The sequence below is a fragment of the Coregonus clupeaformis genome, chromosome 1 (genome assembly GCF_020615455.1).
Source record: "Coregonus clupeaformis isolate EN_2021a chromosome 1, ASM2061545v1, whole genome shotgun sequence".
Lineage (NCBI taxonomy): Eukaryota > Metazoa > Chordata > Actinopteri > Salmoniformes > Salmonidae > Coregonus > Coregonus clupeaformis.
Genome location: NC_059192.1, coordinates 51,488,372 through 51,559,216, shown reverse-complemented (window position 1 = coordinate 51,559,216; position 70,845 = coordinate 51,488,372). Strand labels below are relative to the sequence as shown.

Here is a 70,845-nt window from a genome sequence, read left to right as displayed (position 1 = left end):
CTAGCTGTGGTCCATTGTCGCCAACAAGTTGGAGTGGCGATCTGAACCGACTAAACAATTCCACAATCTTCTCGATGGTCTTCTCTGCAGTAGTAGACCTTATGATGGCAACCTCTGGCCGCTTGCTATGAGCATCCACGACCACGAGAAACATTCTGTCTTTGATTGAACCTGCGAAGTTGACGTGTATGCGTTGCCACGCCTCCTCCGACCAATCCCACGGATGAAGAGGTGTAGGTTAAGGTCCGTTGCGAACCTTCTGATATGAGGAATATGTTTTCGCTTTCTCCTAAGTGCTTCCATCCAATCCAGGCCACCAGAAGTAGCTTCATGTGATTTCATTCATGCAAACCATTCCACAATGTTCTGAGTGTAGCTGTTGCAACACTGCTCAGCTAGAATATAATGTTCTGAGAACCATATGTTTCTTAGAGCTTGGTGAGAGCGTGGTTTTCCTATGGTTATGTTGCATACAACCTTCCCACAACTTTCTGGGAATGGTGCAGGATAATTTCTTGGCTTTGGAACATTCTCAGCACATTTAAGGAACTTGACAAAAACATTATTTTCTTGGTATTTCATTACTTTAACAGAACGTTTTCTAAAAGTTCAAACATGGTTACATTTAATTTCAATTTTGGTAATGTTCTAGGAACGTTCTCAGACTGGTTTGACATTGGGAATGTTCTCAAATAGTTCAGAGAACATTACGAAACAACGTTCTTCTGTGGGAATTTCAGTACTTCAGTATAACGTTTCCTACAGGTTTCCTCATGGCTCTATTTCAAGTCATGTTCTCAAATTGTTCCGAGAATGTTAAGAAAACTTTCCATAAAAAACACAAGAAAACTTTAGTAACATTCAGAGAACATTCCGTTCTCAGCATCAAAAAAACTCTCTCTATCCTCTATCTTGTTAAGTGTGTTCAGGTGTGTGTGGCGCGTCCACTAATTGGCCACACCTGATCTTAATGAGTGCTTGTTTCCTTTGAAATGGGGTCTGTTTGAATAGACTAACGTGAACAGTTTTGTATGCATAAAAAATCATGGCATGCCAGTTCCATCCAAGTGGTGCAGTGGACTAATTCCATGGAAAGAAAACAGAAGATTATAGGTTTGAATCTCCCTGATGCCGTGTAACAATAAAAAATAAATGAGTTTCCACGATTAATGGTTAAGGAAAATAATTTCCATGTGTCCTATCTGTGCTTAGAGTTCCAAAAAGTTAACCCAAAATAAGCTAGTGGTGTATTAAAAGTCTTATTGAAACATTCAGTGACATTTTTAAAGAAATTATTAAAAAACCTCAAAATAACCTATAATTTCCGTTCTCAGAGCGTTAATAAAGCCTCCATGGAAAACTTTCAAGGAACCAGAGTATAACATTCTCAGAACCTCCCTGCAACCTTAAAATAAATGTTTCCAGAACAGGCTAAATGTTCACTTCTGTTCTCAGAACGTTTAAAAAACGTTCAGTTTTACCAGTCAGGAAATGTATGGCTTCCTTCCCAGAACCAATGGGAAACCAAAAATGTACATTCCCACAACATCCAAGGAACCAAATGTGCTAGCTGGGTGGTTTCCTCAGTGAAGACAGAATGATAGCTCTCCTTCCCCACAGCAGACAACTGGACTGTACTGACAGTTCAGTTCTCCTGGAAAGGTAAGGTTTCAGTTTCGGAGCATCTCCTTTGACTTTGCCTTTGATGATAATGTCCATCACTTTAGATAACACAGGTCATTTCTCCACACTGGTGCGTTTTCCACTTGTCTGAAGTAGATCAACTTGGCGTGACTCTGGTTAAACCACAGTTAGTGGTAACCTGGAAAGTCCATCTGCGTTGCAGTTCAGACTTGCAGTACTTGATGTTGTAGGTGTGTGCTGACAACAACAAAGCCCACCTTTGCATTCTGCTTGCAGAAAGTGACTGAATTCCAGTATGCGGACCAAAGATGCTCGTCAGCGGGACTAGCATCACAAGCTAGTTGAATGGGCAATGACGGGTCGAAGTACATCAGTGGCTCAAATTTCAGGACCGTTTCCTTGGTTTTCATGAATGTGTCCTTGCATTGTTCTGTCCATTTCCATGTTTTGTCCTGACAAAGAAACTGATGCAGCGGTTTCAGCTTCGTTGCTAAGCTCGGAATAAAGCGTCCATTCAGTAACCCCAGGAAAGAACGCAGTTGGCTGATGCTCTGAGGAGCTGGGGCGTCCAAGATAGCCTTGACCTTGGATTGAGCCTTGTGAAGGCCCGTAGCATCGATGACGTGACCAAGGTATTCAACCGATGATTGTAAGAATGCACATTTATCCTTACGAACTCGCAGTCCGTAATCCTTTAATCTCTGTAAGGACGCATCCAAGTTCTGGAGATGGTCCTCTTCGTCCTGTCCAGTAATGAGGATGTCATCCAAGTAGCATTGTACTCCTGGCAATCCACTCAAGATCTGGAACATCGCCCTCTGGAACAGCGCTGGCACACTTGTGAATCCAAACGGTAGTCGACAGTACCTGAAGAGACCCTTTTGTGTCCTTTGACTTTTCATCCACATGCATCTGCAAGCTGGCTTGGCAGAGGTCGATTTTGCTTAACTTTTGATCGCCAGCTAAACCCTCAAAAAGGTTGTCGATGTGTGGTATACTGCTCAGCGGACCACACAGGGTTAACTGTGACTTTAAAGTCTCCGCATATCCTGATTCCACCATCCTTCTTAAGGACTGGTATGATGGGTGTTGCCCATTCACTCACGCTGACAGTAATTAGTTTTTTACTAAAGCGTCCAAGTCAGCCTCGACTTTTGGTCTGAAAGCATAAGGTACGGGCTGTGCTTTCAGAAACTTTTGTTTGCTGTCTGGCTTAATGCTAAGCTTCACTTTAATGTCTTTAATGATACCCAGCTCTCCATTAAATACTTATCCATGTTTATTTCAGATGGCGGGTAGGCCTGTGTTTCCATGTGTCATTGTAGTCACTGATGGCTAGTCCAGTGTGATTTTTCTCCAACCACAAATGTTCCAGTAGTGATGGATAGTCTCCTTTCACAACGTAGAGGGCAGCTTTTCAGTTTGTCCTCATTAATGTCATTTGCAAGAACAAAATATTAAAACTGTTCTGTATATGCGCTCCACTGTTCCATACTTTCATTAAACGGTCCAATATTTCCAACAATTCCAGCCATTTTTTGTTTCTCAATAGGATTCTGATTATCACTCTATTCCACGTTGGTTCACCGTAATTTCATTGAAATTATGTGAAAACAACATTGATTCAACCAGTGTGTGGCCAATGGGTCACTTCAATATTGTCCTTAACCACGGCAATATTTTCCTCAGTCACATGATCTTCACTCACTGACATTTAATCCTCAAGTTCATTCATTTAGCAGTTTTTAATTTAATTAGTTGAATAAATGTCCTTTCCTTCACTCACTGTATATTTCTCCCTTTTTAATCACGATGTTTTCCCGCTTCGACGTCCATCTCGAATCCTTTTCTGCCATACATGACGATGCAAACACTCTCTCTTAGATAGTTCGACTCTGCATTTGCCTCTGCTAGTAATACACTGTGCTAACATTAACTTAGACTGTACCACAGAAAATAACATTTTTAAACTTGCAAAAACTTCTTCCGGACAGAATAGTTCCTGTAGGTTCAGACTTACTCGTCGCCAGTGGCGGCTCCTGAAAAAATTCTCAGGGGGGGCAATTTTTCTGATGATTTAGGTGACCTACACACATTTTAAAAAAGATATGTCCAGCAACAACATGAAGACAGGGGCAGCATATAAGTCAATACCAGAAGTATTTATTGACTGATCTCAAAAGTGTTGGCTTACCAGGGTTGGTGGAGCCCTCAGTTTCATCTTTGCCTCGCAAAGCTAACTCAAACACTCCGCAAAACTTCACACACTGGATTAGCCGGCTGAGGATGTGGCGGTTCTTGCTAATGTCGTAGTAAATATATTTGTTATAGTGAATATGGAATATGATATGTTGAGTAAAATGTTGTGCTAAGATCTATTTAGGTCAGGAGCTGGTTATAAGTTCTGTTCCTATCCAATAACAATGGACAAAAGGGTCCTATCTTGTCAGCCTTGTCAGCAGGTGGCCAAGGACAACACCCACGCCATAGGCCTCTCAGTTCTTCCAACTCACGAGTTCTTGCTCTGAGGACACACACACACACACACACAAACACACACACACACACATCATCACTGTTAAACACACACACACACACACACACACACACACACACACACACACACACACACACACTCATCACTGTTAAACACACACACACACACACACACAAAAAATCCCTCTCTTAGGCTGAACATTTGAAGACAGAGAACCCGACTCAGAGCCAATGCAACAGTGACAGTAGCCTGGAGGGGACCTCGCCCAACTCATCAGGACCAATCAGAAGATCAGAACTACTAGATTCAACCTACTTCATTTATTGCATAAAATGTCTGCACACAATGTTTCGGGGCTCTCTTCAGATAATAATAATAATAATAATAATATGCCATTTAGCAGACGCTTTTATCCAAAGCAACTTACAGTCATGCGTGCATACATTTTTGTGTATGGGTGGTCCCGGGGATCGAACCCACTACCTTGGCGTTACAAGCGCCGTGCTCTACCAGCTGAGCTACAGAAAGTGGATACTCATGGATGCGCATCGCAATTGTAAAATGTCAACACAATTGGAGACACCACGTCATTTTTGGAGACATGTTATTGACAGTAAACTATTGTAGATGCGACTGCTAACTAAATAAAACATTTTAGCTGGCTAGCTAATCATCTTAGCTAAATGTGGGGCAAACAATTCAGTTATTTACCATTAATTTGAGGGATTGGGGTGAAAGAAATCGAGTTACATAGTGATACTTTACGATATACTGTATTGACAATATCGCAATATTTTAGCGCTAGTTGGCTGTACCTGCACCAAAACACCATTATTGTTCCTTCATAGCTTGTTCTCAATCTTTTCACATTGGGAGCCAATTTGTTTTCAGCACTTTTATTTCCATGACTGATCAAAACTCGTTCTCATGGCTTTCTGATCCCTCTGCAACAGACATATGGTGCGCAATAAAATCACAGTATCGAATCGCAATACGTATAGAATCATGAGACTCGCAATGCATATATCTTATCGTGAGGTTCCTGGCAATTCCCAGCCCAAGTTCATTTGCCACAACAAATCTCTTCGCTAGCAAACGCGATGTCTTCTCCAAAACGGCAATGTGTCTCCAGCAATGTTTACTTTTTTGACGTTCTATGGCATCTCCACTTTCCAAGCATATATGACCACATGTAATATTTTGGTAAGTGATGCAAATAGTGAACTATGTAGGGCCAGGATGTAAAATATATGTAGCTGCAGCAATTTCTCTTATCTGATATGGTAAGTAATGGGGCTTAATGTATAGCTCCCTAAGAGTTTGACGAACGGGTCCGTGCACGCGATTCCAGATATCTTTACCTCTGAATAAACTGCCTTTATTATACCATATCCACCCTGTCCAAAGTCTCTACTTGGTCTCAGTTCTCCAGTAAACTTGTGATTATCAACACTAACCTCATCGTTGTGGCGGCGGACAGCTAGCCTGTATCCCTCATCCAGTTGAGTGGCAATGTTTTTTTTTCGTTCGTACCAATTTTTGGAAAATCCTCGGGTGTAGGACTTTCCGCCTTTAGTAGAAACCTGTTGAATTATTAAATTTGGTCTGGGAGGTCCTAATTGTTTCGTTGCCAATTTATCTTCATTTGTTCGCAGACAAAAAGGAACTTCTTTCAAAGACACAATCCGCTCTTTTCTTAGTTACGTTCATGGTTACGTTACGTATGACGAAAGCGCGTAAGTGCAAGCCCTCAGACACCCATAGAGATTGTATTGAAAGCTCTGAAATTTGAAAAAAATAGATTTTACATGGGAGTCTATGACAGACTTCTGGGCGATTTTCAACCTGACTGAAATCGCCCCAAAAGGGGGGGGAGCCATTTGAAGCACGACTTTAGCCTGATTGGACATTACAACACTGATAACTACTGTTGCCGTGATATAATTGATTAGAAAAAAAATCCCTTCCTTTTCCCGTTTGGCAGTGCGTCGCCCATATCGCCCTATTGAACACACCGCCCCTGCTCGTCGCCAATCTTTTGTTATGTTTTGTGGGTTTCATAACCACGTCTTTATAAAGATTCAATGATGAGACGGGAGACAGGAATTAGTTCAACCATGTATCTAGAACATGATCATCTACCAACATCCAACTCCCATGATGCCCTGCGGGATAACCCCAATACACCATATCTCCTCCCCACCTACTTAAATTGTCCCCATTATGAACAACAATTATGTACAACCTTACAAGTCTAAGCGTCTTGGTGCCCGCCTATTTCTCGTAGGGTAACGGCGGTCAACCTGCCTCTCAACAACAATGTCTCTAGACTGTGGCGTTGACTCCGGTGTAGGCATGTGAATAGCCTACGTCACAGTCTCATCATACACTTGTGTGGGTGCGGCTGAGTCGGTGTCCTGAGAAGGTGACTGTGAGCCCCTAGGTGAAAACTACTGGGTCATAAAGTGCAGGTCTGCAGATGAATCTGTCCCCAAGGGGAAAACAGCTTGACTGAATATAGAAAATGTAAAATGAAACTTGACCCAGGAGAATGACTTATTGTGACGGATAATGATGTCAGAGATTCAAGGCACAGATCAAAATCAAATCAAATCACATTTTATTTGCCACATGCGCCGAATACAACAGGTGTAGACATTACAGTGAAATGCTTACTTACAAGCCCTTAACCAACAATAAAAAGTGTTAAGTAAAAAAAAATTAAAGCAAATAACTAAAGAGCAGCAGTAAAATAAAATAACAGTAGGGAGGCTATATACAGGGGGGTACCGGTGCAGAGTCAATGTGCGGGGGCACCGGCTAGTCGAGGTAATTGAGGTAATATGTACATGTGGGTAGAGTTAAAGTGACTATGCATAAATAATAGACAGAGTAGCAGCAGCGTAAAAGAGGGGGGTGGGGGTGGGGGGGGCAGTGCAAATAGTCTGGGTAGCAATGATTAGCTGTTCAGGAGTCTTATGGCTTAGGGGTAGAAGCTGTTGAGAAGCCTTTTGGACCTAGACTTGGCACTCCGGTACCGCTTGCCGTGCGGTAGCAGAGAGAACAGTCTATGACTAGGGTGGCTGGAGTCTTTGACAATTTTGAGGGCCTTCCTCTGACACCGCCTGGTATAGAGGTCCTGGATGGCAGGAAGCTTGGCCACAGTGATGTACTGGGCCGTACGCACTACCCTCTGTAGTGCCTTGCGGTCGGAGGCCGAGCAGTTGCCATACCAGGCGGTGATGCAACCAGTCAGGATGCTCTCGATGGTGCAGCTGTAGAACTTTTTGAGGATCTGAGGACCCATGCCAAATCTTTTCAGTCTCCTGAGGGGGAATAGGCTTTGTCCTGCCCTCTTCACGACTGTCTTGGTGTGTTTGGACCATAATAGTTTGTTTGTGATGTGGACACTAAGGAACTTGAAGCTCTCAACCTGTTCCACTACAACCCCATCGATGAGAATGGGAGTGTGCTCAGTCCTCTTTTTTTTCCTGTAGTCCACAATCATCTTGTTTCTCTTGATCACGTTGAGGGAGAGGTTGTTATCCTGGCACCACACGGCCAGGTCTCGGACCTCCTCTCTATAGGCTGTCTCATCGTTGTCAGTGATCAGGCCTACCACTGTTGTGTCGTCAGCAAAACGTAATGATGGTGTTGGAGTTGTGCCTGGCCATGCAGTCATGGGTGAACAGGGAGTACAGGAGGGTACTGAGCACGCACCCCTGAGGGGCCCCCGTGTTGAGGATCAGCGTGGCAGATGTGTTGTTACCTACCCTTACCACCTGGGGGAGGCCCGTCAGGAAGTCCAGGATCAAGTTGCAGAGGGAGGTGTTTAGTCCCAGGATCCTTAGCTTAGTGATGAGCTTTGAGGACACTATGGAGTTGAACGCTGAGCTGTAGTCAATGAACAGCATTCTCACGTAGGTGTTCCTCTTGTCCAGGTGGGAAAGGGCAGTGTGGAGTGCAATACAGATTGCATTATCTGTGGATCTGTTGGGGCGGTATATAATTGGAGTGGGTCTAGGGTTTATGGGATAATGGTGTTGATGGGAGCCATGACCAGCCTTTCAAAGCACTTCATGGCTATAGATGTTGATGGTATGATGTGGTGTACTCCTCAATGCTATCTGAAGAATCCCAGAACATATTCCAGTCTGTGCTAGCAAAACAGTCCTGTAGCTTAGCATCTGCATCATCTGACCACTTTTATTATTAACTGAGTCACTGGTGCTTCCTATGTGATGGGGCTAGTATCACACTAGTAGTTTTCTCTTTCCAAGAGAAAAGGTTTAGCCTACAGTTGATACTTGAATGGTGCTATAAAGTTTATAGTCTTACTATGTCAACTGCCCAGTAGTTTTTCAAACCATAGATGTTTTACTGCCACCGCACCACCTATGTGTTTGCTTCAGCCCAATGGAACTCTGAGGAGATGGTGTATCTTTATCTATGACGGTCTTTGTTGGGAAGGAGGCATACTCAAACACAGCATTGACAGGATATCAATGCCTGCTCCAATGTTTGTTTATACACTGCCATCCCAGCTATCACATTTGGTTCCTTGGAAGTTGTGGGAACGTATGTTTTTGGTTTCACATTGGTTGTTCGAACGAAGCCGTACGTTTCCTGACTAGTAAAACTGAACGTTTTTGAAACATTCTCAGACTAGAAGGGAACATTTCGCCTGGTCTGGGAATGTTTATTTTGAGGTAGCAGAGAGGTTCTGAGAATGTTTTACTCTGGTTCCTTGAAAGTTTTCCTGGGAGGTTTTATTAACGATCTGAGAATGGGAATTATAGGTTATTTTGAGGTTTTTAAATAATTTCTTTAAACATTTCACTGAATGCTAAAATAAGACTTTTAATAACACTGCTAGCTTATTTTGGATTAACTTTTAGAACTCCAAGCACAGATAGGACACATGGAAATTAATTTCCATTGGCATTAATCATGCAAACACATACATTTTTTATTGTGAGATGACATCAGTGAGATTCAAACCTATAATGATCTATTCTCTATCCATGGAATTAGTCCACTGCGCCACCAGGATGGAGCTAGCATGCAATATTTTTTACACATACAAAGCAGTTCATTTTAGTTTATTCAAACAGACACCATTTCAAAGGGAAAAGGCACTCATTAAGATCAGGTGTGGCCACCTTAACAAGATAGAGAGTTTTGCTGATGCTGAGAATGGAATGAATATGTTTTTAAATAACATTCTTAGAACTTTCTCTGAATGTTACAAACATTTTATTGTGGTTTTTATGGAAACCAAAACATGGATTGCTGTCATACCTTGTCCATAGACTGCTTACAGGGTAAGGAAACCAATGTGTCAATTTTGGTGAACTATCCCTTTAACGTTATGGAACAATTTGTGAACATGACTTGAAATAGAACCATGAGGAAACCTGTAGGAAACATTATGCTGAAGTACTGAAATTCCCACAGGAGAATGTTGTTTCTTAACGTTCTCTGAACTATTTGATAACATTCCCAATGTCAAACCAGTTGGAGAATGTTCCTAGAGCATTACCAAAATTGAAATTAAATGTAACAATGTTTGAACTTTCAGGAAACGTTCTGTTAAAGTAATGAAATACCAAGAAAATAATGTTTTTTTGTCAAGTTCCTTAAATGTGCTGAGACTGTACCAAAGCCAAGCAATTATCCTGCACCATTCCCAGAAAGTTGTGGGAATGTTTTATGCAAAATACCTTAGTACAACCACACTCTCACCAAGCTCTAAGAAACACATGGTTCTCAGAACGTTATGTGCTAGCTAGGATTGCTGATAATAGGTGTTTTTGTAATGCTTATTCAAATGATCACGGATAGTTTGCACAAAGAATTGGAGAGTTGTTTGTGTGTGCAGGGAGTAGTAGGGCATCTATTCAGTGAGCTGGGTGTGTCAGTCATCCATATTCTTTTCAGCCAGTTTATATCTGAATGCATGCAGCTAAGCCTTTCCTGTCTCTAACAATGCCGGGAAAGATATCACAGCCATGCTAGGGCATTGCTGAGATCCTATCAGGGTTGTATGATAGTGGATCTAATTTAATTTCAGTCTGCAACAATATGGTTTGTCGGCTGGAGAAACTCACTGATGAATAGAATTTGTCTCAATCTGTCTCCTTACCCCTCACGCTACTATTCAACTCCTGAAACTATTACTGTAATTGGTACAGGAGCCCTCCCTGACATTGTTCTTAGCTGTGAAGGCTGTTGGCCAGCAGGATCTTCCACAATCCTCCATCCCTCGCTGATTGTCACTCTTTGAAATCCAACCTTTAATCCCCACACATCTATCCCTGGTACTGCCCCCCTCCAGATGTTCAGTCTGTCATAATGCGACTTTTGCTCCTAATACTAACTCTCCCTCCCCCATAACCTCTACTACAACAATCACAACCACTGTACTTGAGATACCGACACACAAGTGTAGCCCATCTAATCACACACAACCCTCTCCTCATCTCGATTAGACTAGTTAACAATGCAAAAAATAATATTTTAATCTCAGCAGCATGCACTAAGCACAGCTAATTACCAAGATCAAAGGTTACTTGTGTTCCTTCTGTCAGATACATATCATTCTTTCATTTCAGCTTCTACAGATGTACAATTACAATAACCCAAACAAGGAAATGTGATATGTCTGACAGGCTTTGTTATGACTGCCTTTTGTTTGATCACACATTTTCTGTACTCCTGAGTGGCGCAGTGGTCTAAGGCACCGCATCGCAGTGCTAACTGTGCCACTAGAGATCCTGGTTCGAATCCAGGCTCTGTCGCAGCCGGCCGCGACCGGGAGACTCATGGGCGGCGCACAATTGGTCCAGGGTAGGGGAGGGAATGGCCGGCAGGGATGTAGCTCAGTTGATAGAGCATGGCGTTTGCAACGCCAGGGTTGTGGGTTCGATTCCCACGGGGGGCCAGTATAAAAAAAATATGTATTCACTAACTGTAAGTCGCTCTGGATAAGAGCGTCTGCTAAATGACTAAAATGTAAATGTTCTGTCTTACACTCAAACCCCCTGTCTCCCTTTATTTTCCACCTTTGTTACTGTGGTGAGGAGTGGTCCTTTACTGTAGGTCCCCATCCCCTGATCTTTACCCTCCTCTCGCACAGCCAACGGACTCTCACTCACACAGTGTCTGACTATCATGTTATCAAAACAGAATACAGTAAATTGTCCCTGGATACTAATCTATGGTCAGTTTTGCGTTGTTCCCCCTAATGGTTAAGGTTATGATTTGGGAAGAGTAAGCTGATCCTAGATCTGTGCTTAAGGGCAACTTCTACCCATAGCGTATGAACTACAAGAAATACTGTTTTATACTCCCATTACTTCCCATCTTAATGTGACATCTCAAGCAAATGACATTCATGCTTTTTAATTAATCGTCATGCAAGGACAGACATACCATGGCATGTGACATCCATGCACAAGAAATATACATAAAATCACATTGTTCTCTTGTTACTTGACAACCATGAGCACTGTCGTTTCCCGGCTGACATGTTTTTGATGTCTGTCGCCTCACAGCAACATAGAAAATGAACATTCATCAGAGTCCCATTGAGTATTGCAGTTTCCATAGCAACAGGGACAGAGTGATGGAGAGTGGGCGAGAGTGATCGGGAGTGTGTAAGGGAGTAGGTGAGGTAGGAGTTGAAACAATGTGTGTGTGCGTAGGTGTGTGCGTGTGTGTGTGAGAGAGACAGAGAGTGGAGGATGAGGGGGAGACAGAGACTGACTGTCTGTGTGAGGGGGTGGCTGTTTTTTCGCCGTGAAACCTTCTATTCGATAACATTCATTCATGCATTTTCCTCTCTCTCTTTTTTTTCTCCCAGGTGGATGGAGTGACAATGACGCTGTCTGCCTGACTATCTGTGCATCTCCTCATTATCATTCCCCCTCCCCCTCCCCCTCTCTCTATCCAATCCCCTAGTCCTATCTACCACCCCCCTCTCTACACCACACACAAAGCCAAACAACAACCACCACCGATCTCTAACACCTCACACACACACACACATATAGACACACACACATTTGCACACCCACTACCCCTGTCTCCTGGAAAGGGATTTAAAGATTCGCAGCCTCTCATTTGTAATCAGATGAAAGAGAGGATTATCTAAAAGTTTCCTCCATCTTGTTCACGGCCAGGATAGAGGGAGGGAGAAGGAAGAGGAGGAGACAAGAGGGAAGGGAGGGCGCTATGGATGGTGCGTGGCGAAAGGGGGGGTCACCTGTGGATGTGCGGGAAGGAGAAGCGCTTTCCTTTTCCTTTCCAACATCCTGGACTAACAAGGGCTCTCCTGGGATCCTGGGGGATAACTGGACTCTGACACAGAGTGATAGAGAAAGAGAGGGAGAGGAGAGAAAAGAGAGAAAAGGAACATAAGGCACGGATCTCATATTCTTTCTGAAAGGTAAGTAGGGGTTACAACAGAGACTTTTCAGGATGAAATGGGGGGGTATTTTAGGGGAGGAAATGCATGTAGGCCCTTGAGTGAGTCAATACATGCAGTCAGTCACAATCTGGCCCTAGTCTCATACAAACTTCAGAAACTTGAGGCATTATTATTATTTAGATGTCTGTATAGCATAGCAGTAAGAATATACATTTGTTGCATTGTGTGAGGAGGTATATTCTGAAATATTTGAAGCATTATTGTAAAAAGAAAAAAGGCAACTAATTCATTAAATCTGACTTCTCACATCTCAATTTTCAGTCTACCACAGTCAGACTGTCAGTGGGCAAAATGTTAGCATGCCATTATTTTTTACTGACTGGTCGCATGTTCCTACACTTTATGCCATATCATCTGCCTGCTCTGTCTATTGTCAGAAGTGACCTTTGCTTCAAACCAGCTTAGATGTAGCCAATTTATAGGAGAAAGACAACTTGTTGTGCCTCTGTGCTCTGTGCTTTGGATCAACAGCAGCTTGTTAGCTGTGAGGAACATGCGGCTAGTCAGTCAGTATTAAAGAAAGGCATGCTAACACTTTGCCCAATGACACCAGGCCCTACAGTGATTTTATTGCACAACATTAAATGACTTGAGCGTTTGCTGTTACTGTCAACATTGCAAACATTGAATTTAATGGGCTTGTCTTGTTTGTAGACAATATGATTTACATATGTTGTAATTGACTGTGAAAACATTCAGCTTGTGAGCTGTCAACACAGATTCATTCAATAAATACACTGAACAATGCACAGAGACCAACATTGTCTTTATCATGCATGTTATCCCAAAAAGACATATTCATTATTCATTATAATATTCTTATTCAGCCTGTAGAGCCCCTCACAGAGCCCCTACATGTTAATAACGAGGAGGTATACCATGGGACTGGGGTGGGATGGAGAGCCACCATGGGACATTTGACTCCAAGGGTAGAGCAGGCTCATTGGTGATGCTTTTAAAACTATACTGCCCCTAGAGGCCTGATATGTAAAGTAGAATAACAAGACACAAATGGACAATTAAATGCACATTTTTCAAAAGCCCATAGAAGGGTACATGATAATAGGTTGAGCAAAACATTATTTTAATCATTCCTGTATTGTGTGTATACAGTATGAGGGTATTTGACTTAAAGGTTAAAGGTTATGTGATTGAGGTTTAGCACTCTAGCCGACATCATATCATACAGTACCAAAGCTTTAGAGAGGTTACATTGAAGACACCCCCTAATGCTCTCAAAGAAGACAGACAATCTTGTGTTTCTCTTGTAATCTTATGGATCAGTGAGGGGCTGATCCAGACCTAATCTGATCGGCCTAATCTCTGCCACTGTGAGTGAGAGATACCTGACCAGTTTGCTCATGGCCTTCCCCCTTCTGTAGTGGTCAAACCAATGACCCGCTGGTTTAGGCTGACAGCACAATCTCTGTTCAAGAGATAATCAAGCCCTTAACGTTTGAGCTGCAGAGACCAAATGGTTGTGTCTGTGTCTCTCTTGCAAATCAACAAAACTACACTAACACTGTGAAAACACTTGGGGCTAGACTCAACTTCAATTATAAAAAATAAAACACTGTGAAATTCTAGCTGTCAAGTCTGCCGTTACAGTAGACTACTCCCAGCAGAACGATGAGTCATCTCATAACGAAGCAATTAGCATGGTACCAGATGACTGGTTTTATCAGGGCGTCCTCATGCATAAACTGTGTTAGCGCTCCTTATCATAAATAAGAGCTTATGTCCCTGAGCCATATTGTTGATGCTCTGTTTGTTTCCATTGTGTTCCAGGGCTTTCCCATGGCAGAGAGTGGGCGTCCCGTGTCTGAGTTATACCCACCAGGAGGCAGTGTTTCCCTTGATTCTGCCCTCTTCACCGACCCCTTTCTACCCCTCTCCCAGAGCTCCACAGATGGGCTGACAGGTCCCCTGAGGCAGGAGGAACTCAGGACGAGCTCCAGTGAGCAGACAGCTCTATGCTCTCACAGAGACAGAAAAAATGGCAGACAGGGGCCTACTCAGGCTGTCCAGCACACCATCCAACAACACACACCTGACCATGTGGACCCCAGGACTGCTGTTCACCCTCACAGTATGGCTGAGTCATCATACACAGCCCATCGCCACGAAGAGGGCATCACCAGCCATGGTCACCAAGCCAGCAGGGACGTGTTATCAGCCTTCGGAGAGAGCCAGGAGCCCTACCCCTCGTCATCATCACAGAGAGATCTGAGAGGACTGGATCTGTCCATGCTGCCTGTCCAGAGGAGTCACTCAGATACCCTCCACATGCTCAGGGAGGTCCCTGCCCCCCCAACCCACAGTGAGACCAGCTGCCCCTTGTATCCAGGGAGAGACTACCTTTTCCAGGATGCCTCTCCTCAGGCCTTCTCCAGGTTTGCCTGCAAGCAGCCCATGCAGGTCCAGCACTGCAACACTGTCAACACCACCTGCAGAGGGGGCAATGGCGGAGGTAGCAGCCCCACACTGCAGCCTCAGGCCGGGTGTGTCAAGGTCAGTGCCCCTGGCCCATCTAACACAGCCGCTGAGGTCGGCGATGAGGCCCAAAAACAACATTCATGTGAGGAGGCCATCTGCTACTGCACTTTTGTCCACCACCACGGGACGTTGGAGGACACGTTTGCGGCGTACTGCCACTCCCAGCCCATCCTCGCCCCTGCCCAGCTGCTGCCACGCCTGTCGGGCACAGAAGCTGAGTTCAGGGACCAGAGGGTGCTGCCACCTCACCCGGCGCCTACCCTCCTCTCCCTCCCTCGTCTTATGTCCTCCGTCAGTGAGACGGGACTGGATGCCAAGCGCCTGCTGAAATGCTGCAACCTCAATTGCAACCTCAACTGCTCCTGGGCCAACACTTTGCCCCCTAGTGGAGCCCTGCAGCAGCAGGAGTATAGCTGTACTAGCATCAACAATAGAGCCACCAGGGACACAGGGACCATGACGTCACACAAGGAGCTCAGGGATGTGGGGGTGCAGACTGGGAAGGTCCACGAGGCGCGCCTGGCCCATGTGTTCCCCCAGATCTGCCTGGTGGAGAAGAACAGGAACGAGCATGGGAATGAGAGCGGGAATGAGACGGACACATCCCAGAAGTCCCCAGTGAAGGAGGTGAAATGGGACGCGGAAGGGATGACGTGGGAGGTATACGGGGCATCTGTGGATCCTGAGGAGCTGGGTCTGGCCATCCAAAAGCACCTGGAGCTGCAGATCAAGGAGACGGCTGTCCGTACTGCCAAGCTGTCCTGCCAGGATACGGCCATTTCCAGGAAGAGCAGCAGTGGCGCCGGCGACAGGAAGAAGAGGGGCGGGGTGATGGGCTCTATCAGGACCCCAGCCTGCTGCGCAAGCTCCAGCATGGCTGTGGACTGAGGGGGGAAACCTGAACACTGTGCTTGGTGGTCAAGATGTCTGCAGCTTTATTATGCATTGAATGTGACCCCAGAACACCAGAGACAGTGTGACCAGCCTTACATAGTGAATAAGATCATTTTTGTGTCAGTCAGAATATTGGCATGTGTACAAGAACCTACCATCATATTGATAAGAGGTGAATGGAGAGAAAGTGAAAGGTTGTATTTGGATGGAATTAATTCGTAATTGTACCTTCATCATCAGCATAGATGCCAAGTGATAGAGTGCTGCCATAACAGTCAAACAAAGGGATATAAGTATTTCTTTATCATTTATGATTGATTTATTGACTGGGGGGAATAACTCAATCTGAACAAGGGGTTCTGTAAACAGACAAGCTAAAAGGTATTAACAACACAGAGTGGGAAAAGAAAGCATAAATACACCACAGACTTCTAATCACTATGGCTAGAAATATGTCTATCTTCCTCTCATAATGCTATGATTTCATCAAATTCTGTGTGAATGTTTGAAGCATACAGTAGTTATCGTTTAGCACATGATAGGGACCATAGCAATGTATACATTTATTTTCACAATATTTATACTGCCCCATATTCACATTGAAAATCTAGAAAAGTTATCACAATCTTGTTTTAGCAGTACTTCATTCGACTGGCATAAAATAAGTATTTAACAAACCTCAAATTCTGTGATCTCAGATTATTCATTCAACACTGTGATGCAGCGGAGAATACTTTGACATAGAGAAGGGGTTAACAGACTGGAGAATGTCTTTCAATATATTAATGCACAAAACAATAATAGCCTATTTGTGAATAATATTTTATTTTCATTTTTACAACTTTCTCATTTGAACATTTATTGCATTTGACCCTGTACTTTATTATGTCTCAAAAACATTTTGTGTAAAGGATCTAATGTATTAAATGTTCTGCATGATGATTGTCTTGCGCACTCAACCACAGCCAATGTTTTAGTCATGTACTGTATCTAATCAGAGGGTTAAAGTTTAACTATTAACCAGTTAACAATCATGTTGTTGATCAAATAACAATCACTTAATAGACCCACACCTCTACTCTGGATGGAGTCTGGATTCCATCACCACTGTAAAATGTACAGTCGTGGTCAAAAGTTTTGAGAATGACACAAGTATTGGTCTTCACAAAGTTTGCTGCTTCAGTGTTTTTAGATATTTTTGTCAGATGTTACTATGGTATACTGAAGTATAATTACAAGCATTCCATAAGTGTCAAAGGCTTTTATTGACAATTACATTAAGTTTATGCAAAGAGTCAATATTTGCAGTGTTGACCCTTCTTTTTCAAGACCTTTTGCCTTATGGCAAGGTGCTCCATCATGCTGGAAAAGGCATTGTTTGTCACCAAACTATTCTTGGATGGTTGGGAGAAGTTGCTCTCGGAGGATGTATTGGTACCATTCTTTATTCATGGCTGTGTTCTTAGGCAAAATTGTGAGTGAGCCCACTCCCTTGGCTGAGAAGCAACCCCACACATGAATGGTCTCAGGATGCTTTACTGTTAGCATGACACAGGACTGATGGTAGCGCTCACCTTGTCTTCTCCGGACAAGCTTTTTTCCGGATGCCCCAAACAATCGTAAAGGGGATTCATCAGAGAAAATGACTTTACCCCAGTCCTCAGCAGTCCAATTGTCACGATCGTCGATAGATGAAGCGGACCAAGGCGCAGCGTGATATGCGTACATTTTATTTAAGTACACACACGAACAAAAACAACAAACCAAATGATACGTGAAGTCCTAGGTTAACACCAAAACAAACCTTACGGAACAAGATCCCACAATGAGTAGTGAAAACAGGCTGCCTAAGTATGGTTCCCAATCAGAGACAACGAGCAACAGCTGTCTCTGATTGGGAACCACCCTGGCCAACATAGAAATACACGATCTAGAACGAAAAACCTAGAAAACCAAACAAGGAAAAATCCACACCCTGGCTCAACATTTAAGAGTCCCCAGAGCCAGGGCGTGACACCAATCCCTGTACCTTTTGCAGAATATCAGTCTGTCCCTGATGTTTTTCCTGGAGAGAAGTGGCTTCTTCGCTGCCCTTCTTGATGCCAGGCCATCCTCCAAAAGTCTTCGCCTCACTGTGCGTGCAGATGCACTCACACCTGCCTGCTGCCATTCCTGAGCAAGCTCTGCACTGGTGGTGCCCCGATCCCGCAGCTGAATCAACTTTAGGAGACGGTCCTGGCGCTTGCTGGACTTTCTTGGGTGCCCTGAAGCCATCTTCATAACAATTCATCCTCTCTTCTTGAAGTTCTTGATGATCCTATACATGGTTGATTTAGGTGCAATCTTACTAGCAGCAATATCCTTGCCTGTGAAGCCCTTTTTGTGCAAAGCAATGATGACGGCAAGTGTTTCCTTGCAGGTAACCATGGTTAACAGAGAAAGAACAATGATTTCAAGCACCACCCTCCTTTTAAATCTTCCAGTCTGTTATTCTAACTCAATCAGCATGACAGAGTGATCTCCAGCCTTGTCCTCGTCAGCACTCTCACCTGTGTTAACGGGAGAATCACTGACATGATGTCAGCTGGTCCTTTTGTGGCAGGGTTGAAATGCAGTGGAAATGTTTTTTGGGGATTAAGTTCATTTTCTTGGCAAATAGGGACTTTGCAATTAATTGCAATTCATTTGATCACTCTTCATAACATTCTGGAGTATATGCAAATTGCCATCATAAAAACTGAGACAGCAGACTTTGTGAAAATTAATATTTGTGTCATTCTCAAAACTTTTGACCACGACTGTACTGCATTGGTAGGCCTATTGTAAAATGGATGAGTTACAACTAGCCGGTCAGTTTGATAAACCTTTCAAGTATGTAATTTACATATTGTGTTTGAAAGAGATTTTGTTCCATCACAACAAACACAACAGGTGTAATAACCAGATTTAAAGTAGCTTTTACTGTTGCTACAATGCAGGAAGAACTGTTTTATCATTAAATCAGAAATATAATGTTTAAGAAAATTATTATTGTGTATTAAATAATGACCAAGCTTGGCATTAAAGGGCTCTTTTGTTCTTTACAGTATAATTTGAATAAAATTGCCATTTCAGGTCACAGCACGGGCTGTTCATCATTGTTGGGTTTGTGGTGGAGGCCGTGAGACCAGATGATACGTTAATGTCAGTCCTTATCAGTAGAATATTATTACTGCTATCATGTCTTTAAAACACTCATCTGTATTAATGGTTATGTCCAATGTATATCAGTGGAGGTTGCTGAGGGGAGGACGGCTCAAAATATTTTCTGGAATGGAGTAAATGGAATGGTATCAAACACACTCCATTCCAGCCATTATTAAGCCGTCCTCCCCTCAGCAGCCTCCACTGATGTATATTAGGACATAACCAGTTTATTAGGTACACCCATCTAGTACCGGGTTGGACCCCCTTTGCCTCCAGAACAGCCTGAATTCTTCGGGGCAATCTACAAGGTGTCGGAAACGTTCCACAGGGATGTTGGTCCATGCTGACGCGATTGCATTGGACGACGGTACATTCATGCTGCGAACAGACCGTTCCATCTCATCCCAAAGATTCTCTATTGGGTTGAGGTCTGGGGACTGCGCAGGCCACTCAAGTAAACTGAACTCACTGTCATGTTCCAGGCGATGTTTTTCAACTCCTCAATTGTCCTGTGTTGGTGATTGAGTGCCCACTGGAGCCGCTTCTTCTTGTTTTTAGCTGATAGGAGTGGAGCCCGATGTGGTCATCTGCTGCAATATCCCATCTGTGAGAAGGATCGATGAGTTGTGCGTTCCGAGATGCCGTTCTGCACACCACTGTTGTACTGCGCCGTTATTTGTCTGTTTGTAGCCCGCCTGTTAGCCTGCACGATTCTTGCCATTCTCCTTTCGACCTCTCTCATCAACGAGCTGTTTTCGCCCACAGGACTGCCGCTGACTGGATGTTCTTTGTTTGTCGCACCATTCTCGGAAAACCCTAGACACTGTCGTGCATGAAAAGCCCAGGAGGCCGGTCGTTTCTGAGATACTGGATCTGGCACGCCTGGCACCGACGATAATACCACGCTCAAAGTCACTTAGGTCACCCGTTTTGCCCATTCTAACATTCAATCAAACAGTAACTGAATGCCTTGATGCCTGTCTGCCTGTCTGCCTGCTTTATATAACAAGCCATGGCCACGTGACTCACTGTCTGTAGGAGCGATCCATTTTCGTGAACGGGGACGGGGTGGTGTACCTAATAAAGATCATGCGTTCTAGGCTACTGTTGATGCCAGCAATAAAGTCTCTTAGATGAAGTCTGAAGTGGTGGTGGCATCTAGGAAACTGTTTTCTCCCCTCTGTATTACTGAGGTTAAACTAACCTCTGGTGACACTAATGTCAGTTATTTAGAATGTAACATTGTAATTCAGTCACTACAAATAATTAAAATATGTTTTTTCTCATTGTCTACCTTGCTGTAAAGCTATCAAAAACAACATCACTGGAGCGGATAATTCACAAAATGAGAATATATTTCACCTACGGAAGGTTAAATCTGCAGTTGAGAGCTTGAGAAATGTAACCACTGACCATCCATGATATCAAAATTAAAGTTTTAACCATGTTTTGAGGCTACACCGTTTTTGTTTATAATCAAGGGAGTAAAACAAGTTTATCTTTTGGAATATGATGGGGTACGACAGTTGAACTAACCTCATGAGATATTTAAGAATCAATGGGTATATATCATTCATTTAAAAGTAAAAAAAATGGATGTACCAAGAGATTGCCCCTTTAAATGAAACTGCAAGGTGTGTGTGTGTGTGTGTTCTCATTCATGTTTCTGTCTGTGTCCTCTGCTGCCAGAGGAGATCCAGCTGTATGAGTTGCTGCAGGAAGCAAGAGTTTGGTCCAATGAATCTGTTCAGATGGATGGCCATGATGGCATCCACCAGAGAAAGGCTTTTGTAGACTTTTAGATACCCCAGGGCCAGAACAATGGATGCCCATGGTGGACAAACACCTTGCCTTCAGAACACACAGAGCATTATACCTGCAGAACCATTTTGTTTCAGGGTGTGTGTGTGTGTGTGCATCTTGCTTCAGGGCGGTATTAATGAAGTCTGCGGTGGGGTTGAAGTGAGGTTGAAGGTTAAACTCTGGATCATCTGGAGGCTCCACACCAGAGTACTCCACCGGCAGGTCGCTATAGTAACCTGGGCCAGTGCTGATCCGGTGACAGCCGTCCACCGAGTTTACGATGTGGGTGATACCCAGAGATGACAGCAGGGCTTTATCACGAGCCACAGCCCTGCATATTACATACTGTTCTATAAACTATAATTATACACACACACACACACACAACATACTCACTCATCTCAGATGCTGCCTATTAATCCAGAAGATCAGCCGCATCTCTGACAGATGGAGTGTGTTCTCTTGGTGGGCTGACCACTGCAGGGACAGAGACCAGTGTGTGTGTCAGACTTCCGTCAAATACATGTCAAATATTTTATTTGAGGTGGTCTTGATTTAGCCTGAAGTTTGCACTTTTGGGACTAGTCCATTAGTTCAGTTGTACCTGGCAAACTAAATCAAGTGCTGCTCAAGTATTGGAAAGCACAGTTTTTGACATTGCATGTGTGTTTACAGTTTGTCTGCTTGCTGTCATCTGGTCCTCTCCTTGGCCAAGCTGAGGTCCAGCTGCAGGAGGAAGCCGGTGTTGGGGCAGATGTTTCTCTGTGGCCTGACTGCAGCCACAGCCTCCTGCAGCATCAGACCCTCAACGATCATCAGGAAGGCCAGAACCAGTGCCGCTGACCGACTCACACCGATCAGACAGTGAACAAACACCCTCCCTACAGGACACATGGAGGGAGACACTTTATGTCTGCAAAACAGCACTGAACTCCGCAAAAATACCTTCCTATACGCTGTTAGGCCTGTTTTACTGTACCCAACCCACTACACCTCTCTGTGTCTCACCTCCCTTGGCCAGGGCAGCTCTGATGTAATGGGCCATAGGGTAGAACAATGGACTCAGAACAAACTCTGTAGCATCCTCAGCCTCCACCCCATAATAATCCACAGACATGTCTCTATAGAAATGTGGGCCAGTGTCGACATGGAAACAGGGTCCTGGGCTGGGGATTGGGGGGCCGTGGGCAGCGTTCACTATATGTGTGATCCCCAGGCTGTGCAGAATGGCCTTGTCAGGAGCTGTCTCCCTGAAATACAAAGACAAATATATACATAAACACTGCCACAAGCCTCAAATATTAATTATTAATTATTAGTATAAATTATTAATTAATTAATTCAGCCAGGAAAGTCCACTCATGTAGATTTGTGTGTGTGTGTGTGTGTGTGTGTGTGTGTGTGTGTGTGTGTGTGTGTGTATCTACTGGTTGCCTATGTAGAGTTTGGGCCAGACTTGGTTGAGGTGGCTGGTGGGCCGTCGGTCGGCTAACAGGAACTCCAGCAGCTTAGAGACAGATGGAGGTTCATAGCACCGCTCCTTTAGAGACATACTGACACAGTCTGGAGAGGAGGTGTGTGTTACAGTGACAGCTAAACCTAAGCAGAGCAGAAAACAGTCTGGTCAGGTCAACAATCTCAAACAAAACCTCTTCCCCATCTGATCCAAGTCAACTTACCTTTAACAGGCAGCACAGTCCCTCCTTTTGCCGTGTCTGCTCCTCTTCACACACACACACACACGCACACACACACACACACCTGCAGTTTGTTTCCATTTTTAACCTTCAGTAATTCTATACCTCCTCACCAGTGACGAAAGCATCCTCCAGAATTTACTGGACAGCTGACACTATTCATAATGTAGAGGATTTATAGTTCCTAATATAGTGGTAGTAGACGTCTGAAAGTAATATAATAGACACCAATCTGAAAAAACAATCACCTTTTTAATTGTGTAATCTTATTATTAATGTTTCAACTGATAGGTTCCCAGGAGACAATGCTCAGCTGCACAACTCACAGCAGGCTCAACTATCTCCACTGGCTAGCACAGGAATGTTGAAAAGTTCAAATTCTTTTAATATTTTAGATTTTACATGACAGTGAGCATTGACATTCTCTCCAGGGAATACTGCATGACATGATAATATTCAGTACAGTATTTATAACATGCTGTGATTTAGGACCAGATTGTGCCTATTTTAAAGTCCTACAACTACATATTTTCAATCAGTATTTACAAAGGATTGTGTGCAAGATGGATAGATGGATAAGAGGAGAGAGGGATAAGGTGAGAGGAGAGAGGGATGAGAGGAGAGAGGGATGAGAGAAGGACTGTCAAAGAAGACTGTCCTTCTCTTGCGTGTGAGCTGTGTGTTGAGGGGTGAGCAGTAGTGACAGGAAGTGTCTGTTGGAGTAGATGGCTCGTCGTTGGCTCACATGTTTGAGCGTGTTGCGGAGCAGGAGACAACAACACCAGTGTGGAACGCCAGCACCAGCGTGGCCGAACAACTTATACCCATGATGCAATGCACCAACACCTACCCTGGAGAGGATAGAGAGAGAGGGAGGGAATGAAGGGAAAGGCAGAGTTTGATGAAGGAACTCAACTGTCTCCAAGGACAGTCTTAAATAAACCGTAAAGAAGTAAACATATTCAGTAATGTAAACACAGTACATAAACACATACAGTACATAAACAAAGTAAACATATACAGTAAATACAAACACATACAGTCAACACATGCATTAAACTGCCCTTACCATCTTTAGTCTTCAGGGCCTTATGTATGAAGTCAGCTGCAGCTTTAAAGTACTGGCTGAGGTCAAAATGGGAAAGGTCTTCTGCAGGGAAGCCATAGTACACAGGTGTTTTCATAGTAATCCTGGTCACCAAAGCTGCCCTGCTTGGAGTGAGCTGCGTTCAGGACGTGTGTGATACCAAGCTTCTTTAATGCACCTCTGTTCTAGCGCACCTTTTTTCCATGGCAAAAATGAAAACACAAAGCAGAATTCACTATTTGGTCCTTTAAAAACCTGCTGTATGCAAAATATTGTGTGCTATAGCTTGGAAAATAAATAAACGTGACTCTGGATGACAACATAATTATATTTTTTTCCAACATTAGGGCTGTTTTCCTAAAGAAGTTAAATCTGCTTCGTGTTTCGTTTCCTTGCCACGATATCAACGAGTATCGCGATACTGGTATCGTCCCAGCCCTACTCTGTTCTGGCCTATGGCCATAAGGGAAAGACTGTCACGCCCTGGCTCTGGGACTCTGTTATGTTGAGCCAGGGTGTGTAGTTTCTATGTGTTTGTGTTCTAGGTTCTTTATCTAGCTCATGTGTTTCTGTGTTGGCCGGGGTGGTTCTCAATCAGAGGCAACGAGTGTCAGCTGTTGCTTGTTGTCTCTGATTGGGAACCATACTTAGGCAGCCTGTTTTCCACAGTGTTTTGTGGGATCTTGTTCCGTGTTGTAAACCAAGGACTTCACGTATCGTTTGTTGTTTTGTTCGTGTGGGTGAATATAAATAAAAGTATGTTCGCATATCACGCTGCGCCTTGGTCCACTGTGTTTGACGATCGTGACAGAAGATCCCACCAATACTGGACCAAGCAGCGTGTCCAGGAGTACATGCCGGAGGTAACTTTAGCGGATGTCCACCTCGACTGGGTCAAGCAGCGTGAGGAGGAGATAGGTTGCACTTGGGAGCAGAGGATGGAGAGTCTGGCGAGAGCCATGGAGGCCATATCCACGGGGGAGAGACAAGCCCAAGACATTTTTAGGGGGGGGCTCACACCGTGGACGATGGGGCTGCTGGAGGCAGATAAGGGGCGAGTTAGTGGACGAGGAGAGAAGGCCACCGGGTTACGGGAGCCATTGGCGAGTAGAGGGAAGGAAAATGTAGAGGCACGGCGAGAGGTACTGAGGTGTGTTGCCAGTCCGGTCCGGCCCGTTCCTGATCCCCGGGTAAGGCCAGTGGTGTGTGTTCCCAGTGCGGTCCGGCCTGTTCCTGTCCCTCGCACCAAGCCTGTGATGCGCGTCACCAGCCCGGTCCGGCCTGTTCCTGCCCCCCGCACCAAGCCTGTGGTGCGCATCGTCAGCCCGGTCCGGCCCATTCCTGCTCCCCGCACCAAGCCAGGGGTGCGCGTCGTCAGCCTGGTCCGGCCCGTTCCTGCTCCCCGCACCAAGCCTATGGTGTGCGTCGCCAGCCCGGTCCGGCCTGTTCCTGCTCCCCGCACCAAGCCAATGGTGCGCGTCGCCAGCCCGGTCCGGCTCAGTCCTGCTCCCCGCACCAAGCCTGTGGTGCGCGTCGTCAGCCCGATCCGGCTCAGTCCTGCTCCCCGCACCAAGCCTGTGGTGCGCATCGTCAGCCCGGTCCGGCCCGTTCCTGCTTCCCGCACCAAGCCAGGGGTGCGCGTCGTCAGCCTGGTCCGGCCCGTTCCTGCTCTCCGCACCAAGCCTGTGGTGCGCGTCGTCAGTCCGGCACAGCCCGTGCCTGGGTCACCGGTGCCTGGTCAGGTACCGGTCAGCTGCTCCACGTCGGAGCCTAAGCAATCCGCTCCACCGATGTCCAGTCCAGCTCCAGCCAGCGGGACCGGACCAGGGGCGCTACGGGGGGATTGTTGGAGGGTGGTGGTCAAGCCCGGAGCCGGAACAGTCTCCGAGGAGGAATGCCCACCCGGCCCTCCCCTGTTCGGTTTATGTTTGGCGCGGTCGCAGTCCGCGCCTTTGGGGGGGGGGTACTGTCACACCCTGGCTCTGGGACTCTGTTTTGTTGAGCCAGGGTGTGTAGTTTATATGTGTTTGTGTTCTAGGTTCTTTATCTAGCTCATGTGTTTCTGTGTTGGCCGGGGTGGTTCTCAATCAGAGGCAACGAGTGTCAGCTGTTGCTTGTTGTCTCTGATTGGGAACCATACTTAGGCAGCCTGTTTTCCACAGTGTTTTGTGGGATCTTGTTTTGTGTTGTAAACCAAGGACTTCACGTATCGTTTGTTGTTTTGTTCGTGTGGGTGAATATAAATAAAAGTATGTTCGCATATCACGCTGCGCCTTGGTCCACTGTGTTTGACGATTGTGACAAAGACAGAGGATAACAGAGATGGGGGGAGAAATGTGAAATGTGAGATTGCACAATTGTTTGAACAGAAATAACCTGCAGAGAACTGAATAATCAGTGAACAGCCTGGAATAATATGGACAACATTTAGGCAATAAATTAATGCTGTAGTTTTAAAGCGCAATGTTCAGTAATTCCATATTCGGTAGTGTTCAATAGGGCAATAGAGTCCACTATAGGAACCTAACCTCCCGCCCCTGACCCCTGACCCCTACCCTCTACCTTTTATCTCTTACTCATACTTCTTTAGAACCAAAAGGATTTAATCTAGTCTATCAGAGGGCAAGTATTATCACTATTACCGTATTTCTAAAAACCCATCCAAAACCCATCCAACCCAGTGGTAGGGGTAAGGGAATGTGTAAAAATAAACACACACAAACGTACATATTTCCGATGTAGAGATTAGGCCAGACCTCATTTAGTGGTGTCAGTTCAATCTTGCAGGACTCCAGGATCGACTCAAGTTCTTTAATAGCTACCAGGACTTGCTGCTCTCCCTTTGACATTCTCCCTACACAGTAGCACCATTCTGACTGACTCAACTACCAGAGTTGGGGAGTAACAATAATCAGTGTAACAATAGTATTGTTATGTGTTACAGTGGGGACACTAATGTGTGCAACACTCGTTCCAACCATGCTACTGCAGTGACCAGCACGCCTGTATTGATGCTGAGATGTTGACCGTTAATAAACAATGTTGAGGAAGCTACTCTGAAAATAGTTTACCAAGCTACCAATTACTTCACACTGGAAGAAGTTAAGCTACACTAAAGGTACCCTACAGTTTACTTAACTAAAGTTTCTTAGGATTTGTTTTCACTACTTCCAAATTACTTTGTGAAAAAATCTAATATCTGAATCTGAAATGTTATAGACTACAAATTACAAGAACAGATCACTCTGTAGTCAGATGATAACAGAATGTGTGATTTAGCCTATTAAACACAAAAAGTGAGAATTAGGTACACAAAAAGTGTTTCATGTGAGAATTAGGCAGATCTCAGGGACAGATTGAATGTACTGGGGGGAGGGGCTGGTCCAACACAAGGTGTCATAAAAAAAGATGCACCCCCCTCCTCAAAGTTACAAATATTTTCAAATGACCCTCCCCTTGTACTGTAAAATAAATTAAACACCACCCCCCCATAGAATTAACTCAAAATAATGTTTACAACAACAAATAACAATAACTGTAGTGACCCTGTGTTTTTAAACGTGGATATCGACTTTGCCACTTCAGCTTGCTTTTGTAGCACAGTCGATGCCACGCAGGGCTACGGGCCAGAAGGTTCACCGACCACCACAGATGAGCTCACTCTCCCTGCCTGTTTCATTACACTATGATCAGAGCCAGTTGCAGACAATGATCAGCTAGGGGGAAATCTGATTTTCTAAATTTTGATGCCATATTTATAATTATATAAAATAGATGTAACAAATTTTCCACCAACAGGTTTCTGTGCCGATGCACAACACAACCAATAAACAAAGCATACCGACTTCGGGCACTTCCATATCATGGTTAGCGTTCTCAACACCACAATAAATGTCAATCTCAACAAACAGAAAAAACATCCCTCACTACCTTGTAGGCTTACCCAGTATCGAAGGCTTGATAATCTACGAATGTCATTCAATTGATTGATTGATTAATTTTATTTGTCAGTAAAAACAACTACGTATATATATATTTTTAAAAAATTAAGTGACCGGGAATGCACAATAAAGTCGGAGACTTATTTCCATTGTGGTCCCAATGACATAGATACAGACACATTACAGAGATAGAGATGAAAAAAAGCTCAACCTCCAGATGAGTATGAGGGGGGAGTTTAAGTACAAATCTTGTTTGGCTGGTAGCTTATTCTTTATATGTTTGGGGCTGCTGGTGAACCATGATGCGCAGGCATAATCAAAGTGACACTGGACTAGCGCACTTGCCAACGTATTTAGGGTGTCTATAGCTAGGTTTCCATCCAATTGACGACAGATTTTCATTTGAAAATTCAAAAATCTTCATAAAAACAATATGCCATTTCAGAGTTTTTAGGAAAATTTGGCGCCGGACAACATGACAGGGAAGGTTTTAATTTACCGGACATTTGAGAAATGTAATGGACATCCATATGCATTCAGATCCAACCTGGCGCAGCCAGCGCCATCAATACACGTGGGATGTTGGCCAAATTAGCTACATTTACACTACCGTTCAAAAGTTTAGGGTCACTTAGAAATGTCCTTGTTTTCCATGAAAAAATACAGTGGGGAAAAAAAGTATTTAGTCAGCCACCAATTGTGCAAGTTCTCCCACTTAAAAAGATGAGAGAGGCCTGTAATTTTCATTGTAGGTACATGTCAACTATGACAGACAAATTGAGGAAAACAAATCCAGAAAATCACATTGTAGGATTTTTTATGAATTTATTTGCAAATTATGGTGGAAAATAAGTATTTGGTCACCTACAAACAAGCAAGATTTCTGGCTCTCACAGACCTGTAACTTCTTCTTTAAGAGGCTCCTCTGTCCTCCACTCATTACCTGTATTAATGGCACCTGTTTGAACTTGTTATCAGTATAAAAGACACCTGTCCACAACCTCAAACAGTCACACTCCAAACTCCACTATGGCCAAGACCAAAGAGCTGTCAAAGGACACCAGAAACAAAATTGTAGACCTGCACCAGGCTGGGAAGACTGAATCTGCAATAGGTAAGCAGCTTGGTTTGAAGAAATCAACTGTGGGAGCAATTATTAGGAAATGTAAGACATACAAGACCACTGATAATCTCCCTCGATCTGGGGCTCCACGCAAGATCTCACCCCGTGGGGTCAAAATGATCACAAGAACGGTGAGCAAAAATCCCAGAACCACACGGGGGGACCTAGTGAATGACCTGCAGAGAGCTGGGACCAAAGTAACAAAGCCTACCATCAGTAACACACTACGCCGCCAGGGACTCAAATCCTGCAGTGCCAGACGTGTCCCCCTGCTTAAGCCAGTACATGTCCAGGCCCGTCTGAAGTTTGGATGATCCAGAAGAGGATTGGGAGAATGTCATATGGTCAGATGAAACCAAAATATAACTTTTTGGTAAAAACTCAACTCGTCGTGTTTGGAGGACAAAGAATGCTGAGTTGCATCCAAAGAACACCATACCTACTGTGAAGCATGGGGGTGGAAACATCATGCTTTGGGGCTGTTTTTCTGCAAAGGGACCAGGACGACTGATCCGTGTAAAGGAAAGAATGAATGGGGCCATGTATCGTGAGATTTTGAGTGAAAACCTCCTTCCATCAGCAAGGGCATTGAAGATGAAACGTGGCTGGGTCTTTCAGCATGACAATGATCCCAAACACACCGCCCGGTCAATGAAGGAGTGGCTTCGTAAGAAGTATTTCAAGGTCCTGGAGTGGCCTAGCCAGTCTCCAGATCTCAACCCCATAGAAAATCTTTGGAGGGAGTTGAAAGTCCGTGTTGCCCAGCGACAGCCCCAAAACATCACTGCTCTAGAGGAGATCTGCATGGAGGAATGGGCCAAAATACCAGCAACAGTGTGTGAAAACCTTGTGAAGACTTACAGAAAACGTTTTACCTGTGTCATTGCCAACAAAGGGTATATAACAAAGTATTGAGAAACTTTTGTTATTGACCAAATACTTATTTTCCACCATAATTTGCAAATAAATTCATTAAAAAGCCTACAATGTGATTTTCTGGATTTTTTTCCCTCATTTTGTCTGTCATAGTTGACGTGTACCTATGATGAAAATTACAGGCCTCTCTCATCTTTTTAAGTGGGAGAACTTGCACAATTGGTGGCTGACTAAATATTTTCTTTCCCCACTGTACATAAAATGAGTTTGAATAGGAAATATAGCAATATGAATAGGAAATGAAGTCATTGACAAGGTTAGAAATAATGATTTTAAAATGAAATAATAATTGTGTCCTTCAAACTTTGCATTCGTCAAAGAATCCTCCATTTGCAGCAATTACAGCCTTGCAGACCTTTGGCATTCTAGTTGTCAGTTTGTTGAGGTAATCTGAAGAGATTTCACCCCATGCTTCCTGAAGCACCTCCCACAAGTTGGATTGGCTTGATGGGCACTTCTTACGTACCATACGGTCAAGCAGCTCCCACTACAGCTAAATAGGGTTGAGATCCGGTGACTGTGCTGGCCACTCCATCAGACAGAATACCAGCTGACTGCTCCTTCCCTAAATAGTTATTGCATAGTTTGGAGCTGTGCTTTGGGTCATTGTCCTGTTGTAGGACGAAATTGGCTCCAATCAAGCACCGTCCACAGGGTATGGCATGGCGTTGCAAAATGGAGTGATAGCCTTCCTTCTTCAAGATCCCTTTTACCCTGTACAAATCTCCCACTTTACCACCACCAAAGTACCTGTGCTAACATAATTGCAAAAGGGTTTTCTAATGATCAATTAGCCTTTTAAAATGTTAAACTTGGATTAGCAAACACAACGTGCCATTGGAACACAGGACTGATGGTTGCTGATAATGGGTCTCTGTATGCCTATGTAGATATTTCATTAAAAATCCGCCGTTTCCAGCTACAATAGCCATTTACAACATCAACAACGTCTACACTGTATTTCTGATCAATTTGATGTTATTTTAATGGACAAAAAAAATGCTTTTCTTTTGAAAACAAGGACATTTCTAAGTGACCCCAAACTTTTGAACGGTAGTGTACGTGTCCTTAAAAACAGACTATAACAAATTACAAAAACACTATTCTTTGTGTTTCGATGTGTAGCATATGCAAATCTTCATAGCCTTTTTCTTTTTTTTTGTTGGCTACTTTCCTAAAACAATAAATGTCCAACTCACGGTTCAACTGTCTGAGATTTGAGCACTAAATGTATCAGGGTATTGCATGCAAAGGCCTACAGGCTTAGGTGTCCACTGTATGATATTCATATTTTAATACAAATATACAGTGCATTCGGAAAGTATTCAGACCCCTTTACTTTTTCCACATTTTGTTACATTACAGCCTTATACTAAAATAACACACAATACCCCATAATCAACACACAATACCCCATAATGACAAAGAAAAAATTTGTGAAAATATGTTACAAATAAAAAACTTAAATATGACATTTACATAAGTATTCAGACCCTTTACTCAGTACTTTGATGAAGCACCTTTGGCAGAGATTACAGCCTCGAGTCATCTTGGGTATGACCTTACAAGCTTGGCACACCTGTATTTGGGGAGTTTCTCCCATTCTTCTCTGCAGATCCTCTCAAGCTCTGTCAGGTTGGATGGGGAGCGTTGCTGCACAGCTATTTTCAGGTCTCTCCAGAGATGTTAGATCGGGTTCAAGTCTGGGCTCTGGCTGGGCCACTCAAGGACATTCAGAGACTTGTCCCGAAGCCACTCCTGCATTGTCTTGGCTGTGTGCTTAGGGTCGTTGTCCTATTGGAAGGTGAACCTTCGCCCCAGTATGAGGTCCTGAATGCTCTGGAGTGGGTTTTCATCAAGGATCTCTCTAGACTTTGCTCCGTTAATCTTTCCCTCTATCCTGACTACTCTCCCAGTTCCTGCCGCTGAAAGACATCCCCAAAGCATGATGCTGCCACCACCATGCTTTACCGTAGGGATGGTGCCAGGTTTCCTCCAGACGTGACACTTGGCATTCAGGCCAAAGAGTTCAATCTTGGTTTCATCAGACCAGAGAATCTTGTTTCTCATGGTCTGAAAGTCCTTTAGGTGCCTTTTGGCAAACTCGAAGCGGGCTGTCATGTGCCTTTTACTGAGGAGTGGCTTCCGTCTGGCCAGTCTACCATAAAGTCCTAATTGGTGGAGTACCGCAGAGATGGTTGTCCTTCTGGAAGGTTCTCCCATCTCCACAGAGGAACTCTGGAGCTCTGTCAGAGTGACCATCGGGTTCTTGGTCACCTCCCTGTCCAAGGCCCTTCTCCCCTGATTGCTCAGTTTGGCCGGGTGGCCAGCTCTAGGAAGAGTCTTGGTGTTTCCAAACTTCTTCCATTTAAGAATGATGGAATGATGGAGGCCACTGTGTTCTAGGGGACCTTCAATGCTGCAGAAATGTTTTGGTACCCTTCCCCAGATCTGTGCCTCGACACAATCCTGTCTCGGAGTTCTACGGACAATTCCTTCGACCTCATGGCTTGGTTTTTGCTCTGACACGCGCTGTCAACTGTGCGACCTTATATAGACAGGTGTGTGCCTTTCCAAATCATGTCCAATCAATTTAATTTACCGAAGGTGGACTCCAATCAAGTTGTAGAATCATCTCAAGGATGATCAATGGAAACATGATCCACCTGAGCTCAATTTCGAGCATCATAGCAAAGGGTCTGAATACTTATGTAAATAAGGTATTTCTGTTTTTTATTTGTTATAAATTTGCAAACATTTCGAAAAACCTGTTTTCGATTTGTCATTATGGGGTATTGTGTGTAGATTAATGAGGAAAATGTCTTATTTAATCAATTTTAGAATAAGGCTGTAACGTAACAAAATGTGGAAAAAGTCAAGGGGTCTGAATACTTTCCGAATGCACTCTATCCATCAGAGAGAGAGGGTTACAATACAGAATAGATACATGAGAGATGGAAATGGAGATAGAAGGAGAAAGAGAGCGAGAAAGAGCAGAGAAATAAAGAGAGTCATGTAACAGGCATTATGTCACAGCTGAGGTCACCAGATGACAGGAGGGAGGGAGGAATGATCGTGTGTGTGTCAAAGTTTATTGGTCGTGTACACAGTTTTGCAGATGTTATCGCAGGTGCAGTGAAATGCTTATGTTTCTAGCTCTAACAATTCAGCAATACGATAATAATACACACATAATCACCCCCCACATATCAGAATGAGCAATATAACACACATACTGTATGTGTGTGTGTGTGTGTGTGTGTGTGTGTGTGTGTGTGTGTGTGTGTGTGTCAGACCTGGGCAGAAAATAGTTGTATTTTGTAGTTTATTTGAAAATACCTACTTTAAAAATACTCAAGGTAGTCGAATATAGCCAATTATTAGTTAAATAAACGAAAAAGCAATTATTTCCTTTGATATTCAAATACATGTTTCAGAAAAACAAATCATATTTTAAAGTATTTTAACATATGCAAGTTATTTGAAAACAAAAATATATATTTATTTGATTGCTGCCAAATATTTGATGAAGAAACAAAAACTACAACAGTTTATTTAATTAGTCTAAATCAGTGGTCACCAACCTTTTCTGAGTCAAGATCACTTCCTCAGCCGAGATCTACCGCTCAGATTATTTTTTCAGCATGACTTTAAAAATGTAACATTGACCTAATAAAAACAGTTATGTAGGAGAGAGGTTGGGCAGTAGGCCTAATACATTATCACAGCATATTGTCTATAGGCCTGGCCTGACAATATTGTTCTTCTCAGACCATATTACAGGCTATTTCCAAACTCAAGCTTTGATAACAAAATAGATCAGTTGGTGTAGCACTTGAGAGGCACTGCTGAGCTACATTTAAATAATTTGCTTTTTTATTTTACTGGACTGATTGTAGCTGCATCTGATGTTAATGGTGCTGGGACAACTGGGAACTCTGAAAAAAAAAAACGATGTCAAATCATAACGTCAGTGATCTTCAAGTCGGAGTGTTGGAGCTCTAGAAAGAGGCCCGAGTTCCCGAGTTGGAATTCCGAGTTGGATAACCGTTCAACAAAAAAAATCCCAGTTTGAGCTCGTTTTTATTCGAGTTCCAAGTTGCCGTGAACGCATTGAAGTCGGAAGTCAGAGATTTCCGAGTCCCCAATTATTTTGAACGCGGCAACTGTTTTCCACCCGATGGCGAAACTCGAGTCGCACCGCATCTGCCATGCACACATTCATGTTGTTCCTATGACCAGAGAAAGTGAAATATTCCTCATATTAAAATTGACATGACGAGCTGCTAATAATAATACAAATGCCGGGCTATCGATACACCTGGCTAGGCTACTCAAGCGCGTTTTATGTTTTGTAATAGTGTTGAATAAAACGTGTTGACAGTGCTGAATAAAAAGTTTATCATGAACTCACTCATAAAAACAGAAGCTAATTGCGGTATTCTTTGACAGTCTCTCTGTGGTCATGGTTTTAAAAGTTATTAAATCTTACGTAGGCTAATATCAATCTTTGCTGTGGCCGGGGTCGTGGAAGCTCTGTAGGCAGGTGATTTGAGCTATCCGATTGCCAGCACAGTAGTTTGTATTTTCAGACAAATGAAATGGTTCAAAATGGGAACGCTTTGTTTACCCGGTGCGCAGGGCTTCTGAATCAAGTGCACCTACAGTGCAACACGAATAAAAAACGAAATGTTTGGTGATCGACTAGGAATGCCTTGAAGATGTTTGGTGATCGACTAGGAATGCCTTGAAGATCGACCAGTGTGCGACTGGTCTAAATATAGAGTATGATAATTTAATGTTGCTGAGAATGCTAACAGTAACTGCTAAAATATGTGAGTTAAGTGTCTAAGGGAACTAAATATCCCAAAACTGCCATCTTGAATCAACTACAGCCAAGGTGGGTGGAAAATCATGTTAATTTATATTCTGAGTAAACTATCCCTTTAAACACAGTGTGTGTTTGATATAAAAATAAAGAGAGTTGCACACTCTATATATACATTCCCAGTCATTTTGGGGATATGTTGGGAAGTGTGTGTTTGAAACAAGAACAATCAGATGGACAAAGAGGTTCAAAGTTGTTCTTTTTCTGAGCATCCAACTTTCCGTTTGCAATATTTGCAAATAGCTTTGAATTTCTCTGCAGTATTTTCAGGTATCATAAAATGAATTGCAGCTTTTGATCTTTCCAGTTCCATGTTTAAAGAGTCATACAGTAGTTAGTTGAGCATCACAATTTATTTATACTTATCTGTACAAAATATCATTGGTTGATTGGTTTGACTGGATTATCTACACCTGGAGTCTGTTCAGGAGATTGGAAATGTACAGAATGTTCAGATATAAATGCATTATGTACTTCAAATATGATCTACTGCAAGATAGATTGGAATAGTATAGGAAATTGTGTTTGCTCTATTCATTATATTTCTATCTGCAACATGCAGTTCCTGATACAGCCCTGCCTTTAGTTGAAGGTAGCTAATCCAATCGTTTCTGTTCCAGATACAACCCTACCATTAGTTAAAGGCATCCAATCGTTTTTCAAAAAAGTAGTTACTTTCTGAGATCTGTATTCAAATAGTTTTGAAAAGGTAATCACTTTCTGAGATCTGTATTCAAATAGTTTTGAAAAGGTAATCACTTTCTCAGATCTGTATTCAAATAGTTTTAAAAAGTAGTACTTTTTTGGGATTTGTGTTCAAATAGTTGTAGACACAGTTGTAGTCACACCCCCACTAATAGTTACTTTCCACAAATAATATTTAAAACTATAGTTATCCCAGGTCTGGTGTGTGTGTGTGTGTATATTCAGTCCCTTCTCTCTCTCTGAAGAGTGTAGTCCAGGTTTATAAGCTGCATTAGGAATCCTCTGTTGGGGAAGACCCATCGTTTCTGCTGCACCAGCTGGACGGCTGCCAGCAGAGGATGATGATGATGGATCATGAGGAAGGCTAGGACCAACGCAGCCGACCGACTCACTCCTACAGCACAGTGCACTAACACCTTGCCTAGGGAAGGGAATAACATATACACAGTCACGCATCAGTCACTTACATGCACACAGTCACACACACACACACACAGACACAGACAACACACACAAGCTCACTGTATGGGTCGTGGCTTACCTCCTGACTTTAATGCCTGGTGGATGAACTGAGCAGCAGGGTAAAAGAAAGGTGAGAGGTCAAAGGTGGGTAGGTCATTGGCAGGAACACCGTAATAGCTGACTGTGGTACCGTAGTAATCATCACTGCCTTTGCAACACATCTTACCATGGGCTGCATTCAGGACATGAGTGATGCCCAACCTCCACAGCTCATACTTGTCATGAGACATATACCTAGGAGAAACACACATCATCACATACACACGCACCAACAGAACATACTGATTCAGCCCATACCTATCATGAGACATGTAGCTGAGACACACAACACACCATCACACACACCACATCCAAACATACGTGGTGTGTAGGTATATGTGTGTGCACGTGCATGCACGTGTGTGTGTGTCTGTGTAGTCTGTGTAATTACAACTGGAAAAGCAGGTGTACTCACATATCCCCCAGGTATAGGTTGGGCCACACCTCGTCTCCGTGCCTACAGGAGCTCTGGGCTGAATGTAACACCTCCTCCAGCTCCTCCAGAGATGGAGGCTCACACACATCTGGCTCACATACACACCTCTGCCCAGAGTCACATGACCCTGACACACAACCCACTAGCTCACCTGTCTTGCCGGACACAGTACCTGAAACTCCCTCACTGGCCATTTTAAAACCTAAACATAAATAGTGATAGTCCTCAGCTCATACAGGCCTTGAACATAAACAGACCATTGCCTCCTTACTGCAAACTCTCACTAGGCACACTTGTTTTTGCTTGCCTGGTGTGCCAGGTAGGAAGAATTTTCAAGCATGCCTTATGACAGCAAGTGACTGACATGAACAGATGGAACAGTTAGCGGTGTTGACAAAATGTATAACTCCCAACTTTATACCCCCTCTAGTGGACATTGAACCACAATGATTTAAATGTCTGCAGCATCGAAGGTAAGAAGAATGCTACTAAACGCTACTAGAACCCTACTAAATCTCTGGCTGCATACAGCAGGATTCACAATTCACAGATCCACACATTTCGGGGTTCTTGAATGAAGAGAGACAGTCTAAAACACATTTAGGCTTGTCAGCAAATATACTGATAACTAGGTTTCCCCTTTTGTCTTTGTTGTCAGTTTTCAGTTTATGCTTGAGAGTGCCACAATATGTAGAGATGTGCGTCACATGAAAACAAACATGTCTGAATTCAGTGTTTGAGGGTCTACATAACGAAGAAATCAGTACAATTTATCGTATTGGACGTGGGGGAAATTGGAAGAGTAGGGGGAGTCAGAGGAGAAATGTCGTCCCTAGACAAGGCAAGAACTAGATGTATGTCTGGAGAAGTGCAGTACTATCATAAGGAGAGTTATACTTGGAATACGGAGGAGGAAGGGAGGGAAAAAGAGAGGCAGAGGAGGTCTAAGAGAGAGAGGGAGGAAGAGGGTGAGCTTGAGTCAGTTAAAAATGGTGGGGAAAAGGGAGATGGTTTGTTAAAGAAGAATGGTAGAAAGTGTAAACAGAGTGAGTTGAAGAAATGGAAGTGAATGAGGGCGAAGTATCGGAGGTGGTAGATGTGGTGAAGTTCTCGGAGCCTGAGGTTTGCACCGAGGGTCAGGAGAAAGATGAGTCTGTGACAGTAGGAGTGAAGTTTTTGGAAAAAGTGGAACCTTGTCTTTTGGCTGATCCATTTGTGGTTTCAGGGTGGGTGAAAACAGAGTTGGATGCTATGGAATCAGTGAGGTTAACCAGAAGTGGTCTTGTGACAATTGTTTATATTTCTGCTCGTCAGAGGGAGCAGGCGCTCCACGTTAAACGAATGGGGGCAAGAGATGTGAATTGTTTTGAGCTCAAGAAAAGGGCGCCATTGAAAGGAGTGATTACTTGGGTAGCGGTAAATGTGAAAGCTGACCAACTGAAGAGGAAGATTCCCAGTGTTTGTGATGCTCGTCGTTTGGTGCGACGCAGACAGGGTGGCGTGAGTGGAGAAACAGAAGAGTCATTGTCTGTTCTTTTGAGTTTTGATGTTGAGTCTTTGCCTGACAAAGTGATGTTAGGATATATAAGTTATCAGGTACGAGCTTTTGTGTTGAATACATTGTGTTGTTACAGGTGTCAAGCTTATAGGCATGTGGCAGCAGTGTGTAGGAGGGAGGTTCCAAGGTGTGAGAAGTGTGCAGAAAGGCATGAGACAAAGGAATGTGTAGCATTGGGGAAAGTAGTGGTAATTGTAGGGGTGCCCATGGGGCTGTGGATCAGAAATGTCTGGTGCGAGAGAGGCAGGTTGAGGTTTCCAGGGTTAGAGTAGTGCAGAAGTTGTCATATGCTGAGGCAGTGAAGAAAGTAGAGGAAGATGGGTCAAGGGGGAGGGATCCTGAGAGGAATGGTGTGAGTAGTAGAGATGTACAGAGGGATAAACCAACAAGTGATATATGTTTCAGTAAGATTGGATTTTTGGCATTTATAGCAATGGTTATCAACTGTACTGCAGGGGTGGAACGTAAGTCGCAGAAAATAGAGGTTGTGGTGGCAGCTGCAGAGAGGTATTTGGGTTTGCGAGACTTGACTTCAGAAGAGTTACAGGGTGTGTTAAGTGGTGGTGTCCCATCCCTTCAGGCTGTAGGCCTGAAGTAGGAATAAATATATTTAAATAGTGGAGTATGGTAGTTTTTTTGTTTTTTTTGTGAGTGTAGTATTAGATGGTAGGGTATTTGTTGTATTTTTTATGTTTTTAAGCAAGGTATAAGGGAGTAATACTCCAGTCTAGTAGGTGGCGGTAATGCAACATTTATTGGATGCCAACCGCCGTTAAACCTCATCGAAGTAGAAGAACACAATAAGTAGAGGTGGAGCTTGTGACGTCAATAAAAACATTGGCAAAATGGCAGCGACCATGAGCAACGTGGATGAAATTCGGGATAGAGTGATATTAGGTGAATTTGATGTGAAAAATGTAAGTGATTTAAGATTATCCAATAAAATCAGTTACATTCAGATACTGTTTATGCCCGGAGTTTATGTGCAGTTTATATTGTAATTAACGGGTAAACATAATGTGCAGCTAACGCGTTAGCTAACTAGTACGGTAGAAAATACAACCCAGTTCTCACACACAGCATCTTTCTCATGAAATATATGCTGTATTTAATACGCCAATACATGACTTGATCTGCGACGCATAAATACTTTTAAATTGTTCAAATGTTTCCAGGTTCATACAACAGATTACCCTGGTAATTATCCAGGCTACGATGACACATGGAATTTGAAGAAATTTCAAAAGGTATCTAACTTAGCTAGCTAATATACAGTATCGTCTTAGCTAACTATTATCATGCTGGTCTAATTTTACATTCAGGTTTGTTAAATGGAATGCCCATAATACACTTTTCGTCAATATTATGTATCTATTGCAGAATTTCAGAATCGACGTGGTGCAAATGGATGAGACTTCTCTGGAGTTCGACATGGTGGGCATAGATGCTGCTATCGCCAATTCCTTTCGAAGGATATTACTAGCAGAGGTAACTACTCAAATAGCGTCCTGGCAATAAAAACATATAATAATAAGTGCTGTTTATGTTTTTAGATGGTACATAGCAAAATAACATGGATTAATCCACCCTCTCCTAGGTCCCCACTATGGCTGTTGAGAAGGTGTTCATTTACAACAACACATCTATCATTCAGGATGAGATCCTTGCCCACAGGCTGGGCTTGATCCCTATCAAGGCTGACCCACGACTGTTTGAGTACAGAAACGCAGGTACATTTATGCTGCATACCTTGCTTCCTCTGACAATGGCAACACAAAGTTCCAAGACTTGTCTTGTAGAGGGTCACCGCCAACTACATCAGTTTTGTATAAGGCATTTGTGCTTTTCTCAGGGGACGAAGAAGGCACAGAAATCGACACAATTCAACTTCAACTGAAGATCAAATGCACCAGGAACCCCAGAGCCACCAAAGACTCCGCTGACCCCCGGGAACTTTACCTGAATCACATGGGTAGGTAAGGCCGTGGACTAGGGCCAGCTCCAGGCATAAACCGTCGCTTAGGGCTTCTGGGCGCTAAGGGGCCCCATTAAGAAGTCGGTCGTAGTCTCAATTTACAGTTGAGTTAGAATATTAGAATACACAAGGTGCAAGTTTGAAATGTGGTTGTGCATCAGCAGTTTTTATCTTGTTTTGTCAGTCACTGACAGTCACTCAATTAGCCATGTCAGCTAACTATTTTTTAGATTGGAAAGTTAGTCTTGCCAGTTATCTAAACTTGTAGTAATCATTGTCGAATACTGCCCCTCCAGGGGGCCTCCATTGATTTTGTTAGTCACTCTCATATGATTAACATGGCATAAGTCATGGCAGTGTGTAGAATTGCAGGACATTTGCTTTAAAACTGCAAAAATGTATCTGCCCCATGGTGAAATTAGTAGAATTATATTACATTGATTATACAATTTCAACATTTTTCATCTCAGTGTACTCTAAGGACATGAAGTGGGCTCCTATTGGGAACCAAGCTGATGTGTTTGCAGATGCCAACATCGGTCCAGTACATGGGGATATCCTTCTGGCACAGCTCCGGCCTGGACAGGAGCTGGATATAGTCATGCACTGTGTGAAAGGCATTGGTGAGAGGACTTTCTCTGCAAAATGTTATAATGTCTGCACAATGGCAATCTCAGATTACAGTTGAACCTTTCTCAAGCCCTGTAACCAGTAAATTATGATATCCGTCCGAATGGACGGTGGGTGGGTAAACACTCGTCCAAAATAAAAATAGTTTACCTTCATTTACCATCGCTACACCATTGCCTGTAGCTACAGCTCTCCGTCATATTCTGTTGAAATTAGTGATCTTTCTTATCTGATGGCTTAATGCTATGCTCTATGTTTCCAGGTCAAGACCACGCCAAGTTTTCACCTGTGGCTACAGCCAGTTACAGACTCCTTCCTGAGATCACACTAATGGAAACAGTGGAGGGGGAGAAAGCGGAGAGACTAAAACGCTGCTTCTCACCTGGAGTCATTGAAGTGGAGAACCATGGGGGTAAAACAGTAGCTATAACATTTTGAAGCATTGTCCTTAGCACATACTGAAATTGTTATTTTACTGTAGCTATTTAAGTTCCATGTAGTTAATAATTCTGTATTCTGTCCCAGGAAAGGTTGTTGCCAAGGTGGTGAACAGTCGCTTAGATACATGCAGTAGGGAGGTTCTCCGACATGATGACCTCAAGAACGCTGTGAAGCTTGCAAGAGTGCGGGACCATTTTATCTGTATGTACCCAGTGAATTTAGAAATCACTATGTTGCTGCTTGGCGAATTTGTGAAATGTACAGTCATAATGTCTAGGAGTACATAACCCATACAGTGTTTCCCCCTATAATGTTTTTTGCAAGGGTTGCGGGAAGGGGGTTGGGGGAATTCAGACTTTAGATTTTGTCAATTTTTTTTATAGATTAATTTGTAGGTTCACACTTTTTAAAAACCTTTTTTTTTTTACATAGATACACAACAAAACTGGATGTTCTATGTACATAAGAATGTTAAAACCACATCAGGAGACCGCTTTTGAGGTCTGGGAAACATTAACAAAATTTTAACTTTTGCTTTAGTTACCCTTTAATTCAAGTGCACATACATTTACATTTTATTTTACATTTACATTTTAGTCATTTAGCAGACGCTCTTATCCAGAGCGACTTACAGTTAGTGAATACATATTTTTTTATACTGGCCCCCCGTGGGAATCGAACCCACAACCCTGGCGTTGCAAACGCCATGCTCTATCAACTGAGCTACATCCCTGCCGGCCATTCCCTCCCCTACCCTGGACGACGCTGGGCCAATTGTGCGCCGCCCATGAGTCTCCCGGTCGCGGCCGGCTGCGACAGAGCCTGGATTCGAACCAGGATCTCTAGTGGCACAGTTAGCACTGCGATGCAGTGCCTTAGACCACTGCGCCACTCAGGAGTACAATGTTTGTACAAGGAGTACAACACATGAACAGATCTTTTTTATTTGGTTAGCTGTGTGTCTAGCACACGTGATGGAGTTTGCAAAACAAATGCCCACTGGATTGATGCAAATAATAATGATACCATTCTGCCATGTAGGTAGGCATAGGTTACTTTGTAGCTAGTTAACATTTTATTGAGAAGGTTTTTGGGAAAGCCTTTCCATCTATCAGAAGACTGCTCATTAGCATTGCTATATTATTTTCCTGTTCCATATTTTGTTGTGGCGGCAACAATTTAGCTCCGCCGCTGCTAAATGAATACAGGGTAAACACTGATCATATTGTGTTGCACTGTAGAAGCTAATTGTTTTTCCTCAGTGATTCTAGTACTTTATTTGTTTAGTATAGTTTGGTATTCTGTGCATGAGCACTGTCATCAATCCTGTGTTTCCTCTTTCCCATACAGTTTCTGTAGAATCCACTGGCATCCTGGCACCTGATGTCCTTGTAACAGAGGCCATCAAAGTTCTCATGACCAAGTGTCGGAGATTCCTCAATGAGCTCGACTCCACAGAGATGGAATAAGAGCTATTAAGTTGGACCAAATGTAAATACCCACTACAGGGGTTGGATATATATATATATATATATATATATGTGTGTGTTGAGCCGGTGTGCAACATGCTTTGGACAATAGAATACAACACCAGTTAGAATAGCAGAAACACTGTGAATGCTGAGGATGCTTTTATTGTTTTATTACCATCCTAGAGTAACTTGACTTTGGATTCCTTTGTTCAAATATGTACCCAGCATGAGACTTTGTCATCCTCAAATAGTTGTGCTACTTATATATTTTGTATTCTGATTCATGCTTATGTCACTTACAAATCCTTATGGCTCACCCATGTCATTGGCCCATTTGTAGAATTCTGCCTGAATTCTGCCCTTTTGAGTATAACCTTTATAAGAAAAATGGGTTGAAGTCTTTACTGAATGAAGAGGGATTTAGAACTCATTTGTCCAAGACAGGATCGCCTGTTCTCAGCCAGGTGCACAGTTATGTGTTGTGTAATGTATGGACTTGTTTCATGAAACAATAAAGGTAAAGCATATTACATTTTACTCTAAATACTGATGTTGCGACATTTGTGCGCACTTTAGATTTTAGCAGATGCTCTTATCCAGTGCGAATTACAGGAGCAATTAAGGTTAAGTGCCTTGCTCAAGGGCACATCAACAGATTTTTCACGTAGTCTGCTCGGGAAGTTGAACCAGTGACCTTTCAGTTACTGGCCCAACGCTGTTAAGTGCTAGGCTACCTGCTTAGACTTTCTTTCCCCCCTCTGTGCTATTCCAAAGTGAGTTTGTTATTTAAAGGTACAGTATCTTGAACCTATACTGAACAAAAATATAAACGCAACATGCAACAATTTCACTGAGTTATAGTTCATATGAGGAAATCTGTCAATTCAGTAGGCCCTAATCTATGGATTTCACATGATTGGGAATACAGATATGCATCTGTTGGTCACAGATACCTTAAAAAAAAAGGGCCTCACAGTAGGTCAAGTCATTTTTGTGCATTCAAATTGCCATCGATAAAATGCAATTGTTCTTGTCCGTAGCTTATGTTCTTGCCCATACCATAACTCCAGCGCCACCAGGGGGCACTCTGTTCACAACGTTGACATCAGCAACCTGCTCGCACACACGACGCCATACACGTAGTCTGCGGTTGTGAGGCCGGTTGGATATACTGCCAAATTCTCTAAAACGACGGAGGTGGCTTATGGTAGAGAAATGAACATTCAATTCTCTAGCAACAGCTCTGGTGGGCATTCCTGCAGTCAGCATGCCAATTGCACGCTCCCTCAAAACTTGAGACATCTGTAGCATTGTGTTGTGACAAAACATTTTAGAGTGGCCTTTTATTGTCCCCAGCACAAGGTGCACCTGTGTAATGATCAAGCTGTTTAATCAGATTCTTTACATGCCACACCTGTCTGTCAGGTGGATGGATTATGTTGGCAAAGGAGAAATGCTCACTAACGGATGTAAACAAATTTGTGCACAACATTTTAGAGAATAGCTTTTTGTGCATATGGTACATTTCTGGGATCTTTTATTTCAGCTCATGAAACATGGGACCAACATTTTACATGTTGCGTTTATCATTTTTTCTCAGTGTAGATATGACATACACTAGCCCATATGAGTTTTTGATGTCAGCTGCCTTGCATTACTTTTGCAGACTTCCACAGCCCAAAATGATTGGGCAACGCAGTTTGATGATTGCTTCTTGATCAATATCAGTTGTAGCCAATGAGATGACTAAGGTATAAATCAGGTTGAATGAATGGTAGGTACATTATAATTGTGACACTTTAACACAGGGCTGGACACAGCTCTTTGTAGGGATGAGTAGGTTAATGCAAAATAGGCTCTTGCTACTTTCTGTACTTAAATTAATTGAAATAGTTGTGTACAATCTTGCGATACTTTTTCGAGCACAGTTCACAGAGAACTTTCCATATAACTCGTCATTTCCCCTATCTAACAAATGAAGATGGCGGCCGTTGTAGAAAGAGTAGAGGGAGGTTTTGGAGTCCTGGATTGTGACTCGGTGTCACCGAGATTGTGTACACCACCACCGGATCAACCACACCAGAACAACCCGCTCTTAGGACTTCCCATTGTGGCGATTGAAACTATTCTCAATTTCCTGTCTTACGACGAAATCAGCCTGCTACGCTTGGTGAGAGAACAAAAACAAACCACGAAGAAAATACCAATGCAGCGTCTGGCTAATCTAGCTCCTGCTAGCTATTTAACGAAAGCTAGTAGTAGCGTAGCTAGTTAGCGAAATCATAACATGCCTTGATTCACTGCTTATATGTTAGAAACGTGGATGTCTTTCCCACTACTACTACTAATAATAATAATAGCTAAAGGTACCGAAATATAGCTAACAAGGGCTAGCTAGCTAGCTTAGTTTAATAAATCGGTTTTTATTTCAACAACACCGAGCTGTTCCATTCCCAGTTGCTTTAGCCAGATGGGGCCCTGGCCTGGCTGGAACTCATGGCGAACTTGTCAAATTCAAACTAACACATAGGTATATTGTTTGTATAAAACGGTACTGATTTTATTTTCTAGCTAAATGCGTTACCTAGCTACTTAGTATGTTTCAAGATTTAGCAAAAACTGTTCGAGTGTAATTCTTAATGTCCACACTAAGTATTTGAAGTTGGGTTTTATTTCTGCGTTCCACCAAGTACAGTATGACTTTCCTTTAATTTACTTGTATCCTCTGGAAGACAGTGGTGTAATAGGCCAATTGACATCTAGAGGGAGGTGTTGGAACGATCTGTGTGGATGGGGGAGGAGTAGGCTATTTCAGCTCTGCCTCAGTCCATTTCGATCTGGCCATTGTAGAGTCCCAGTCGACATTAAAGTGGAACTGACAGAATTTTAGCAACATTAAATCTTATTAAAATCTGTTCATATACACCCCCAAGAATAATACGACACTTTTAAAAACATTTTCTGACAAGCGATCACTTAGATATGGTAATTTTAATACATTCTTAGAATGTTTGGGAATTACGTATGCAAAGGCATTTGTGAGAATTCTATAGTAATATAGTGTGAAAGCGGCCTTGTGTTTGGACAATTAATAGACACTGCAGTAAATAAAGCCTAATAAAAACATCTGTCTCGTCCAGGACTGGCGTCTACGCAGACCGGTGCACCATAGCCAATCAGAGCTACAGTAGGCCTTTATGCAAACAAGACATTGCCACACAGGCCTGCCATTATTCACTTTGAACTGGACTGTGTGTTTACAGGCAGTTGTAACAGCTGACTTTAGCTCAATAGAACGCATTCACCAAAAGCCACAAAATACACCTGAATGTATTTCTGCAAATATGTCAATACCATGGGATTTCTCCTTTACATTTGGGAACTTTAGTCCTATTGATCAAACAACCATGAGAAGTTAGGCTCTCTCTCCCTCAGTTATGCACAAGATCAACAACTAATGCTAGCCAGAGCAAGATGAGTTAAAATATAACAAAATAACATTAGATAAACCCTCTCAAACATTTTCAGCTATTTGGCTGTCAAAATTGCACTGAGAAATGATGGGGAATTGTAGCCTACTTGTCCTTCTGCAGCTTGCCTGCCTGGCTGAAGTTGGCTAGCTAGCTACTTCCAGACACAAATAAGAGAACGCCTCACTCTGACCATTTTACTCACCCTAGCAGAGCTGGTTAGCTAGGCTGTTTACATGTTATCTAGAGTGTTCAGTGATTGTTTTGCCTACGTTTACTGACACTGGTCATATTCAGCGTGTGTTGCGTAAATTAATCAGCTATTCTGCACTCTGGCACACAGACGAGTGCTCTGAAATTGGAGTAGTGAATTTGGAGGCAGCAAACAATGTACCAGGCTTGCTGTGATTTATAACCTGATAGCAATATTTTTAGGACTACCAAGAAATGTATTGGAATTACATTAATCATGCAATGCCTTAGTGTACATCATGGAATGTTGAGTCAAATAGAACCTATTTATAAAACCTGTTATAAAGTTGGTTTTGTAGCATAAACTGGGAATTTTATATTTGTCCGTTTTCATATCTGCAAAGTAGTTAAAATGCTGTCAGTTCCACTTTAAGGCGTCCACATGCTTCCCCCGAAACAGTTCAAAAGAGTTTGTGCATATATTATGACAACGTTTTGGACTTCGGTAAGGGTTTTTTCGGCTGTTCGGGCACGTTACTACTTATTTTTTTCATGATGGTGCTAGACAGCCATATGAGTGCTAGCTACAGAACATAAAGCTAGCCCAACCTGGACCCTGGGGTAGACGTAACATAGTAAATGGAAATCTGGGACACTCCAATTAGGCTATGTTTAGTATGCTATGTCTTAATTTGTGGATGTCCATCATCCATTTCGTACAAAATGTTACATTTTAATTTGTTGTGGCGAGTGCAAGCTAGGTGGCTAACGCTAGCTGGGTTAGGAGTTAAGTTAAAGGGTTAGGGGAAGGGTTAGCTAACATGCAAAGTAGCTAAAAAGTAGTAAGTAGTTGCTAAAGTTGTCTGGTGAGATTCGAACACGCAACCTTTGGGTTGCTAGATGTTCGCGTTATATGCTCACCCATCCAACTTGACCAACCACCCTACTTTCGTTTTTGCCTTAAGTAACCTGTCATATGTAACATTATACTAATTTGAGTGTCCCAGATTTACATTTACTATGTTACGTCTAGTCTGAGACCAGGCTGGCTAGCCAAAACCAACAACACAAATACATTGACTATTCAGCTACAAGTAGTGAGTGGGGTTAAACGGACTATACTAAACAAGTAAAATGTCTTACCTTTGATTTTTGTTGTTTGTTTTTAATGATTTCCTCACACGGCTACGCCTACGTGTAGCCTACTTAGACACCGGATCCCCACATTTCCCACTCTCCCATGCTGAATAGCCTGAAGCCACATGGCTCTTCTCACAGGCTCTATTTCCCTACATGGGAGCATTGCGGCATTTTTGATCTGGTTACATGTACATTGAACAACACAGCAGCTTTTCGGCATGTTTTATTTCTGTATAACAAATCCATAAAGAAGTTGACCCTTCAATGGGAAAGAATGTTTTGTTTTCCCCAATTTGTGGGTGTGGTCAAGGGGAATTATTTGTTATGACGAATATCAACTCTTGCGTATACTAAAGACAGTACAGTATGATGGGCAGAAACTGCTTCTCCAATGGAAATCCCAGATCACACTTGTAGTCGCTGTCATGGCGACTGGCTAGCTAGGCTCGTGTAGAAACACGTCATCGGGTCTAACGGTCGTCTCGCGCCGAACTACGCGTGTGCAGGCCGTGCGCTCCTTCGGCAAAGTTGTTTTTAACAAATGTGTCAGTTTGTCACTTTCACGAGGGTAGAGTAATAACATGTTCAACTACTTACGCTGGCTCGCATCTAGTTTGTGCCTTTTTTAGATTTAGAGAAATAACTACTAAGGAAGAATTTCACTTCTCTCATTGGGCTTGTTCAACAGTGCAGGCGACTGCCGACTGACTGATCTACAAATCACCTTGCATCATAAATAACGACTTGTTATTTGTAAGTCAGTCACAATTTACTCATGATTCATCACGGTTTTGATGCTCTCGAACATGGCCACAGATTTCTCAAACCCCAAACCTGGGTCTGTTTCGCAAGCGTTCCCGGAAGTCTTGCGATGTTATGTTTCTGGGTTTAGAAACTCTGTGGCCATACCCATCACCCCACTGGTGCACCCTGCAGTGCAAACTGTCACTTTTTAGTTTGAGCATCACAGGCTGTACGTGTCAAGCGAGGGGTTGGAGGAAGTGTTATAAAAGACATGAGTCTCAATAGAAGCTACTCAACCATACCTTCCCGACTCTGTTCTTTTCCCAGGTATGCAAGCGCATGGACATGATCAATCAGCGCATGCTGAACCAAGGCTTCCTCAAGGTGGAGCGTTACCACAGCCTGTGCCAGAGGCAGGTCAAAGCCCAGCTTCCAAGGTCGGTCTCAACACCACTGGAGGGAGGGATTTCTAGAGTAGATGATGTGTATGCTATTTGAATATAGGTGTTTTTGCTTGGCCCGTGTCCTGAGGCAAATCAATGAGTAAAAGTAGGCCTACTGCATCCAGGCAATGAAGCCAGAAGTGTTTGAGCTCTGTAGGAACTAGGGCTGTCCCTGACTAAAAAGATCTTGGTCGACCGAGAGTAGTCTGTTCTTTCGACCAATCGATTGGTATACATTTTAAAAATGTGTATTTTTCCATATATAAACACACCCTATGTTTGATAAAAATCAACTATGTAGGTTGCTGAGCTTGTCTAATGCTTTAAGCACTGCGATAAAAAAATTAAGACACACATTAGTAGAGAGTGAGCCAGAGATCAGTATAGCCTAACCAGAAGAGAGAACTTGTTTCCACCACTCCCCTCCTCCTCCCACTGCTGCTGGCCTTCGCAGCCATTAAGCTCCTTAAGTTGCCTATAATAGGCTACACCAGCGGTCGGCAACCTTTTCCATTTGGAGTACCAAGTTATCGTATTTCTACTGATCTGCGTGCCAGTTATGATTTTCATATGCACATTTTCATTTCCTTTTAATAGTCTTCATATCTCAATGTCACGGAAATGTGTTCAGAAATAAATATACACAATCTGTAAAACCAGCTCCTCCCTCAACAGAGATCGATCATCTTGAAAAACTAAAGCAGATACAGTGAGGGGGAAAAAGGTATTTGATCCCCTGCTTGGTTTTGTACGTTTGCCCACTGACAAAGACATGATCAGTCTATAATTTTAATGGTAGATTTATTTGAACAGTGAGAGACAGAATAACAAACAAAAAAACTTAAACGCATGTCAAAAGTTATAAATTGATTTGCTTTTTAATGAGTCATGCAAAACATGACTTAGTACTTGGTGGCAAAACCCTTGTTGGCAATCAGAGGTCAGATGTTTCTTGTAGTTGGCCACCAGGTTTGCACACATCTCAGGAGGGATTTTGTCCCACTCCTTGCAGATCTTCTCCAAGTCATTAAGGTTTCGAGGCTGACGTTTGGCAACTCGAACCTTCAGCTCAGTCCACAGATTTTCTATGGGATTAAGGTCTGGAGACTGGCTAGGCCACTTCAGGACCTTAATGTGCTTCTTCTTGAGCCACTCCTTTGTTGCCTTGGCCGTGTGTTTTGGGTCATTGTCATGCTGGAATACCCATCCACGACCCATTTTCAATGCCCTGGCTGAGGGAAGGAGGTTCTCACCCAAGATTTGACGGTACATGGTACAAGTTGTCCTGTCCCCTTAGCAGAAAAACACCCCCAAAGCATAATGTTTCTACCTCCATGTTTGACGGTGGGGATGGTGTTCTTGGGGTCATAGGCAGCATTCCTCTTCCTCCAAACACGGCGAGTTGAGTTGATGCCAAAGAGCTCGATTTTTGTCTCATCTGAACACAACACTTTCACCCAGTTCTCCTCTGAATCATTCAGATGTTCATTGGCAAACTTCAGACGGGCCTGTATATGTGCTTTCTTGAGCATGGGGACTTTGCGGGCGCTGCAGGATTTGTCCTTCACGACGTAGTGTGTTACCAATTTTTTTCTTGGTGACTATGGTCCCAGCTGCCTTGAGATCATTGACAAGATCCTCCCGTGTAGTTCTGGGCTGATTCCTCACCGTTCTCATGATCATTGCAACTCCACGAGGTGATCTTGCATGGAGCCCCAGGCTGAGGGAGATTGACAGTTCTTTTGTATTTCTTCCATTTGCGAATAATCGCACAAACTGTTGTCACCTTCTCACCAAGCTGCTTGGCGATGGTCTTGTAGCCCATTCCAGCCTTGTGTAGGTCTACAATCTTGTCCCTGACATCCTTGGAGAGCTTTGTTCTTGGCCATGATGGAGAGTTTGGAATTTGATTGATTGCTTCTGTGGACAGGTGTCTTTTTATACAGGTAACAAGCTGAGATTAGGAGCACACTCTTAAAGGGGGTGCTCCTAATCTCAGTTTGTTACCTGTATAAAGACACCTGGGAGCCAGAAATCTTTCTGATAACATTTGACATGCGTTTTTCTGGATTTTTGTAGTTATTCTGTCTCTTACTGTTCAAATTAACCTACCATTAAAATTATAGACTGATCATTTCTTTGTCAGTGGGCAAACGTACAAAATCAGCAGGGAATCAAATACTTTTTTCCCTCACTGTAGATTGCTACGGCCCACCACCTACTGTAGAAAATAGTTTTACTGGAGTTGTGTAGCCTACCGGAGTGGACGCAACTCGTATCCAACTGCTGATTTGAGATGTTCAATCATTCAGACTTAATTTAGATTGTTCAGATTGATCGTAAGAAATCGTTTTGGTAATTTCTTTTAACAGTGTGTACAGAGGGGGAAAAAAGTATTTAGTCAGCCACCAATTGTGCAAGTTCTCCCACTTAAAAAGATGAGAGAGGCCTGTAATCTTCATCATAGGTACACGTCAACTATGACAGACAAATTGCGAATTTTTTTCAGAAAATCACATTGTAGGATTTTTAATGAATTTATTTGCAAATTATGGTGGAAAATAAGTATTTTGTCACCTACAAACAAGCAAGATTTCTGGCTCTCACAGACCTGTAACTTCTTCTTTAAGAGGCTCCTCTGTCCTCCACTCGTTACCTGTGTTAATGGCACCTGTTTGAACTTGTTATCAGTATAAAAGACACCTGTCCACAACCTCAGTCACACTCCAAACTCCACTATGGCCAAGACCAAAGAGCTGTCAAAGGACACCAGAAACAAAATTGTAGACCTGCACCAGGCTGGGAAGACTGAATCTGCAATAGGTAAGCAGCTTGGTTTGAAGAAATCAACTGTGGGAGCAATTATTAGGAAATGGAAGACATACAAGACCACTGATAATCTCCCTCGAACTGGGGCTCCACGCAAGATCTCACCCCGTGGGGTCAAAATGATCACAAGAACGGTGAGCAAAAATCCCAGAACCACACGGGGGGACCTAGTGAATGACCTGCAGAGAGCTGGGACCAAAGTAACAAAGTCTACCATCAGTAACACACTACGCCGCCAGGGACTCCGTGTAAAGGAAAGAAAGAATGGGACCATGTATCATGAGATTTTGAGTGAAAACCTCCTTACATCAGCAAGGGCATTGAAGATTAAACGTGGCTGGGTCTTTCAGCATGACAATGATCCCAAACACACCGCCCGGGCAACGAAGGAGTGGCTTCGTAAGAAGCATTTCAAGGTCCTGGAGTGGCCTAGCCAGTCTCCAGATCTCAACCCCATAGAAAATCTTTGGAGGGAGTTGAAAGTCTGTGTTGCCCAGCGACAGCCCCAAAACATCACTGCTCTAGAGGAGATCTGCATGGAGGAATGGGCCAAAATACCAGCAACAGTGTGTGAAAACCTTGTGAAGACTTACAGAAAACGTTTGACCTGTGTCATTGCTAACAAAGGGTATATAACAAAGTATTGAGACTTTTGTTATTGACCAAATACTTATTTTCCAGCATAATTTGCAAATAATTCATAAAAAATCCTACAATGTGATTTTCTGGATTTTTTCCAATCGGCAGCAGATATTCATTTTAAAATGGAAAATGAATGTGTATATGCAACAACAACAAATTATCGCATCAATTCGTTCCCCTAATTAAACTAAAACGTATCGTTCATGTATCGGCGCCCATGCAATTCTAGATGTGTATCGAATCGTTCATGAAAGGAGAGATCCAAATCCCTAGGTCCATCATGTTTTCCTTGTTACAATAAGAAAGAGATGCATTGTTGGTAATTAAAGAAAATAAATAATCTGAGACATCAACTTGTGAATGATTAGCCTAAATTATAGCCTATTCACCCCATTGTGTCAGCAGCACTAGCGCATTACGAAAGTGACAACCTCGACGCTATGAAACACATTCACAATACTTAGTTATTTTTTTATGCCTTTTTATTTTTTTGTCATATCCAATTACAATCTTGTCACATCGCTGCAACTCCCCAACGGGCTCGGACGAGTCATGCGTCCTCCGAAACAGCCCGCCAAACCGTGCTCCTTAACACCTGCCCGCTTACCCGGAAGCCAGCTGCACCAATGTGTCGGAGGAAACACTGTTCAACTGATTACCAAAGTCAGCCTGCAGGCGCATGGCCTGCCACAAGGAGTCGCTAGAGCGTGATGAGCCAAGTAAAGCACCCTCCCCGGACGACGCTGGACCAATTGTGCGCCGCCCTATGAGACTCCCAGTCACAGCCGGTTGTGACACAGCCTGGGCTCGAACCCGAGTCTGTAGTGACGTCTTAGACCGCTGTGCCACTCGGGAGGCCTGTACTTTGTTATTTTATTCCAAACCATTCAGCATCTTCACTTTTTGATGATCCCTGGAAAGTTATCATTCAATCATGATAAATGTTACTTGGATCATAAAGGTATCTATCTGTCATCTTGTCCTATGTGTGTATTTGGTGTGCTTTGTCTTGTGGCAGGCGGGAGTCGGAGCGGAGGAACCACTCACTGGCCCGTCATGCTGACATCCTGGCTGCAGTAGAAACGCGCCTCTCGCTACTCAACATGACCTTCATGAAATATGTGGACTCCAGTCTTTGCTGCTTCATCCCTGGCAAGGTGCCTAGCTTCATCCTCTTTAATTTACCAGCCACTACCTACCTGTCACATCTGTACATTAGATGCTAATTTCTGTTATTTGATGGTGTTTTGCGTTGACTAACTTTAGAGCTTCTCCCATTTGGCCAGATGATGGCACTCCTGCTCTTAGCTTGACTATAGTTTAGAAAAATGATCTGAATAAATGATCAAAGCAGAATTAAAATTAAGTATTCTGAATAAGTGGAAGACCAGTTCCATCCCAATATGAACATGCTAGCTACTTCCACTAACTTGCAAAGTCTTGGCCTCAACAACATTACACACACACCAGGATCACATTCTTAACATTGTAAGCCCAAGCGTACAATTTATTCTAAGCTTAAGTTTCCCGGCATGTGACTGTCTTTCCCCAAGGTGATTGATGAGATCTACCGTGTGCTGCGCTATGTGAACTCTACACGTGCGCCCCAGCGGGCTCATGAGGTGCTGCAAGAGCTGCGGGACATCTCTTCCATGGCCATGGAGTACTTTGATGAGAAGATCGTCCCCATCCTGAAGAAGAGGCTTCCCGGGGCCGACCTGTCAGGGCGCCTCATCGGATCTGCCCCAGGTAATGGACAACTACACTGACCTTTTTATGGCCAATAAAGATTCTGTAATGTACAGATGCCCATGTTACTTAATATTAGTCAAATGAACATGAATATATTTTATTGTTCAACTTGGTTACCAATTTAAGATTGTACCTAAGATCATCACCCTCAGTATTCTCTCTGCCTACCCCAGTGGCCGGACCCTCCACCTCCCTGACCACTATGTCCCTGCTGGCTAAGAACACGCCGTCACGCTCTGAGATGACCAAGGTGCAGCAGCAGGTGAAGGTGAACGGGGCGTCCATGACGGTGCTGCGGCGGGAGAATCAGGAGGTGCGCGTCAAGCAGCTGGAGCAGCAAAAGCAGCTGCAGGACCAGGAGCAGAAGCTGCTGGAGCAGACGCAGGTTATCGGGGAGCAGAACGCCCGGCTGGCTGAGCTGGAGCACAAGCTCAGGGAACTGATGGACAGTGCGGTGGGGGGAGGGGCCAGGCCGGCTGTAGCCGCCTCCACCTCAGCAGCTTCTTCCTCGACAGGCTCCGCTGCCGTCACCACAACGTCTTCTGCTGCCGTCGCCACGGCAACCAGTGCCATGGCCGCAGCGGTGGAGACGGCAGGCAGCCTGCCCCTGAAACGCACCAGGAAGAGCTCAGACCTCCTGCGCCAGTCCAAACGCCTGCGCAGCAAGAAATAAGACAATGTTTTTTTTGTCTGATTGCATCTCCAACCATGTCCTGTGACATTATTTTAATTCTCATTGTCTGGAATGTCTTTAGTAGAGGGGGGGGTCATGGTAAAGGAGTCAGGAGTTGCTCTGTTTCCCTGGCGTTGAATTCCCCTTGTCATGTCCCTCTCAAATGCATACAGAAACTACACCATGGACATCTTTGTGCTGATTAGGCCAGCATATTTGGGCAAGAGTGCTAGTAGTCTCCTCAGTTTAACCACAGACTCTTAAAGCCACTAAGAATTTGCACACTAGTTGACAAGGTGCGAGTTAGGTTGAAAAATCTAAAACACTTAATCTTGGTATTCAGTCTTTCTTGTCCATCAACAAAAGTCAATCCAGATTAGGTTGTTGGCTCCTAGTGGGGAGAGAGCCTCATCTTTGCAGTGAGGCAAGAAATAATGAGTGCTTTCTAATATGCATTGCTTAACTACTGATGAGGTGGACTTTGGTTGTTAAAAATGCATTTGAAATATTGGCTAGATGAGACCACTCAGGATAAAGGATGTTTAAATTCTGCCTCTGAGCCAATTTTGTCCTTATTGATGCAAATACAATTTTTATCTTAAGAAGTCATTTTATTATTGTTTTGTTCTGTGTTGGCCAGGTGGGATTGCTTAATATCCTTGTTCAATATTCTTTATTTTTCTGAGACGGGCTAAATTAAAGGGTTTGACTCCTGCATCGAGAGGATTATATTACATTACTTGCCCTTCCCATCCCAAATTTGGTGCAATTAAAATTAAAGGAAGTTATTCTCTATTTCCCAAAAATTAGAATTTAATTTATTTTAGGCAGGTCCTGGGAGATTACGCATCCTCATGAAAAGGACAGTTTTACGATTCCTATTGTAATGAACGGTGTTCAGCTAGTATTAGTGAAATGACACTTTTGATTTTAAATGCATTTCTGTGTTCCACAAGAAGATGCAGTCTTTGGCACTCACTGAGTTGAAGACAGGCAGGCTAATGTGGCGATTGATCATGTAGCTGAGGGAGCGTCTCTAAAGCCATGGTGCCTGGGAAATTAAGGAAAGGGACTTGTTTTACATTGGGCAATGGCAGGACGGCTATAGGATCCCACAAAAGACTTAGTTTTCAGAGATCAATCATTTCCAAAAAAAAGTTCTGACACAATCTTCCTTCAGGGCTAGAGTAATTTTGCTCCATCGTTTATCTATACGTTTTGGAAATGGCTGTCATTGATCAAATACTAGTCTGAGTAAAATTTGATTTATATGCAGTCAAGTATCTGTCTTTGGGGAAGATTTATCAAAGCTTTATATAAGAGGTAGAAATGACCCTCTGTATTGATTGACCAGACTGGTGATTCTGTCTTGGAGGTCAAAGGTAAATTTGCCACTTTGAAAATGTGTTTAATCAGTTGTGCAGTTGTCATCTAGACCTACTTCTCTGTCTACTGATCTTATTGTTATGCTATCTTTGTACACAAAGTTTAGTCCCATGTAACACCAAGTTCATCTGTTCAAGAAATATTCAGATTTGCCAAATGACTGCCGTGCAACTACAGTAGAGGTTGACCAATGTAAGCCCTACTGAAGATAACTTTTAGTAGAACTCCTTTCACAATTTAAAAGGATTTAAAGTCTTAGGTTTCTCCCTAATTGCTATAAAAACACTCTTGCACAACAGCACCCTTCCCATTTCAAGATCTCTGCACACAGTTCTCTTTTTAGCTTGTGAGCCCATTTAGCAGACGCTCTTATCCAGAGCGACTTACAGTTAAGTGAGTGCATACATTTTCAAATGACCTCAACCACTTGTGGCATGAAATCTGTGTGGCATACTGGGAATCGCAGTACACAACTGAGTGGACTCTAGCGTGTATTCTAAACGCACTGGGCAGGAAACACAAGAATATGTTATCTAGTGGCTTAATTTGAGACTGCGTCTCAGTTTAGAAATGAGTGTACTGTAAACTTCATGTACTACAAAAGTGTAGATTGTGGATTATTATGTATAAGAAAAGTGTAAATTGGCCAAACTGTATAGGTTGTTGCACACTTTACCGTTACAAGTACAAATGAAGCATTAAAATAAGTTAACCTATCGAGATATTGGTGAGCGTGTGTTTGTGAGAATAGTTTTGCAATACTTTTTTTTTTTTTCACTGTAAGATGTGTTGATTCCTGACTGCATTACGTGACAAAGCGTGATACATATGTGACCTATTCCTCCGGTATGGTTCCTCCTATCCAAAACATTTTCATAAAAGGTAGCTGTAGTATGAGATCTAGTATCAGGCCTTTACCTGTTGCAGATGGATTGGTCTGGCTTGTTTCCATTCCACTTCTGATCAAATATCTGTTTTTCTCAACTACAGGTACCAAACTCTGTTACCTGGGTCGTCCTGCACCAGACAGGCCATGCTGAAGTTCACCTCTATGCAGATGGTTTAGAACCCCAAGCACACTGCATCATGTGAAACTCAAGTCACTACAGTTACCCCCTCCCAACAAAGTGACTCAGCCGAACTGCAGATCAGTTTCATCAATACAAAAGACTGCATGAAAGGAAATGCCTGTCCTGCTGTGGGTATGATTGAGGAACAATTTCACAAAACTTAATGCCTTGGCTGATTTATGTATTTTTTTGTTTAACAGAATAGCTTTCATAATACATTGTCTATTTATTGTATTAGAATGCCAATGTTTATCCTTTTTACTGTAACCAATCCGTGGATTGGGTCAAGAGGACATGGTCTTCAGCACTTGTTTTTTAAAACTGCTGTGCAACTCCTATAGAGCCTTATGTAACAGCGACATGGATTAATTTACATGCCAGAGCAAGTTCCTGTTACAGAATTCAAAGAAATGTACATTGCGATAAGAAACAATGCTGTATGTTGGTTTAGCAACCCTGTAGCTATTTGGTTACCGGTATCTGAATTATATTTGGTCACATGTATCCTCAGTATCCTTTTGGACAAAACAGGAAATGTTGACTCACTTTGCAGTGTGGAAGCCAACTGCAGACTGGATTATCTCCGGAAGAAAAACATGATCTTTAAGATCAGTAGCTAGCCATTGCAGTGCATATATTTTTTATGTTCACTAATGTGATGCATTCTGTGAGCATTTAGTGAATTCATCATTCTGTATTTACTTGCGCTAGGTTTAAACATTTGTATGGACCACTTCAGTTGTTGTAATAAAATAAGATGCCATTGGCACCATTTTGGCATACTTTAAAGGTCTAATGCAGCCTCTATAATTTCTGGGTAACAATTAAGTACCTTACTGTGATTGTTTTCAATTTAAATGGTAAAAAATACATTGCTTCTTTGCAAGGGCTATTTCTCAAGCAATAATTTTGCCAAGACTGTCGGAGTGGTCTGAGTGGGGAGGGGAACATTTGCTGTTAAAGAGCGCAATAGTAATGGCACTAACATGGTTCGTTGGACAAAGCCTATGGGGTAATGTATTTATTTGATAAACTGTAAATAAGGTCTGTGGTAAACAGGGTAAGGAGATCTTATACATTTGTTCTATGAGATAATCCTCATCAGCTAACGTAACTTGTGAATTTAAGAGTTTTATGTAATCAGAAAATTGCATAACACAAAGGCTTCACAATTCATAAAGGTCATTAACTGAATGATTTTAAACTCAGACCTTATTTTCAGCCTTTATCCCAAAACCCTATTCTTTCCCCATAGGAATGGCTGAACCAACCAGTGGTATAGTGGGGAGAACAAGTATTTGATACACTGCCGATTTTGCAGGTTTTCCTACTTACAAAGCATGTAGAGGTCTGTAATTTTTATCATAGGTACACTTCAACTGTGAGAGACGGAATCTAGAAAGTCACATTGTATGATTTTTAAGTAATTAATTTGCATGTTATTGCATGACATAAGTATTTGATCACCTACCAACCAGTAAGAATTCCGGCTCTCACAGACCTGTTAGTTTTTCTTTAAGAAGCCCTCCTGTTCTCCACTCATTACCTGTATTAACTGCACCTGTTTGAACTCATTACCTGTATAAAAGACACCTGTCCACACACTCAATCAAACAGACTCCAACCTCTCCACAATGGCCAAGACCAGAGAGCTGTGTAAGGACATCAGGGATAAAATTGTAGACCTGCACAAGGCTGGGATGGGCTACAGGACAATAGGCAAGCAGCTTGGTGAGAAGGCAACAACTATTGGCGCAATTATTAGAAAATGGAAGCAGTTCAAGATGACGGTCAATCACCCTCGGTCTGGGGCTCCATGCAAGATCTCACCTCGTGGGGCATCAATGATCATGAGGAAGGTGAGGGATCAGCCCAGAACTACACGGCAGGACCTGGTCAATGACCTGAAGAAACCATTAGTAACACACTACGCCGTCATGGATTAAAATCCTGCAGCGCACGCAAGGTCCCCCTGCTCAAGCCAGCGCATGTCCAGGCCCATCTGAAGTTTGCCAGGAATGGGAGAAGGTCATGTGGTCTGATGAGACAAAAATAGAGCTTTTTGGTCTAAACTCCACTCGCCGTGTTTGGAGGAAGAAGAAGGATGAGTACAACCCCAAGAACACCATCCCAACCGTGCATGGAGGTGGAAACATCATTCTTTGGGGATGCTTTTCTGCAAAGGGGACAGGACGACTGCACCGTATTGAGGGGAGGATGGATAAGGCCATGTATCGCGAGATCTTGGCCAACAACCTCCTTCCCTCAGTAAGAGCATTGAAGATGGGTCGTGGCTGGGTCTTCCAGCATGACAACGACCCGAAACACACAGCCAGGGCAACTAAGGAGTGGCTCCGTAAGAAGCATCTCAAGGTTCTGGAGTGGCCTAGCCAGTCTCAGACCTGAACCCAATAGAAAATATTTGGAGGGAGCTGAAAGTCCGTATTGCCCAGCGACAGCCCCCGAAACCTGAAGGATCTGGAGAAGGTCTGTATGGAGGAGTGGGCCAAAATCCCTGCTGCAGTGTGTGCAAACCTGGTCAAGACCTACAGGAAACGTATGATCTCTGTAATTGCAAACAAAGGTTTCTGTACCAAATATTAAGTTCTGCTTTTCTGATGTATCAAATACTTATGTCATGCAATAAAATGCAAATTAATTACTTAAAATCATACAATGTGATTTTCTGGATTTTTGTTTTAGATTCCGTCTCTCACAGTTGAGACCTCTACATGCTTTGTAAGTAGGAAAACCTGCAAAATCGGCAGTGTATCAAATACTTGTTCTCCCCACTGTAACTAATTTCCGTTTTTTAGGACTACAAGCTGGCGAGCTCTATTGGCAAAGGTTTGGAACATAAAATCAAATAAAAATGTATTGGTCTCATACACAGTTTGGCAGGTGTTATAACGGGTGCAGCGACATGCTTATGTTACTAGCTCCTAATAATGCAGTAAACTTTCAAACAAGAAATCAAGAACGGCGGGATGAATCTGATTATCAACCCAAATAGCATTGTAGCAGTAATCAAATGCAATCTATACGCATGTACACCGGGAGAATTTACATATAATCAGCTAAGAATATGTACAGCAGTAGATACAGTGGGGAAAAACAGTATTTAGTCAGCCACCAATTGTGCAAGTTCTCCCACTTAAAAAGATGAGAGAGGCCTGTAATTTTCATCATAGGTACACGTCAACTATGACAGACAAATTGAGAAAAAATAATCCAGAAAATCACATTGTAGGACTTTTAATGAATTTATTTGCAAATTATGGTGGAAAATAAGTATTTGGTCACCTACAAACAAGCAAGATTTCTGGCTCTCACAGACCTGTAACTTCTTCTTTAAGAGGCTCCTCTGTCTCCACTCGTTACCTGTATTAATGGCACCTGTTTGAACTTGTTATCAGTATAAAATACACCTGTCCACAACCTCAAACAGTTACACTCCAAACTCCACTATGGCCAAGACCAAAGAGCTGTCAAAGGACACCAGAAACAAAATTGTAGACCTGCACCAGGCTGGGAAGACTGAATCTGCAATAGGTAAGCAGCTTGGTTTGAAGAAATCAACTGTGGGAGCAATTATTAGGAAATGGAAGACATACAAGACCACAGATAATCTCCCTCGATCTGGGGCTCCACGCAAGATCTCACCCCGTGGGTGTCAAAATGATCACAAGTCCCAGAACCACATGGGGGGACCTAGTGAATGACCTGCAGAGAGCTGGGACCAATGTAACAAAGCCTACCATCAGTAACACACTACGCCGCCAGGGACTCAAATCCTGCAGTGCCAGACGTGTCCAGGCCCGTCTGAAGTTTGCTAGAGTGCATTTGGATGATCCAGAAGAGGATTGGGAGAATGGCTGTTTTTCTGCAAAGGGACCAGGACGACTGATCCGTGTAAAGGAAAGAATGAATGGGGCCATGTATCATGAGATTTTGAGTGAAAACCTCCTTCCATCAGCAAGGGCATTGAAGATTAAACGTGGCTGGGTCTTTCAGCATGACAATGATCCCAAACACACCGCCCGGGCAACGAAGGAGTGGCTTCGTAAGAAGCATTTCAAGGTCCTGGAGTGGCCTAGCCAGTCTCCAGATCTCAACCCCATAGAAAATCTTTGGAGGGAGTTGAAAGTCCGTGTTGCCCAGCGACAGCCCCAAAACATCACTGCTCTAGAGGAGATCTGCATGGAGGAATGGGCCAAAATACCAGCAACAGTGTGTGAAAACCTTGTGAAGACTTACAGAAAACGTTTGACCTGTGTCATTGCCAACAAAGGGTATATAACAAAGTATTGAGAAACTTTTGTTATTGACCAAATACTTATTTTCCACCATAATTTGCAAATACATTCATTAAAAATCCTACAATGTGATTTTCTGGATTTTTTTTCTCATTTTGTCTGTCATAGTTGACGTGTACCTATGATGAAAATTACAGGCCTCTCTCATCTTTTTAAGTGGGAGAACTTGCACAATTGGTGGCTGACTAAATACTTTTTTGTAAATATATTTAATCAATTTTGAATTCAGGCTTTAACGACAAAATGTGGAATCAAGGGGTATGAACACAGTATATAGTCGTGTGAGTGTGCATAGAGTCAGCGCAAGATGGGGTCTGTGTAGATAGTCTGGGTAACCATTTAATTACCTATTTAGCAATCTTATGGCTATTTAGCGGTCTTATTTCTTGGGGGTAGAAGCTGTCTCTGAGCCTTTTGGTCCGAAAGCCGATGCTCCAGTACCGTTTGCCGGATGGAACAGTCTATGGCTTGGGTGGCTGGAGTCTTCAGCAATTTTTCGAGCCTTCCGCTGACACCACGGTCCTGGATGGCAGGGAGCTTGGCCCCAGCGATGTACTGGGCTGAACACACCACACTCTGTAGCGCTTTGCGGTCGAGGGCGGTGCATTTGCCATACCAAGCTGTGATGCAGCCAGTCAAGATGCTCTTGATGTTACAGCTGTAGAACTTTGAGGATCTGAAGGTCCCTGACAAATCTTTTCAGTCTCCTGAAGGGGAAGAGGCGCTGTCGTGCCCTCTTCACGACTTAGCGGGTGTGTGTGGACCATGTTAAGTCCTTAGTGATGTGGACGCCAAGGAACTGGAAGCTCTCGATCCGCTCCACTACAGCCCTGTCGATGTGGATGGGGGCATGTTCTCCCCTCTTTCTCCTGTAGTCAATCAGCTCCTCGGTCTTACTGACGTTGAGGTAGAGGTTGTTGTCTTGGCACCACACTGCCAAGTCTCTGACCTCCTTTCTGTAGGCTGTGTCATCGTTGTCGGAGATCAGGCCTACAACTGTAGTGTCGTCAGCAAACTTGATGATGGTGTTGGAGTCGTGCTATTCAACTACATTTACATTTTTTACATTTTAGTCATTTAGCAGACACTCTTATCCAGAGCGACTTACAGTTAGTGAGTGCATACATGTTTCATACTGGCCCCCCGTATGAATCGAACCCACAACCCTGCCGTTGCAAGTGCCATGCTCTACCAACTGAGCTACAGGAGGCTACAACTAGTCAAGGGCTTGATGTTTAGTCGACAAGTAACTTGAAGTTGAATCAAGTGTGCTAGCTCTGGAATATATTAAATAACATTATTTGTAAGATGATAGCACACTTGTGATAATTAGCATGCAAAAAGCACACACATGATTTCGTAAGACATGCCTCTAATCTCTAACCAAAATAGCCCATCTCCTAAGGACAGGAGGTCTCTGGGGAAGTGGTGACGGAGTAAGAGTAAAACAAATATACAAACAAACATATAACAATACAGTGTCTTGTGAAAGTATTCACCCCCCTTGGCATTTTTCCTATTTTGTTGCCTTACAACCTGGAATTTAAATGGATTTTTTGCAGGTTTCTATTATTTGATTTACACAACATGCCTACCACTTTGAAGATGCAAAATAAATAAAAAAGTGAAACAAACAAGAAATAAGACAATAAAACAGAAACCTTGAGTGTGCATAACTATTCACCCCCACAAAGTCAATACTTTGTAGAGCCACCTTTTGCAGCAATTACAGCTGCAAGTCTCTTGGGGTATGTCTCTATAAGCTTGGCACATCTAGCCACTGGGATTTTTGCCCATTCTTCAAGGCAAAACTGCTCCAGCTCCTTCAAGTTGGATAGGTTCCGCTGGTGTACAAAAATCTTTAAGACATATCACAGATTCTCAATTGGATTGAGGTCTGGGCTTTGACTAGGCCATTCCAAGACATTTAAATGTTTCCCCTTAAACCACTCAAGTGTTGCTTTAGCAGTATGCTTAGTATCATTGTCCTGTTGGAAGGTGAACCTCCGTCCCAGTCTCAAATCACTGGAAGACTGAAACTGTATTTTCCTGCATTTAGTGCCATCCATCATTCCTTCAATTCTGACCAGTTTCCCAGTCCCTGCCGATGGAAAAACCGGGGTGATGAGAGGTCTAAGGCACTGCATCGCAGTGCTAGCTGTGCCACTAGAGATCCTGGTTCGAATCCAGGCTCTGTCGTAGCCGGCAGCGACCGGGAGACCCATGGGGCGGCGCACAATTGGCCCAGCGTCGTCCAGGGTAGGGGAGGGAATGGCCGGCAGGGATTTAGCTCAGTTTGTAGAGCATGGCGTTTGCAATGCCAGGGTTGTGGGTTCGATTCCCACGGGGGGCCAGTATGAAAAAAATAATGTATGCACTCACTAACTGTAAGTCGCTCTGGATAAGAGCGTCTGCTAAATGACTAAAATGTAAAATGTAAATGTGTTGGGTTTGCACCAGACATAGCGTTTTCCTTGATGGCCAAAAAGCTCAATTCTAGTCTCATCTGACCTGAGTACCTTCTTCCATATGTTTAGGGAGTCTCCCATGTGCCTTTTGGCGAACACCAAACGTATTTGCTTATTTTTGTCTTTAAGCAATGGCTTTTTTTCTGAACACTCTTCCGTAAAGCCAAGCTCCGTGGAGTGTACAGCTTAAAGTGGTCCTATGGACAGATACTCATATCTCCGCTGTGGAGCTTTGCAGCTCCTTCAGGGTTATCTTTGGTCTCTTTGTTGCCTCTCTGATTAATGCCCTCCTTGCCTGGTCTGTGAGTTTTGGTGGGCGGCCCTCTCTTAGCAGGTTTGTTGTGGTGCCATATTCTTTAAATTTTTTAATAATGGATTTAATGGTGCTCCGTGGGATGTTCAATGTTTCTGATATTTTTTTATAACCCAACCCTGATCTGTACTTCTCCACAACTTTGTCCCTGACCTGTTTGGCGAGCTCCTTGGTCTTCATGGTGCCGCTTGCTTGGTGGTGCCCCTTGCTTAGTGGCATTGCAGACTCTGGGGCCTTTCAGAACAGGTGTATATATACTGAGATCATGTGACAGATCATGTGACACTTAGATTGCACACAGGTGGACTTTATTACACTAATTATGTGACTTCTGAAGGTAATTGGTTGCACCAGATCTTTAGGGGCTTCATAGCAAAGGCGGTGAATACATATGCACGCACCACTTTTCTGTTATTTTTTTTATTTATTTTTTTGAAACAAGTTATTTTTTTCATTTCACTTCACCAATTTGGACTATGTTGGGTATGTCCATTACATGAAATGCAAATAAAAATCCATTTAGATTACAGGTTGTAATGCAACAAAATAGGAAAAAGGCCAAGGGGGATGAGTACTTTTGCAAGGCACTGTATTTATTTATATACTGAATTCTTGACATAGCTCACTCTAAAACTGTATACAGTGGGGGAAAAAAGTATTTAGTCAGCCACCAATTGTGCAAGTTCTCCCACTTAAAAAGATGAGAGAGGCCTGTAATTTTCATCATAGGTACACGTCAACTATGACAGACAAAATGAGAAGAAAAAAATCCAGAAAATCACATTGTAGGATTTTTAATGAATTTATTTGCAAATTATGGTGGAAAATAAGTATTTGGTCAATAACAAAAGTTTCTCAATACTTTGTTATATACCCTTTGTTGTCAACGACACAGGTCAAACGTTTTCTGTAAGTCTTCACAAGGTTTTCACACACTGTTGCTGGTATTTTGGCCCATTCCTCCATGCAGATCTCCTCTAGAGCAGTGATGTTTTGGGGCTGTCGCTGGGCAACACGGACTTTCAGCTCCCTCCAAAGATTTTCTATTGGGTTCAGGTCTGGAGACTGGCTAGGCCACTCCAGGACCTTGAGATGCTTCTTACGGAGCCACTCCTTAGTTGCCCTGGCTGTGTGTTTCGGGTCGTTGTCATGCTGGAAGACCCAGCCACGACCCATCTTCAATGCTCTTACTGAGGGAAGGAGGTTGTTGGCCAAGATCTCGCGATACATGGCCCCATCCATCCTCCTCTCAATACGGTGCAGTCGTCCTGTCCCCTTTGCAGAAAAGCATCCCCAAAGAATGATGTTTCCACCTCCATGCTTCACGGTTGGGATGGTGTTGTTGGGGTTGTACTCATCCTTCTTCTTCCTCCAAACACGGCGATTGGAGTTTAGACCAAAAAGCTCTATTTTTGTCTCATCAGACCACATGACCTTCTCCCATTCCTCCTCTGGATCATCCAGATGGTCATTGGCAAACTTCAGACGGGCCTAGACATGTGCTGGCTTGAGCAGGGGGACCTTGCGTGTGCTGCAGGATTTTAATCCATGACGGCGTAGTGTGTTATTAATGGTTTTCTTGAAGACTGTGGTCCCAGCTCTCTTCAGGTCATTGACCAGGTCCTGCCGTGTAGTTCTGGGCTGATCCCTCACCTTCCTCATGATCATTGATGCCCCACGAGGTGAGATCTTGCATGGAGCCCCAGACCGAGGGTGATTGACCGTCATCTTGAACTTCTTCCATTTTCTAATATTTGCGCCAACAGTTGTTGCCTTCTCACCAAGCTGCTTGCCTATTGTCCTGTAGCCCATCCCAGCCTTGTGCCGGTCTACAATTTTATCCCTGATGTCCTTACACAGCTCTCTGGTCTTGGCCATTGTGGAGAGGTTGGAGTCTGTTTGATTGAGTGTGTGGACAGGTGTCTTTTATACAGGTAACAAGTTCAAACAGGTGCAGTTAATACAGGTAATGAGTGGAGAACAGGAGGGCTTCTTAAAGAAAAACTAACAGGTCTGTGAGAGCCGGAATTCTTACTGGTTGGTAGGTGATCAAATACTTATGTCATGCAATAAAATGCAAATTAATTACTTAAAAATCATACAATGTGATTTTCTGGATTTTTGTTTTAGATTCCGTCTCTCACAGTTGAAGTGTACCTATGATAAAAACTACAGAGCTCTACATGCTTTGTAAGTAGGAAAACCTGCAAAGTCTGCAGTGTATCAAATACTTGTTCTCCCCACTGTACATATACAGTTGAAGTCGGAAGTTTACATACACCTTAGCCAAATATATTTAAACTCAGTTTTTCACAATTCCTGACATTTAATCCTAGTAAATATTTCCTGTCTTAGGTCAGTTAGGATCACCACTTTATTTTAAGAATGTGAAATGTCTGAATAATAGTAGAGAGAATTATTTATTTCAGCTTTTATTTCTTTCATCACATTCCTAGTGGGTCAGAAGTTTACATACACTCAATTAGTATTTGGTAGCATTGCCTTTAAATTGTTTAACTTGGGTCAAACGTTCCGGGTAGCCTTCCACAAGCTTCCCACAATAAGTTGGGTGAATATTGGCCCATTCCTCCTGACAGAGCTGGTGTAACTGAGTCAGGTTGTAGGCCTCCTTGCTCACACACTATTTTTCAGTTCTGCCCACACATTTTCAATAGGATTGAGGTCAGGGCTTTATGATGGCCACTCCAATACCTTGACTTTGTTGTCCTTAAGCCATTTTGCCACAACTTTGGAAGTATGCTTGGGGTCATTGTCCATTTGGAAGACCCATTTGTGACCAAGCTTTAACTTCCTGACTGATGTCTTGAGATGTTGGTTCAATATATCCACATAATTTTCCTTCCTCATGATGCAATCTATTTTGTGAAGTGCACCAGTCCCTCCTGCAGCAAAGCACCCCCACAGCATGATGCTGCCATCCCCGTGCTTCACGGTTGGTATGGTGTTCTTCGGCTTGCAAGCCTTCCCCTTTTTCCTCCAAACATAACGATGGTCATTATGGCCAAACAGTTCTATTTTTGTTTCATCAGACCAGAGGACATTTCTACAAAAAGTACGATCTTTGTCCCCATGTGCAGTTGCAAACCGTAGTCTGGCTTTTATATGGCGGTTTTTGAGCGGTGGCTTCTTACTTGCTGAGCGGCCTTTCAGGTTATGTCGATATAGGACTTGTTTTACTGTGGATATAGATACTTTTGTACCCGTTTCCTCCAGCATCTTCACAAGGTCCTTTGCTGTTGTTCTGGGATTGATTTACACTTTTCGCACCAAAGTACGTTCATCTCTAGGAGACAGAACGTGTCTCCTTCCTGAGCGGTATGATTGCTTTGTGGTATCAAGCACAAACATGTGGTTTACATGAAGTTGATACCACTCCATTGACTCCATTCCAGCCATTATTATGAGCCGTCCTCCCCACAGCAGCCTCCACTGATACACACCGACTGTACAAAACATTAAGCACACCTGTTCTTTCCATACATTTTACATTTTAGTCATTTAGCAGACGCTCTTATCCAGAGCGACTTACAGTTAGTGAATACATATCTTTTTATACTGGCCCCCCGTGGGAATCGAACCCACAACCCTGGCGTTGCAAACACCATGCTCTATCAACTGAGCTACTTCCCTGCCGGCCATTCCCTCCCCTACCCTGGACGACGCTGGGCCAATTGTGCGCCGCCCATGAGTCTCCCGGTCGCGGCCGGCTGCGACAGAGCCTGGATTCGAACCAGGATCTCTAGTGGCACAGTTAGCACTGCGATGCAGTGCCTTAGACCACTGCGCCACTCAGGAGTACATGACATAGACAGACCAGGTGAATCCAGGTGAAAGCTATGATCCCTTATTGATGTCAATTGTTAAATCCACTTCAATCAGTGAGATTAAAGGGAGGAGACAGTTTAAATAATAATTTTTAAGCCTTGAGACAATTGAGACATGGAATGTGTATGTGTGCCATTCAGAGGGTGAATGGGCAAGACTAAAGATTGTGCCTTTGAACGGGGTATGGTAGTAGGTTCCAGGCGCACCGGTTTGTGTCAAGAACTGCAACGCTGCTGGGTTTTTCACGCTCAACAGTTTCCCGTGTGTATCAAGAATGGTCCACCACCCAAAGGACATTCAGCCAACTTGACACAACTGTGGGAAGCATTGGAGTCAACATTGGCCAGCAGCCCTGTGGAACGCTTTCGACACATTGTAGAGTCCATGCCCCAACGAATTGAGGCTGTTCTGAGGGCAAAAGCGAGGGGGTGCAACACAATATTAGGAAGATGTTCTTAATGTTTTGTACACTCAGTGTGTATAAGTGGAGGCTGGTGGGAAGAGCTATAGGAGGATGGGCTCATTGTAATGGCTGGAATATAATTAATGGAATGGTATCAAACACATCAGTATGAAAAACTGTATGCACTCACTAACTGTAAGTCGCTCTGGATAAGAGTGTCTGCTAAATGACAAAAAAATAAAAATAATAATCATCATCAAACATGGAAAACACGTTTGACTCCGTTCCATTTATTCCATTCTAGACATTACAATGAGCCCGTCCTCATATAGCTCCTCCCACCAGCCTCCACTGAACAAAAATATAAACGCAACATGGAATGTGTTGGTCCCATCTTTCATGAGCTGAAATATAAGATCCCATAAATTTTCCATACACACAAAAAACGTATTTCTCTCAAATGGTGCACCTTGTGCTGGGGACAATAAAAGGCCACTCTAAAATGTGCAGTTTTGTCACACAACACAATGCCACAGATGTCTCAAGTTTTGAGGGAGCGTGCAATTGGCATGCTGACTGCAGGAATGTCCACCAGAGCTGTTGCCAGAGAATTGAATGTTCATTTCTCTACCCCTTGGAGGCCAACGTCGTTTTAGAGAATTTGGCAGTACGTCCAACCGGCCTCACAACTGCAGACGACGTGTAACCACGCCAGCCCAAGACCTCCACATCCGGCTTCTTCACTTGCAGGATCGTCTGAGACCAGCCACTCGGACAGCTGATGAAACTGTGGGTTTGCACAACCGAAGATACTATTCCATCTACTCCATTCCAGCCATTATTATGAGCCGTCCTCCCCTCCGCAGCCTCCACTGATGTACATATCTATTTCAAATAACTTGTATTCCTGCACCTTGATCTGGTCCTGGCACTTCCTGTATATAACTAATTTCTTGTGTATTTTATTCCTTGTGTTACAATTTTTATTTTTATTATTTTTAAACTATACACCTGCAGCTGCCATCATAACATCTATTTACGTTCCATTTCTGTGGTAGTTGATAACCATTGCTATGAAAGCTAGGAAGCCAACCTTACTGAAGCATAAATCACTCGTTGGCCTATCCCTCTGTGCTGGCACAAATCTACTACTCACTACGCCCTTGAACCATCCTCTACTTTTTTCACTGACTCGGCATACGACACCTTCTGCACTACTCTGACCACTTAAACCTGCCTCTCTCTCACTGGACACTTCTTATAGACAAGTTTTTGAGACGTTTCCGCTCTACTTCCTGAACTCCTCCCGTCGATGCAATCCACTTCCGTTCTGCCGGGCTGGGTTTGTTTTGCTAGCTAGCTCCGTTGTGCCGACAAAGCACTGATATCGCAGTGACAAAGAGGATATAAAAATTACAATTACAACATGAAGAAAAGTGGTTCGGGAACGACGTGTGCGGTAGTTGGTTGCAAAAACTCGAGAAAGCACCTGAACGAGTGGTTAGATAGAGAGTGCTACGACCACAAACCAGCTACGAAGAGGCAATGTCCATGCGCTCCATTGTTAACATTTTTTCGCAAGCCTGATACCGACTCGGAATCAAGGACCTGGCTGAAGGCATTGAATCTAAAGAAACCACCCCTCAACGTTTTTGTTTGTTCCTATCACTTTGTTGACCAAAAACCTACCAAGGATAATCCTTTCCCAGAGTTGTGGTTGGGATACAATCGCCCTCCCCAGCCAAAGAGGCGTCAACTCACCCAGCGGACCACTGCCTCCCCCCAGATAAAGAAACGCAGACTTGAATCTGAGGGTAAGTTCAGCAACTTTAGCTATGAAGCTGACAATACTGTTAATTATGAAGAAGTTGTCATACATTAACATTGCTACCGGTATTTTGCTAAGGCAGTTGATTGTTTTGGAGATGGGACAAACAATGCCCACGATAGCTACATCATTAATTGTGTGTGTGTGTGTGTGTGTGTCTGCCTGCGTGTGCCTTAGTCTACATCATAAATACAATGCAAGGTGGCAGGCTGTTAAATAATAATAATAATATGCCATTTAGCAGACGCTTTTATCCAAAGCGACTTACAGTCATGCGTGCATACATTTTTTTTTTTGTTTATTGGTGGTCCCGGGGCTCGAACCCACTACCTTGGCGTTATAAGCGCCGTGCTCTACCAGCTGAGCTACAGAGGACCTGTTGTGATGATGATTGTGTGTGTGCGTGTGAGTGCAATGTTGTAGTACACATTTTTCCATTGTGATGTTTGTAGTGAGAGGACTCTATGCCTGCATTAATTTAGCTCCATCCATGTTTTCTCTTCCCCTTTTTAGATGCTCCAGAAACCTGTCAGCCTGTCTGTGAGGCCGAGCCTGCTACACCAAAATTTCGAGATGCCCAGACCCAATGGGAGGATCCGTCACATATTGATCACATTTACTGTTCAACAACACAGTCTGTTAAAGTAGACAAGGCCACACAGTGCGAGGCAGAAATGGGTCCTACTGTGACCAGCACCACGGTCATTGATGATGCTAGGTCCCGGCTGTATACAGGAGTGCTTATGGTTCAATTCTTCACCCTGGTGACGGTGTTGTTGCCTTTCAGTAAGCCATCAATTACCCTTCCTGTTGTTGACCAAATACTTATGACGTTGATGAAACTAAAACTAAACCTAATATTAGGAGAT

At 43.2% G+C, this 70,845-nt stretch overlaps 6 protein-coding genes across 6 annotated transcripts in view; 4 read left to right on the top strand and 2 right to left on the bottom strand.

Annotated features, from left to right (window-relative positions):
* Window positions 1-12,408: 12,408 nt before the first annotated feature.
* LOC121570256 lies at window positions 12,409-17,191 on the top strand. The gene is made up of 2 exons (XM_041881733.2): window positions 12,409-12,590; window positions 14,421-17,191. The coding sequence occupies exon 2, from the start codon at window positions 14,430-14,432 to the stop codon at window positions 16,014-16,016; it is 1,587 nt and encodes a 528-aa protein (XP_041737667.1). The 5' UTR covers window positions 12,409-12,590; window positions 14,421-14,429; the 3' UTR covers window positions 16,017-17,191.
* Window positions 17,192-21,701: 4,510 nt separating this feature from the next.
* Window positions 21,702-22,563, bottom strand: LOC121582979 (dual specificity protein phosphatase 13-like). The gene is made up of 3 exons (XM_041899178.1): window positions 22,439-22,563; window positions 22,020-22,261; window positions 21,702-21,892 (listed from the first exon to the last, which is right to left on the bottom strand). Exons 1-3 carry the CDS (start codon window positions 22,561-22,563, stop codon window positions 21,702-21,704), a joined length of 558 nt encoding a protein of 185 aa, XP_041755112.1.
* Window positions 22,564-35,091: 12,528 nt separating this feature from the next.
* On the bottom strand, window positions 35,092-36,639 carry LOC121582970 (dual specificity protein phosphatase 13-like). Its single transcript, XM_041899165.1, has 3 exons — window positions 36,365-36,639; window positions 35,930-36,144; window positions 35,092-35,809 (listed from the first exon to the last, which is right to left on the bottom strand). The coding sequence occupies exons 1-3, from the start codon at window positions 36,577-36,579 to the stop codon at window positions 35,610-35,612; spliced, it is 630 nt and encodes a 209-aa protein (XP_041755099.1). The 5' UTR covers window positions 36,580-36,639; the 3' UTR covers window positions 35,092-35,609.
* A 2,129-nt stretch (window positions 36,640-38,768) lies between these two features.
* Window positions 38,769-43,005, top strand: LOC121582963 (DNA-directed RNA polymerases I and III subunit RPAC1). The gene is made up of 9 exons (XM_041899153.2): window positions 38,769-38,860; window positions 39,119-39,190; window positions 39,324-39,431; window positions 39,541-39,673; window positions 39,796-39,915; window positions 40,389-40,541; window positions 40,811-40,960; window positions 41,074-41,190; window positions 42,340-43,005. The coding sequence occupies exons 1-9, from the start codon at window positions 38,789-38,791 to the stop codon at window positions 42,456-42,458; spliced, it is 1,044 nt and encodes a 347-aa protein (XP_041755087.1). The 5' UTR covers window positions 38,769-38,788; the 3' UTR covers window positions 42,459-43,005.
* Window positions 43,006-44,264: 1,259 nt separating this feature from the next.
* Window positions 44,265-56,452, top strand: LOC121570248 (F-box only protein 28). The gene is made up of 5 exons (XM_041881726.2): window positions 44,265-44,631; window positions 48,335-48,444; window positions 52,940-53,078; window positions 53,475-53,670; window positions 53,847-56,452. Exons 1-5 carry the CDS (start codon window positions 44,437-44,439, stop codon window positions 54,344-54,346), a joined length of 1,140 nt encoding a protein of 379 aa, XP_041737660.1. The 5' UTR covers window positions 44,265-44,436; the 3' UTR covers window positions 54,347-56,452.
* Window positions 56,453-62,484: 6,032 nt separating this feature from the next.
* Window positions 62,485-70,845, top strand: part of LOC121584356 — a 9,042-nt gene continuing 681 nt past the window's right edge. Inside the window, exons 1-2 of the mRNA XM_045207452.1 lie at window positions 62,485-62,546; window positions 70,761-70,845. The exon at window positions 70,761-70,845 is cut by the window's right edge and continues 681 nt beyond it. Of these exons, the coding sequence (XP_045063387.1) occupies window positions 62,485-62,546; window positions 70,761-70,845 (147 nt within the window). The remainder of the gene's footprint in view (window positions 62,547-70,760) is intronic.

What these genes read in the sequence shown, in the direction of transcription:
- LOC121570256 (XM_041881733.2), top strand. Translation starts at nt 14,430, where the DNA reads ATGGCAGAGAGTGGGCGTCCCGTGTCTGAGTTATACCCACCAGGAGGC.
- LOC121582979 (XM_041899178.1), bottom strand. Translation starts at nt 22,563, where the DNA reads ATGTCTCTAAAGGAGCGGTGCTATGAACCTCCATCTGTCTCTAAGCTG. An exon ending in AAACTCTACATAGGCAACCA is followed by an intron (nt 22,262 to 22,438) that starts GTAGATACACAC and finishes TTTGTATTTCAG; the next exon opens with GGAGACAGCTCCTGACAAGG. An exon ending in AGCTGCCCTGGCCAAGGGAG is followed by an intron (nt 21,893 to 22,019) that starts GTGAGACACAGA and finishes TGTGTCCTGTAG; the next exon opens with GGAGGGTGTTTGTTCACTGT.
- LOC121582970 (XM_041899165.1), bottom strand. Translation starts at nt 36,579, where the DNA reads ATGGCCAGTGAGGGAGTTTCAGGTACTGTGTCCGGCAAGACAGGTGAG. An exon ending in AACCTATACCTGGGGGATAT is followed by an intron (nt 36,145 to 36,364) that starts GTGAGTACACCT and finishes TGTTTCTCCTAG; the next exon opens with GTATATGTCTCATGACAAGT. An exon ending in CCAGGCATTAAAGTCAGGAG is followed by an intron (nt 35,810 to 35,929) that starts GTAAGCCACGAC and finishes TCCCTTCCCTAG; the next exon opens with GCAAGGTGTTAGTGCACTGT.
- LOC121582963 (XM_041899153.2), top strand. Translation starts at nt 38,789, where the DNA reads ATGGCAGCGACCATGAGCAACGTGGATGAAATTCGGGATAGAGTGATA. An exon ending in GTGAATTTGATGTGAAAAAT is followed by an intron (nt 38,861 to 39,118) that starts GTAAGTGATTTA and finishes AAATGTTTCCAG; the next exon opens with GTTCATACAACAGATTACCC. An exon ending in ACTTTACCTGAATCACATGG is followed by an intron (nt 39,916 to 40,388) that starts GTAGGTAAGGCC and finishes TTTTCATCTCAG; the next exon opens with TGTACTCTAAGGACATGAAG.
- LOC121570248 (XM_041881726.2), top strand. Translation starts at nt 44,437, where the DNA reads ATGAAGATGGCGGCCGTTGTAGAAAGAGTAGAGGGAGGTTTTGGAGTC. An exon ending in GCTGCTTCATCCCTGGCAAG is followed by an intron (nt 53,079 to 53,474) that starts GTGCCTAGCTTC and finishes TCTTTCCCCAAG; the next exon opens with GTGATTGATGAGATCTACCG. An exon ending in CCTCATCGGATCTGCCCCAG is followed by an intron (nt 53,671 to 53,846) that starts GTAATGGACAAC and finishes TGCCTACCCCAG; the next exon opens with TGGCCGGACCCTCCACCTCC.